We start from the raw sequence: 72,089 nt of genomic DNA on the forward strand, positions 1-72,089 counted from the left end.
CAACTACAAGAACGCATTGTCATTAATTTCGATGCTTTATTCTTCAAAGTTTTATTACTTGTGTCTCTAATTGATGTAACCGTTCAGTTTTGTAAAATGAGTTTTTGTAGTGTTCTCACGCATGGTGTATCTGTCCCACATTCCAGTAAAAAAACTGGCTGGTATAACAGCTGCATATAATAAAAATGTACATTGAACTACTTGTGGTGTTTTGCTAAAAGCTTGAAGTAAAATGTATTTTTGGTGAAGTCTCGTAAACTGGTGCCAATGCTTTTACGTTGAATATTCTAGAACACTTCACGTTTCCTGCCAGCATGCGGTAGACCGCAACTGCTACAAAGTGACCTTTTGAAACAAAATTTAATAGCGAATTGTATACACTTATTAAAAAAGGTAGAATTCAGTGTAGGTTCTTGGTACGTTTTTAAGTATATACGCAGTACTTTGTGTCTCGTGGTGTATTGTCTTTTTTTTAATGGTCCCTCTAAAGCCAGGCTTAAGTCAAGTTTTATCATTTATACAACAATATTTTATTATGAATGTATTTGTTTCATCAATATTTTATTATTGTACAACTCATTCCAGTATAATTTAAGTTATATTCTCAGAAATAACAATAAAACAGATGATTGCCGTACAATAATTGTTAATAGAGACCATTGAGGAATATCTATGATAAAGAATATATTTTTTGCCGCGCACGCTATTTCTTTGACGAATGTGTGGAAATCAATGTGTGACATGGGCTCTGATTACAATGGGAAGTTAACAGAGTTATTTGTGTACGAAAATGAGTATATTTTCATGAACATTTAAAGTATCTTCGTCGGTTACCTATAATTGAATATGTCTAGAAGAAAAAATGCATGCATATGCTGCTTTAATTAATAAGATTTAAAAAGGGTTTCTGAGATGGTTTGATCATGTAGAACGAATGGATGACGAAATATTAGTAAAACAGATATACATATATGGCGAGAATGAACGTTAACGTAGGACGACGACGACCAAGCAAGACGTGGCATGATCAGATAAACCAAAATCTTGAGTCTTGCCATGTCAAAAAGAAACAGAACCGAAGAGCATGTATGACAAGATATATAAATCTGGAAGAAGCTAGGAATGTATGTCAGGATCATCGATATAATATAACCTGATTCGACAACAGCGTCCCAGGCAGTTACAATAGATCAATGGTCAGAATAGACGTGTATGGGTCTGTCCTTTTTTTGCAAATTGCGTGATGGCAGAAGTATAAGTAGCTAATTTACTTTTAAAAACTTATTTTGATGTCAAAATAAGCACCCACTGTTTTAATTATTAGTCTTTTAAAAATCAAGTAATTTTAATTTCAAAAGGTATTTTTCCACGCTTAAGAAACACGCCATTCCCTTATTCGAACTTATATTGTATCATCATTTTCTTCTTTATTTCTTGCTTTCCGAACCTACTAATGCATAGGACACTACACTATTGGTATTTCAAATGTATATAAGAATCAGCAAATTGACTACATTATTAAATCGCAAGCTACAAAGAAGAACAAGGAAGAAGATATTACCAGAGAAACTGCATACCTATCTACCATATGTACAGAATGTTACTGCCAGGATAGCCAAAGTGCTGAAGACACATAATATTGGAACAACGTTTGGGACTGTGGGAAAAATAAAGAACCATTTATTAAACCCATAAGATAAGAATCCCCTGGAAACGGAAGCTGTTTATAAACTAAGTTGCCAAGGATGTGATGAAGTGTACATAGGACAAACAGGGCGCACAAAAAAGAAAAGGATTGACGAACACAAAAGAACGTGTACTTGGGCACCCTGACAAATCCGCAATGGCGGAACACTTTATAGACACCGGTAATTTTTTCGCCTTCGAACCGACATTTTGACATAAACCTAGTAACTACAGTGCACGAATAAAAAAAGAGGCAATTGAAATACACAGACACCCAAATAAAATAAACAAAGACGATGGGCTTAAATTAAACTAAACATGGTGCCCAGCACTACATACTACAAAAACGAATAGAAATGTGCCTACTGCCGACTGCGACACGGCATAAATTACTAGTACTTAAACACATACTTTTTTCTATAAAATACTCAGTTAACCCTGAAGATGGTTTCTGCAATGGTAGCCGAAACGTTGGAACAAATCCAACACACACGGTATCACCCAAAAAAGAAACATATTGATTAAGTGATCAGTCTTATGGTTCAGGTGAAGTCAAGAAAAATGAAATATTGCAGTATTAACAACCTTTGAAATAAATATTTTACGCTCATCCTGCCAGGAACCGAAACCAGTACCTCAAAAATGGTAGGCAATTGCGTTAACTACTACACAACTAGGCAGATTTAACTTAACTTAATTTCCTTTTTCAGAATTTTCACCTGAATGCCGCTATCTAGTTGAAAGCACTCGTCTAGGGTTTCACACACATAACTGTATATTATTTGAGTCTCTATCGTTTAACCACACATTCGCCCGAGGGATCACATTTCGACAGCATTTAACTTACTTTCATGATTATTTTTATAATTCCATACTTCGCTCCCATACATTAGAGTTGACACTAGAACTCCATAGTGAACTGCTAATTTTGTCTCCTCCGATAAACATTTGTTTGCCAACGTTGATTTCAGTGCACCGTTCACCCTGTTCCAAGCACTCACCCTCCTTTTAATATCTTTTTTAGTCTTTCCATCCCTAGCAAACATAATTCCCAAATACACAAATTCTTCTATCTGATTCAGAATATCTCCGTTCACATTGATCTCACATTTAGTTATATTTTCATCCCTTACAAAAACCATCACTTTTGATTTAATAACATTCATAAGCAAATCGCTTTTCTTGCATACATCGTAAACTTTTGTTACCGAGAATTGCAGTTCTTCTTTTCTGCTAGCAAGAAGCACGGCATCATCAGCATACAGAAGACAGTTATACCACTCATTTTTGCTCCCATTCTTAAATCTCTCAGTTCTTTCATACAGTTATCGATGTATATCTTAAACAACCATTAGGCGGCATTTGGTTTTCACTGAGTAAATATCCGATCTCTAGACAGTCTTTATACTATTGAATGCTAATGCCTGCTATTACTAGCATGATGAGGGCATAGATTTTTATATTTACTTCTTAAATTGGTTTGCTATCTCTTTTGAAATATCTGTAAATTAAATAATAATTATATTACTTTTGAAAAATAAAACTACAAAAAGCAATCAACAAATTAAATTTTCTTACGTCCCCCGTAGGGAAATAGAAAATTTAGCATTTAACACACATTATCAAAAAAGTCAAGTATTTGACTATCCAAATAAAACGTTTCTTAGAAAATGCTTAAGCTTTTTGTACCGAGACTTTAGTTCACAATAATTTATAGCTATAAAAGTAAGCAGAATTACTAGTTATTAAAATGGTCGGCCTTGTTTATAGAGAATGGCTGCGCGCGCATGACAACTAGCACGCAACAGAGCGGGAAAATCGAACAAGGTTTTTCCAACATGGCGCCATGACAGCTTGCCGCAACGAACAATCTACAATACATTGTAACAACATTATACCGATTTAATCGCCAACTCAGTGTGAAGAATTCAAATGAAAGTTATATTACGTATTACAATGAAATTCAATTTCAATACCAAAGCGAAACATAGTTTGTAAATGTGGGAGAATTATTTTACCAACATACATTATTAAAATTAAAGTGGCGGATAGCTGGAGGGCTATTTTTTTACAAATAAACACAAATCTTGCATTATAAGAAAGCTTTCCTGGCATCGTAGCTTGAGTGGGATGTTTGCTACTGCGAAACTTGCCTGGGAGAGCATTCCATGCCATCAGGCTTGCGACCGCAAATGTGCGTTCACCGAATTTAGTGTTGCGTACACGTATAATATATTTACTGCATTGGTACCCACACTCAATGCAGCACACATTGATCATCATGAAGGTAAGGAGATCGTTCTTACGCTTCAGGTGCCAGTTCAGGAACAATGAAATACTGCAGTGGAATATCACCTTTTAAATCAATATTTCATGTCAACCTTCCCAGGCATCAGGTCCAAAACGCTCGTTCAGGATTCTGGTTAAATTTCACACGCAGACTTGTGCTTTTCATTTGCCCTGACGCGTTACTTCATAATCTACATATGTCTAGATTTAGCTGATCTAAGCACAAAACGTGTCTGTTTGGAATATCACCCCTGCGGTGCTATTCTGAACCGCTCTCGCGGCCGTAGAAAACACCTTTATCTTCTGTATTTTGTATGTAAATACGCGGGATATATGAATCTCACATGTGGGTGAGATTCGAAAAAATATGAATGTTTAAACACAGACAGAATAGTAAATGTTACACAGTGTGTAAAGTGGCCACATAAACCAGTCAATGACAGGTCACAAGCCCTGTAAATGCATAAACTTCCATATTCCCTTCTCAATAATGTTTTTACAGAGGTTCTTTGTTTCAGGTCCCGACTAGCTAGAAAATTCTTCCTTCTTTTTTTAATGTGTTATTTTTTCTCATTAAACGATGCGTTGAAAATTCAAATAATAATAATAACACAAAAAAATTCAAAATAAATATAAATTAGATAAAATTCCGATAATAATAAAACTTGAAACATAAATAAATTAGAAAATATTTATACCATTCATAAATAAATCAAATTAACGTAAATAAAAATTAGAAAATCTACCGATAATGATAGAATTGAAGCATAAATATAAATGAGAAAGTATATCATTAATGATAGGGAAATATCACGTCATTTTTTTTGCATTTTAAAGTAATAAAGATCTATGAAATACTCTTCAGTAAAAACAACTTTTTTGGTTATTATTAGTAGCATAAAAAATACTTTTTAATTTGTAATTTAGAATTCCCACAAAAACGGTGATTTGATTGGCCACGCCCCTAATACGTCACGATTCATGTTTACTTATTCCTGCCATTGAAATTTGTATAGAACAATTTCACGAATCTGACGTCACAACAACGAACGCCAAAGACGTCGCGTTTTTCTACAAACGTATTTTTTACATTTATATATGAAAACATTTCTCCGCAATATCCACATCGATTTTGAAAATACAATTTATTATTCTTAATCCATTTCATGTATTTTTATCGGTAACTATTCGTAATATTTGATATTTCCCTATGAAAAAATGAGACATAAATGTAAATAGTAATAATAAATTTTAAAGTAAAAGAAAAATAAATTACAATTCTTAAAAAATAAAAATAATGTATAAATATAAAGAACACGAAGATATTTGACAATTAATAGCAACACAATTTTTACTTGGGACATGTTTGTAAAACAAATTAAAAATATAGTAGCCTATTTTTATTTTCTAACGCTTAAACCAGACTGGTTTATTTTGGTACAGTTTATTTTGTCAACGTTTGCGATTTCACGTCTATCCCAACAAATTTATAATCTTACATTTAAGTAGCGTTCACACGAGGACAATACAATATTGTTCTTTCTCAGCAGCGGACCTGTTGTCCTCGTGTAAACTGCAATTTGGAGGACATGTCAATGGACCGTGGCATTTTCTCGGAGATAGACAGGCTGGCACCTCCGCAGGACAATGGATTACCCACACCACTGCGCGCGGCCGCATTGTCCTCGTGTGAACGCGCACAGACAGGACTGTAGGACAACAGCCACTTGCTCAGCGTGTGCGTGTTGCTTCCGTGGATTTTAACAATGAGGAAGTTAAGTGCTATAAGAAATTGGATATAAAAGGCGTTTTCTTACATCCGGTAAAAATTAAAGCATTTAATCATATGGAGAAGTTTTTCAAAAACATGCGAAAATTATATTTGAAAATATATATATTTTAACAATAATGAACTACGTCACAAGTTCTTAAGAATCAACAAATGATCCGGTTTCCGGGAAGCCAACTCACCAATCAGCAGAACTCACCGACTTAGAATTTGTGACGTCACAAGCAAAGTAATTTCAAAACTTTAAAAAATCACATCGCTGATAATACATATATATTTATTTTTTTTATACATTTATTGCATAGTAAAAATAAACATATATATGTTTGTATATTTGGATAATTTATATAGCGCCGTTTTTTGTGAAAATCACCTCAAGGGCGCTGTACAATAAATAAATATCCCACCACGTCTTGCAGTTACAGAGCGCATAGACAATAAGAAATCTAGCCCCTATTTACATAGGAAATGAAAACGGGGCGTTCTCTGTTTAGGGTAGTCTCCATCTTATATGGCTCAGTCTGTTCTAAGATGGAGATTTTTCATATTTTAAAGTATGAGTAGTTCTATACTTATACATATAACAATTACAAAAAATAACTAAAACTACTTATTATAAATGCCTAGCTAATCAAATGTAAGAAATTAATAATCGTTATTTTACAAATATATGTGCCAAGAATTCATGTTACTTAAATATAAATTATTTATTTATTTATTTACGGTTCCATGAACTTTTTATATAATTACAATAAAACCAGTGAAAAGGAATAGAACAAAAAATAGCATAATATGAAAAAAGACCAAAAACATCAAGAAAAGTATACAATTGTAAACAGTATTTATATATAAAATAAGGAATATTACATCTGTAACAAATATAAACATTTACCTGTATAAAAGAAAGGTAAATTGAAGAAAAGGTCAGTTTAAAAAAAGAGGAAGAGAAGAAAAAAGAGAAAAAAAGAAAAAGAAAGTGCTTTAAAAGGAAAGTTAAAAAGCTTACTTCGTGGTTTATATAAATATCAATACTAAATAATAATAAAAAAAAAACAATTATACACACGTGAGTGAAAACAAAAGTGAAAAACTAATTATTATTGTTAATTCTTTTTTAAAACATAGGACTTGATCATCAGCGGCGTGGTATAAAATAAATCTAAATCATCACTGTATTGATTTGCAAGCCGCTGCATGCGAATAATTAGTGAATTTAATGAATAATTAGTACCATGATGATGACTGTAAAACAAAAAAAATAGTCATGTTGGTCCATGTGGAATACGAAAGTTTATTAAAGTTAACAGTTCGGGGCAATCTCTTTTATTATTTAATAATTTATCAATAAAAAAGAGGTCATTTATTGTCCTCCTGCTTGATAGTAATGTTAAATTTATATTATTCATCAGGGAATTATAATTTATTTCTGACACAGGTAGACCTAATTTAAATTGAATGTATCTTAAAAACTTTCTTTGTACTCATTCAAGATCATATGAGTTGCAGTAAAAAACGGAACTCCGAACTGCAGATGCATACTCTAGCTGTGATCTTACAATAGAACGAAATAAAATTACGGTATAATAAAAAACAAATATAAAGGAATGTAATACATGAGAATATAAAAAATATATGTATCAATTTTATAATATGATATTACTATTTGTCCACAACACTACCACGTGACTTATACAAGATTCGAACTTATTATTTTTTTTGACAAAAAAACGAAAATTTTCGCAATGTAATGACGTTCGTAAACATTCCGAGAAAAACGCTCATTGACTAAATCGATAAATTTATCGACAGTGATTCGTGATTGCCGTGATAGTATCGTGGTCGTTGAAACTCTCGACCCGCTAATCCCCTACCATGTTTTTAAACGTCAAAGTAATCACGTTGAGTAGGTAGATGTAGAGTAAATAGGTAGCAAGTACTACTCTACCTACCTTAAACAGCTGATTGCACCCAAGCCCACGTGACTTATATTTACATAATATTATTTTTAGAATGCCTACTACACGTTCTAGCCACAAACACAAACACTCGATAACATTATTTATTTGTCTCTGCCCGTATCGCCTGCATGACGTTTGACATGTATTGTACATGGTAGACCAAATTATTTATTTAATACATTGAATTATAATTTATGCCCGAGTAATTAATAAATCGTGCGATTGTATAGTATCTATGCATATAATAAAATTAGCCGATTTGTACAGCGTCGTTTTTGTAATAAAAAAACCCAAAGGTACTTATGGTACTCTGTAGTTTATTTTACTGATTTATTTGTAGCGGCATTTTCGTTAAATGTCACCTCAAGGGCGCTTTAATTTCTTTGCAACAATAATTTAAATCGGATTGTGGTCCTGTGATAGCGTCGCGGATTTACGAATCAGACTTCCGAGATTCGAGCCCATTTATATAACAATTTGATTCTCATTTTATATCATTAGTTATGAAAACGCCTAAAAAAGACGATTATTGATCATGCTTCAATATGTAAATATCAACCATAAAACACTAAAATTTTGTAAATGGGGTCTAGAATTTCAACAGTCCATGCGCTCAGTAGCTGCAAGACTTGTTATAATCTAACTCCTATTTTTAAAAATGAGTTTATTTTATTTTATTTATTTTCTTTTTCATGTATCATTCGAACCTAAACTTCACTGTCAAATTAAAATATAATGTAAATGGGGGCTAGATTACTTACCGTCCATGCGCTCTGTAGCTGCAAGACGTGCTGGGTTATTTATTTATTGTACAGCGTCCTTGAGGTGATTTTCACAAAAATGACGCTATATAAATTATCCAACTATAGGCGTTTTTATTGTTAAACCTTACGAGTTCATTAAAATAAGTGTCAAATAAAATACACGATGAAAATAAACGCCAAAAATTTAATCAGTAAATTTGTTTAGTTTTAGCACTTTTTGATTCGTTTTGTTTTGTTATACATATTATAACTTATATTATGTAGCAGTTCTTCAATGTACGCCATAGGAATTTTAACTTATTAACTATAAAGGAATTACAAAAATATAAATATAATATGAACTACCTTAGAATTACTAACTATAGTCAACAAATTACAAAATCAGACGAGTTTTTTAATGTTAGACAGTGGGAATTAAAAAACTAATTATTTGAATGGACATCAATACGATATCTCTAATTGTCCTTTTTTATATCTGAATAGTAATGTGTATTTTAGATACTTCCGTAAAAAAACTTTTTAAAGTCCTCCCGAGTTCAGCCGAACGTGATCCGACACACCCCGACCACCGGCTTCGGCTAAACAGAAGTTTCGGTCATTTTTTGTCCGAAACCGAAACTTCGGTCGGTCACTATTACTAACTTGAAGATGGACATTTCAAAAGTTGAAATAATCGGCGTACATGTATGAAAAGAAGCATTAATCTAGTTACGAGATATGTCTGTTGTAGATTTATTTCAATTAAAACACCTTGTAATTTTAAATAAATTGAAAATGTTATTCCACAAAGTAAATGCTAATATCGGCCTTGTGGTGTAATGGTCTGCGCGCTTGCCTGTCATTTAAGAGGCCTCAGGTTCGATTCCCGGCATGGTTGAAAAGAAATATTTATACATTAAGGTGCTTTTACGCATGAATATTTCATAATCCCTGAGCGTAAGACTGATCATCTTACCTTCATGTAAGAAAAATGATCAAGATACGCTGCGATTAGTGTACCAATGCAGTGCCCTATTCACCGTAAGGTGCGGAAAGGCATTGAAGAAGAAGAAATGCTAATACAATAAATAATATGTATGTTATAAAGTTGTGTTGCGTTCTATTCTTTCCGTTAACCACTGCATTTGTTCGTTTGTTTTGTCTCGAATACCGTATTGCTTTCCATATCAACACGCCATTTTCGGCTCCGGTAGGCAGAAAGGATGGAACGCCTAATTATCTTTTATAATTGAATATTATTTATTTTGTTCATTAACACTCAAGGGGCATTCATAAAAAAATATACACGCTAACGCACTTAAAAATAAAACACAAATAATCAAATAAGTCAATTTCTGTCTGTTCTGTAAAAAAGAGATGAAAATATTAAAAAAACATGATAAAAAAGTTAAATAAAGTAAATACATTGCTCTTCATGCTGGTTGTTTTCATCAGAATCGCCTCTTTTTCGTATTATTATTTTTTTCTTCGTAATCTTATTGTTCGTGAATGACATGAGGAGGTATATGGAAGGTGAAATTTAGTTTTAAGTTCTTCTTTTTCCTCTGACATTTTTTTCTTACAATATGTAAAAATTTAATTTTTATTTTTATTATGGATTGTTCAAATTTCTTTGTGTTATATATTTGCTTGCTTTCTTATTTCAGTTTTATGTACATATTATTACGTGTTACCATATTATTATTATTACCATACCTTTATTTAAATATCGATTGTAGTAAATGGAGATAGTTTGAAACAGGTCGAAGAATTTGTATATCTGGGTAGTATGTTTACTAGAGATGGAAATATGGACAAGGATATTGAAAGGAGGGTTAGTGCCGGTAACAGAGTTAATGGTGCCTTAAAGTCTGTCGTAGCAAATAAGTGTCTATCGCAAGAGGCTAAATTAGCAGTTCATAATGGAGTTCTGGTACCAACCCTAATGTATGGAAGCGAAGCATGGGGTTGGAAAAAAAGGGACGAAAGTAGACTGAATGCTGTTGAAATGCGATCCCTCAGGCGAATGTGCGGAAAAACAATGTATGATAGGTGCCCTAATGTCGAAATTAGAGCAGAATGCAAGGCTGAGTTAAGCATTATCGACAAAATTAAGAAAGGTCTTTTGCGATGGTTCGGTCATGTGGAGCGAATGAATGATGAAAGAACGGCTAAAAAGATTTATGATGCGAATGTGTCTGGTTGTAGAAGTCGAGGAAGGCCGAGAAAGACATGGCATGATCAAGTACAACAAATTCTTGAAAGTGGTCATGTGAAAAGTCGGAATAATCGACGTGCGTGCATGAGAAGATGTATGAATGTGAAGGAAGCAAAGGAAGTGTGCCAGGACAGAGTGGTGTGGCGTTCTATCCTCTCTGCCTACCCCTCCGGGGAAATGGCGTGATGGTTAGTTAGTTAGTTAGTTAGTTATTTAAATATTATTCTGTCCCAAAATGAGTTTGTTGTAACCCCTGGGAGTACAATTTTTTTTTGTATGATTTAATAAAAAAATACATTTTAAAAAATATTTTTTTATTTATTTAAAAAATCATATGGTCTTTCAGCTAAGACAACAAGACAACAAGACAACAAGACAACAAGACAACAAGGCAGCAAGACGCGAGGCAGTTGTTCCGAGAATGAAATGCATTTGTTGGATATTCTATAATTGAAGAAAATAATAATGAAAAATTGTAAAATAATAAAATTGAATATTACGAAATCAGATTGTAAATAATTCATGTAGACGACATGATATTAACAAAAATACGTAGGTTAGAACATAATTAACGGATAAACGTTTAAATTCAGCCAATCCGAGTAGGCACTTTCGATAAAATTCTAATAGTTCGCGTTTCGCATTCTGCAGATCGGACGCGTTAGCTCTATTGTAAAATTTCGCATTTCATCGCAGTACCGAGTAAAAATTATAAAGATACAGTGTTTGCTAGTAGATTGTATCTGGCCCGGATAAATACCGCCGCCGCGGAGTGGAGTACCTATATACATCTACAATCTACATAACGGAGTCGATATATTATGGAAATAGGAGTGTTTCCCGCGACCGCCGCTTGGCGGCGCCATCTTCTTCCGAGCGCGCGAAAGTGTTTTCGCGGAAAACGCGTGCACGTGTGTTGTCTCATTTGTCGGAGTGACACTTGTCCGACATTGTTTTCCTTCGGAGGCTGACTCGGAGGGTGCAATTCCGCTGTCAGGGGCTGCCATGCGGGCCGCGGTCCGTCGGGAGGCCGTCCCTCCGTCCCTCGGGTAGCTGCTGCCTGCTGCCTGCGGGCTTATAGCCGGGACCAACATTGCGCATTCGTCAAACTCGACGTAACCGGTGGAAATACATTTTTATTGCACACTAAGTATAGTTTTATTGCGTGTACTGGTCAAAAGCGTAATTATCGATTTTTCATTGAGTGTTTTATTTTATTTTTGACAGAATATCAATTCTTTAATTTTCAAGAATATAATATCGGAAAACTGATACGTGGATGTTACACAGAGTGTAAAGTGGCCATTTAAACCAGGCAATGACCGTTCATAAGCCCTCTAAATGTCTAGACTTCAACATTCCCTTGTCAAAAATGTTTTCCCTCTCTATGGCAATAAATTTTAATGGAGTTTATTTATTTTTAATCAAAAAATCGAATTGATTACGTGGTTCGTTGTTAAATAAACTAGCTTATTATTTCAACATTAATACGCTGTTTTGTGTTACAAAATACGGATAAAAAATATTATCGACATATTTTTTTAATGTGCTTCTAACGGGAAAGTATTGACGCAGTACAAAGTTGTATTCCGAAGAATTGAAGGCAAAATGGTGGGGGAAATGTTTGCCCATTTTACCAGGTGCTGCCGCCGCGTACAGTTCGGCGTATAGAATAACTACGGCAGTGGTCACAATGGCTCCCTCGACTAACACGGCGACTTTCTTCCTCGAGGGAGATTCGAAGCAGTTTGATCAAATATTAAAGTTATACCCTCAAGCTCTGAAGTTGAAAGCTGAAAACAAGACTAAGAAGCCGGAGGAACTCATCAAATTGGATAACTGGTGAGTGGAATCGTATTATTCGCGGAGAAAACGCGGCCGTGTCGTGTCAATGAACTTGCATTGTATGTGTATCTGTGCAGACTGAATACCGAATTGATAGCCTCCCTCGCGGACTGCATCTCTTCTAGGCCGCGAACCGCTCATTAAAATCACCGCGTCACGTGGGATCGATGTCAAGTTGACAAATCGGCTATTCTAATATCAAAAGTACGATCAATTTTCACTTCGTCCGGTCGCCGTAAAATGGTGGAATTTTTAGTACGCGTCATGGCTGGCCGCTTTTGTCGCGTTTACTCGAAGATTTGTTGTTTCTGATTTAAGCTACCCCTAGCACATTTAATGTACAGTTTGATTAAGTATCTTTTAAGCGGCGTCGACGTTTTGTAGTGTACTTTTGAAAAAAGTTAACGGTGTGTCGCGTGTAACCTAGCCTACATCCGTTCAAAATGGTGCCCGTCCGACAAAGCGAGCCGTTTCGTTATCGCGTATTGTATCGCAGTTTCAGGATATTTTTATCTCGAAAAGACAGTGTTTTAAATGGCAGGGGATGCTGGAAGATCGGGTGATGAGGATCCGCGGTGCTGGGGGCTGTGTGAGGTAAGCTGCGGGCGACTGGGACAGTCTCGGCGGCCCCCTTGTGCATGTATTGGCGCGTCACGTACACAGTATTATACCGCTCCCTCGTATTTACCATCAGGGAATTTTCCGATTCAGTAAGCGAGTAAATTCATAAAATAATACTAATGTTTAAATGTATTACGCGGAACACCTGTTTTCTTAACTATTGATTTGTTTCGTCGGCCTACTACCTCGGACGAAAAAACTTAGTTTTCAGAAAGTTTTTCAAAAGTTTTAAAACTTCGCCGCTTCACAATAACAGAACTCTCGTTTTTTTTTAATGTGTGATTCCAACGAAATAATTTATGCGAACTTACTTTCTTTGTTCTCGGAAGTGTGAAAATTAATAAGATTTCTTATAAGAATAATCGTGTAGCAAATATGTAAGACAAAACCGTCGTTTCTCTAAATATCTTAATGAATTAATTTATTTATGTATTTATATAATACGCCTCCGCTCAAAAATTCAAAACATACCTACCCACTTAGCTTTCCAATTATTTAGTTCGGTAGGGGTGAATTTTTCATTTATTATTAAAGCGTGACTTCATCAGTTTAAAAAATGCCATCCGTCCATATTTGTTTTCACAGCTGTTTTATGTGATAAAGGTAGCACCTCATCATTAGGAGCTTTAGTAACAAATCAACAGTGCTTTTACAACTTTTATTTATATTTAATGTTGAGCATACATTGCCATATTGATAAAATGTATAAAAAATATTACTAAAACATCAACCTAATACAGCACCAATGAAGAAGTGCAGTGCTTTTTTAAAAAATATTATTTTTTATTTGTTAATAGACTATTAAACTAAAGCAAAATAAAAAAAATGCATTTTTATTTTTATTAAGTTTTGTAATTTTTTATTTACTCCGCTCCTGACATCACTAGTTCTCTTAACTGAGTTGTTCTGATTAGTGGGTTGGCTTCCACGAAACCGGAAATCTTGTCAGTTGATTTAGAAGAACTTGTGATGTCATTTAAAGTAGTTCATTTTTATTATTTTTCTAAATGCTCTAATTTTTAACGGGTGTAAGAAAACATTTTTATATCCAATTTCATGATAAGTCCTTATTACTGTTACGACAAAAACGTTATAGGGACTAAGAGCTGTTAGTTTTAAATGAATGTTATTTTTATTCTAAATAATGATAATATTTCTGATACTCCAGCGGTATTTTTGGTTGATTAAAATCCTAAGAAATATCTTAATAGAACGCTTTAGAAGTTCCCCTGCTGAAAAAATCTGTTGATAGTTATGCGGTCTTGCAGTATCACCGACGATATGTATTAGTTTTAAGATACTATTAAAATTATAAAATTGGATGTATATTCAATTCTCAAAAAAAAGCATGTGTTGCTCCGAAACCAAACTGTTGTTAAAAACACATTTTAATTAAAAGTACAATTAATTGACATACTTTGAATAAATATTTCATATCAGCTATGTCGGGAATCGAACCCGAGACGCGCTGACCACTACACCACATTTAAAATCTTCTTCCTAGTCGGCCCCTCATGGCTGAGGATCGTGCCCACGTCTCGTACTCTCGAAACTGCAGTCCTTCACTTGTCTCAGCACCCCGCATTTCTGGGAACTTTCACAAAGGAAGAGCTCGTTGCAATTTTTACCTGGTCAGACCAGCGCCATTTTGAAGAAAAAAACACCTCATAACTGAAATGATGATTCGTGCCTTTGGTATAAGCCCCGACGTTTTCATTATGAAAATATTGATTTCTACATAACTCGATACAATGAAATGATTACAAATTATAAAACAAAACCCGCTGAAGTGTTTTGTGTATTTACTCAGCAGATTTCAACTTTATTGTGTCAGACTGTCGCTGTTGACTGTGTCTCATAAACACAATATTCATTTTATTTTGACTCAGTTTTTTCAGTCTATTATCAAAATTAACCAAAATTTCAGCATCGGTACTGATTTTTTGTCCAGAAAAAATTGAATGATCATTGACATGTGTCAGTGACAAATATGGAATTTAGTGGCATGTTTAAGTATATGCCCTCTTATGATGAACCCCTGGATTTTAATTTCGATGCAATTTTCTTTAACAAGTTTGATCATGAGGAAGAGTGATATCCGACAGCCCTCAATATAATTTTCAAGCTCACAGTGAAAGGGGCGATGAAAGCAGTTTACGAATTTGAAATTTGAAAAACAATTACTACATTTTCATTCAGAAAATTTTATTTTATTTTATAGACAGTTGAAGATGACTCTTCAACTGTATTTCAACAGAAGCAGACCCAAGTCTGATAGGGTTTACTTTGGTATTTTATCACATTTAGTAAAAAGGTAAAACTTAGGCTTTAAGCCTGTGCTTGGTAGCCCTTTTCTGTTACAAGGAGAGTGGGTGGTGGCTTCGGGGAGGGGGGAATCGGGAGGGGGGGTAGAGGTACACCACCTGTGGCATGTACTCCTTGTGAGATAACAGCTGTCACCATTACATCATCATTGCATCTCAACTTAGTAACACTCTGCTCTTTTCTCTCCTATTAACTTACTCAAATGTTAGGCTGAAAGAAATATTACAGTACGATTTTTCTAAGAATGGTCGCCTGATGTTCCTATTGAGCACCCATGAAGAGTATTATTTATTCAATTCAGAACAAATTATTTTAAAATATATATATTAGCATTACTTTATTTAAATATAATACAAATTGATTTATTGACAATGAGGAAGTTCAGTGCGACGTCAAATTGTAAATAAAAATGTTTTCTTTCACGCGGTAAAAATTAGGGCATTTGTATTTATTTATTTTGACATAAACGGCATAAATTGCCTTTAAAATATATTGAACATAAATAGAAAAAAAAAATACATTTATAAATACATAACAAAAAATGATAAAATTGCATAACTATAACAATAGTAACAAGTAGTTAAATACACATAAGCATCCACAAATATTAACGAAATAAATACATAAATATGAAAAAGCAAAAAAGGAAAACATTTTTAAATATAAAGAAAAGAATAATATTGCGAGAGAGAAAAAGAAATCAGACTAGTTTTATAACTATCAAGTCCAGAACCAAATATATCAGCCTTGTCCTCATACTGATTACCATATCTGTGGAGCCTAGGGATAGGCGAGTGCATGTGGTAGTTGGTCCTAGAACTTGCAGAACGAAAAGGAGATCTGTGGCGGGCATAATGACCAGTATGTGGAAAGATTCTCATAAATGTATTTAAAAAATGAAGTACTTTCAACACCGTCACTAGTTCTCCGAAATCAACCATCAGAGTTTTATATATTTTATTTAGAGAGCAATATATTTCTGGTTCTCGAACTCATGGTTCGAATCCCACTGTACCCAACTTAAAGGCCCTCAAAAATAAATATTTGGGTAAATCATAAAAACGCAAATAATTGTTTTTTAAAAAAAACACAAAACTTAAAATCATAGCCCTGATAATACTACTACCATCGCGCCATTTCACCGTAGGGGTGACAGAGAGGATGGACTGTCACACACGTCTATCCTGGCATATATTCCTAGCTTCTTCCACATTCATACATCTTGCCATACATGCCCTTCGGTTCTGCCTGCTTCCTTGCTCGTCCTCATCCCACGTTTCGGAAAACATCTAAGTATCCGAATTTTTTATTATCCGAATGGTGTCAGGTCCCAATTGATTTGGGTAATTGGAGTTCTACTGTAGTTCCATTTTAGTAATATAAAACCCCAAAAACGCTTTACAAAGCGATTCTTTGAAATATTACTTTAATTTTAATGTATAATGTAAGTGAAACAATTTACTTTGTTATCACATGCTACACTTTTTTTTTGTAGTTTATTCAGATTAAAAAAATATAAGTAAACAATATTACTACTAAATTTTATATTTATTAAATACATATGTTTACATTAAAGTTTCCCATTACGTAAAAGAAAAAAAATTCTTGTGTACATAATGGGAAGTGATGGCTTACAGTAATTTGTTTATTTTATTTATTAATATTTTTAGCGTAACATTTAAATTACAAAATAATAAATAAACGGTGTTTTCAATCAGTGCTACACAAAAAATAATTATAAATACAGTGGAACTTGGTTATTACGATGAAGATGGGACCACTTGAATTTGCTCGTTATAAGCTTTACTCGTTATACCAGAGAAAGGTTTTTTTATACAATCGCTATTGCACATTGTCACTAAGTAAACAAGTAAATACATATGTGTACATATGATTCATTCTGTTTTTTTTTTACAGGGATTAGGTTTTAACTGATCTAGAATTCATTTGATATCACCCACTTGTAATGTTTATTGTGTATTGAAATAAGCTTAGAATATAAAAAATCTAAAAAAAACAATGTGAAAACTCCAGAAACAAGCATGTCATTCATAAACTACAAAAGCAGCTGTAAATTGTAACAATGTGCCGAACCGGCACTTACTAAGTTCACAAAGCTTGGATTTTTTAAAAACCATTTGTGTTCATTTTTTAATATTGTCGGCAAAAATCCAATTAGGTACTTAGACACTTACATAGCTATCATAAACATGATCCGATCCCAACGCCCAGCGGTATTTAGATTTTATAACTTAGATTCTCATTTCGAGAGTGATGTTTTTAGCAATTGAAGATTTTTTGTAATTTTTGACAATATTTTTGTTCAGTATGTCAGAGAAGTAGCTTGTTATAATAGTAAATAATTGTATGGAGAAAACCATGAACTAAAATGTCAACTAATGTTTCCTCGTTGCATCCGAGATCTCACTATTTCCGGGATCGTTATAACCGAGTTCGACTGTATTACTTTTCGCTTCTTCCTTAAATGAGTTGTATCAATTAAAATGATTTGGAGAATGAGTCAGTTTTAGGTTTCTTCCGAAATATCACTTCACTTTCACAGTTTCTGCTGGGAGAGCATTCAATGCGCCGCGACTCAAAGAGCCTGCTACTGCAAATGCGCGGTTCATAAGGTTATAACAACTCTTTCCATCGCCGTAGATGTAGCCAATCCAAGCGTAAGACATATGTCGGCTGGTTCATCTGGAATGCGCGCATGCAGTTCCGGAGCAGGTTATGCAGTGACTTATACTTAAGCCAACAGTTTGTATTCCACCTTTTGTGGCGCACTTAGCCAGAGTACTTCCCGAAATAGTGATATGACTGAACTTAGAGATTCCAAAATCAAGTCTCGCTGCGGCGTTTAATACAGACTGTAGGCGAGTATATGGCGACCCCGTGGCTTAGAAGCTTGCCTCGCACTCAGAAGGTTCCGAGTTTAATTCCCGGTCAGGTCACAAAAAAAAAAAAAAGATTTTTCTCAAGGTTCGGTGTTAGCTGTAATTCGCCGCTGTTCAGTCACTAGTCAAAACTATAAATAAAAGTGGAAACAACTAAATGTAGTATTTTTACAATTAAAATGCAGTTCCACCAAAAAATTTCAATCTGTAAAATCTCAATCTATATGTAAATGTAAACTGCTGTATATTAAAACCATCATGTTTCAGGTGAACTGATTACCTTTAATGTATTTTTATAGAATTTTATTTGAGTTTAGGACTAGTAAACATACTAACTTCATGTGAATCATATAACATTAGAAAGTTATGTCCCACAAACAACACTGCTATACGTCTAATCGTTTGTCCCGAGCATTCATTAGTTTATTAGGGCAGCCATTGACTCGTTTGCGGGCACTTTTTTCTCAAAATATCTGCTCAAATGAATGCATATCATGACTTTCTTATTTTTTAGAATATTTCACTTTTGATAAGACCGGACCGTAGCTGATGATTAAGTAAACCTTATTTGATTATTTCTTTACTGTTTTTTTTTTAATATACCTTTTTTTATATTTTCAAAAATTTATTTATTCCAAACAAATATACATATTACAAAATAATAATAATGTATCCCTAACTCTACGATGCCAAGAATCTGTGTTGAGTTGGAATAAAACATAATGGAAAGTAGATGCATGTATATTAATCAAGAATACTAAAAATAAAAATTATTACATAAACATATATTTTAATAAACTAGGCAATATGCTTAGTATTATATAAATCAATGTAATGTCTCTCAGCAGTCTCCTGCAATGGTCTCTTCCCTTAGACAGAATCCAAACTCGTACACTTCTGAAAATGGCTTTTGTTTTGGAGAACTTTATATGTTCATCCGGGACAATATATCCTACCATATAATTACTCCAGTTTCACGTAGGCCAAAGCTCTCTTTTCACCACCAATGTCTGTTGGACTGACGGCTATACTGCCCTGCTAGGACTAAATGTCAAATCTGCTAAATTGCAAATTTTACAGGACATTTTTTTTTATGAGAGAATATCTCTTATTTGAGAAGCAGAAATGAATTGTTGGCTGAGTAAATATGCGAGGTTATCGAATATCTATTTTTTATTTTATTTTTTATTGGGGATATCAACAGTAATACATGTAACAAATTTTTAACAAATAAAATATACAGAGAATAAAACCAATGATAGATATCCACAGAAATACATTAAATACACGTACAATACATACTAGTGTGTTTGTGTGAGTGAGAGGGTGGGTGAGTGGGTGTTATATTGGAATGAGAGTGGACATGTGTGTAAATATTGCGCAAGTGTCAAGTTTCGAAAATATAAATATAAATAAAATATTAAGAATTAGACATAAAATAAAGACTTTATTATTGAAACTAAGTATAAGACAAAAAAGTATGTTTTAAGACGCGCATTTTAAATGTAATTTTTTTACAATCAAATGGATCAATAAAGGGAAAGTTCAAATTATATTCACGAGCAAAACGTATAAGTGGAGAGTTCTGGGCATAGTTCGTACGAACTGCTGGCACATGAAATAGAGAGCTCGACATGTGACGGGTGCAGTAGCCGGGGACATTTAATGATAACTCGGACATTACAAAAGAAAGAACGCAAAAATGGTTTTTTTTTTCAGATACGACTTTTAGGCTTAGCATTGCAGTATAGTCGTCATTTCCTAAATGAGAGATACGATTTTGACGGCTTAAAGTTGGCATAACCGCGAATGTGTTAATCAAATTTGATGTCATAAAAAAAATGTTTATAAATTGAGTGTCTTGTCATACGGATAAAAGGTTTCACAAAAAAAACAAATTACATCAGATTTAATAATGAATAACTCGTTACAACAGGGATGGAGAATACCTTAAGAAGGGAATATGGAAGTCTAGGCATTTACAGGGCTTATGACCTGGCCACTTTACACACTGTGTAACATTCACCATTCTGCCAATGTTTGAACATCCATATTTCTTCAATTCTTCCATTTGTTGATTTTAGTGAAGTTAAAGAGCTGAAACCTTTATTGTTGCGAAGAAATTCATCTGACTGAACTATTTCACATACTAGGCAACGCCTGAAAATAATTTTCCAATTTTTAAACTTCTTGCAATTTGTCAATCTTAATGACTCCTAAGGGGGTGAAATCCAGTCTTTTGTCTACAAACATTTGGACAAACTCAAAAATTGTAATGAATAATTCGATTTAAAAGGTTACATCCTCGAAGTAATAATGCACTACCGCTTATACAGCCACCGATGCGCATAAAATATCTAGGATTATCAATCACGAAGTTAGCTACAGTTTGCAGCATAACAATGGGCCATACTCTTTTTATTGCAGGGTTATTCCAATTCATGTTTCTATAATTCTTCTTTTATAATGAGGAAATTTCCGTGTTATTTATGAGCAAAGCCAAGCGCAGGCAATGAAAGTGTCCATTACACGTCTGTCGTCAAACCAAACAATGATGACCGCCAGATAAGTGGAGTTATTGGTAACCAAAAATTTGCAACGGTTTTGTTCTATGCAATGGCGCGGAATGGCATTTCTATAAGCGGGGAGTGAATTATTACTCCGAGGTTTTTGCAAAAAGTTATGCAAAATAAAAATACCTCAATAAATTTTTATCTATGTCAACACCAGCACCAGCGCGTTAGATAAGCACACTTATATTATATTACCAGTTTGGCATTGTGCTGTATTCCACACTCCGTACTATATATATTATCTCTTATTTTTCCAATCTTCCATACTGCCGTACATTATGCATTTACAATAATATATTTATACCCACCTGTGACCAGTTCTAGTTTCTCACTGAGAATTTATTTCAATAGCAAACAGAATGAGGAATGAATCACATTTTGTGACCCATTTCTTACATATTAAATTAGAAATATTACTGTTTCAACAGAAGATAGAGAACCTTTTAAGAATTACGTATAGAAGTATAGATATGTTTTAAGTATAGGCTAAGTACTTAGCGAGTTTATTCTTCCAACCAACCAAAATAATACTTGTGAAAAACATTCACAATAACAAATTATACACAGAGTAGGGAGGGGAGGGAAACCATTAAAATAATAATGTATTTGTATTTTTGTTTCAGGTATCAAAATGAGCTTCCAAAGAAAATAAAATCAAGAGGCAAAGATGCTCACTTAGTACATGAAGAATTGGTACAACTTATGAAATGGAAACAAACAGTAAGAAATTATCTATTTAATTTGGTAAAGTCTTTCAATTACACTTATAGGATGAGTTACATTTGCTAGCCAGAAAACTATCAGTCGTTAAGGCCTAAAACACAAACTAGCGGGCAGCCGGCACTGGGAATTTTATGTACTTCACTGTCCCACATCCCACCGTATATTTTACAATTTAAACTGACGTGTCTGGCTCAAAGTATTTCTCTGAACTGATCAATAAATTAATATATTGTTTTAATGATTTTTTTTATGGAGACAGGGGACTATTCGGAATATTCCATAAGTTTGATTGAATTACAGTGCAAATTTAATTACTTTTAAGTGATTTAATACATTTAGATTATTATTTGACTTACGTAATCTGGGATTATGAAAGGATTTTTCAATAAAATATCTGTAACAGGCGCACGGAGCATGACAGAAAAGCTGCTCACCTCTGAGCCGTCTAGGGTCCAGTGCTTATTAAATAAAAAACCTACGTTTTAAAGAAATTTCGTCGTACAATGCTCTAATTTTTGCCACGTGTAAGAAAACAATTTTTATATCCAATTTCCCATATCACTGAACTTCCCCATTCTTGTGTCGAACTAGACTCGACATTATACGACGCAATTACTAAAATTATTTTTTTAATTTATATAATTTTTTCTATCAAATTTGTCAATCTTTAAAAATAGTTAACAAGTGCAAGGGATTATGTAAGCGATAAAAAAAAGGATGAACATTTAATTTCACACAAAATAACATGCTTATTATTTTTATGCTTAATATGTATTTACTATTTATTTATTTATTCATACAAATTACAAAAAAATAATAACGTATCCCTAATTCTATGAGGCCAAGAGCCCTGTGTTGAGTTGGGATACAACATAATGGAAAGTAGAAGTATGTATATTATTAAATAATACTAAAAATAAAAATTATTACATAAACTTATATATATTTTAATTAACATCTGGACAACACGCTTAATAGTACCAATGTCTCGCAGCAGTCTCCTGCAATGGTCTCTTCCCTTAGACAAAACCCAAACTTGTTCACTTCTTAAAATGGCCTCTCGTTTTATAGAACTTAATATGTATGTTCTTCCCAGGCCCACAAAAGAGAAATTATCCGAGCAAAAGTTTAACACGTTTTTGGTATTAAATAATTCAAATGACAGGAAAACCCCCTATGAGCATTCTGCATTTTGATTATTAATTTTGCCTTTTATTTGGTATTGGGGTTCATCAACTCCTGAATTTAGTAATTCCTAGAAAGTTTTGAACAATAGGATCGTTTTGTAGAAATTTCTAAGAATTTTCACCAAAACTGGTAAGGCTCATCTTTTTTTATTTTTAAATGATCTATAATTCATCTTTAATTCAAAATTCTCTTTATTTACCATCGTTACGTTGATTGAGATTTTTTAAAGGCAATGTTTAAAATCAGTTAATTATTTAAACGATTTTATTTTAAAATATTTAAACATTTTTCAAGTTATATTTACAAGTTAATATGATAGTATCCAATATTACTCTATCTATAACATATTTAAATATGACACAAAATTAAAACACAACACTGGCTAGAACACCCCAGCTATGAGGTGAAAAAAGCCACAAGAAAATATTTATTTATTTTAACACTATACATCCATATGCATCAAAAGGGCGGGCAAAAACGAGAATTATTTAAATGCCTTTAATTTTTTTTAAATTTATTTATATATACACCCAATGGGCATTTTTAATTACATATTTATACATAGAAAATTATTATAAAAAAAGTAGAAAGACTCAATAGTATATAGTAAGCTTAGTGGGAGTGGAAGCGGGAGAGAGGTGTGTATAATTGAATTCGATTCAGAAAGAAGACAACTTGTTATCAAAGAAATCAAGACTGGATGTTTGTTGGCAGACCTTAGAATTCTGGGCATAGGGAATGAAAACCATAGTTAGTTATATGGTTATCGGTATGAAAGGGTAAATTTTGTCTTAGGTTTCTAATTAGGATATTTAATTGTATTGAGCTCAGTAGTTCAGGCGCAGCAAAGAGTGAGTTAAGAATTTTAAATAGGACTAGAAGGTCGGATTTATTTCAACGGTCTTGAAGAGAAGGTAGTTTCTAACTCATACATATATTGGTCTCTGGATAAGCCCAACCTCCAGCCTATCATTCTCAAAAATCGATGTTGAACTGATTTAATATTCTTGATGTGAACATCATAATATGGAGACCAGATAACAGAGGAATACTCTAGGTGCGGGCGAACCAGGGGACAGAAGAGAGTTTTAAGAGTATTGATATTTTTGAAGTCAGTTGTGCTTCTGAGGATTTTCTTTTTTTTTTATGCACAAGTGTTCTTGTTCTTTGTTAATAGTCCTTGTTAATGTTAAATATGTTTTCAAAAGCACTCCCTCCACATACCCAAAAATCGTTTTAAAGACCGAGGGTATTCCTATCTTCTAAAAAACTTATTTTTTTGTCAAAAATTCAGTAGCTTTATTCATTTTCAATTTCATAAACTAAATATATATTATATGTTATTATTAGAGAGCACGCATAAGAATATGTCACTATTTAAAGATTCAAAATAATAAAAAAAGTCAAATGCGATTTTGATTTAATTTGACTACTGCTTTCATTGTCCCTTTCGCTGCAAGTTTAGAAAACCTTTAGAGTTTAGAGACGGCTTATGTCGGATATTGTCATTCTTCCTCATGAACAAATTGCAATTAAATGCTCAGTAGCAAAAACTGCTTATTCACCTTTATAATCTATGTAGTTACAAAAAATAGTATAATGCGTTTCTTTAACCCTGGTATTCGCTATGGTGTCAAATGAGTGCATAGAATACAAGACATGATATGTCTCTTTTTTTTTTTAAATGATGAAGTCGTAATTTTCGATAACAGGTTATTTTTTATTAGTTATATAAAATAGAGGATTAAATAGTAGATGTGTTTTTTATTTTTAGATACCTGTATTAATAAAACATGTCATCTTTTGCTTGATGTAACATGACATTACATCACCTCTAAAGGGTTATTAAATATTTGTATAAAACTACTTACCAACTTTTATATGTCTACCGGTTTCGAGACGTACCCGTCTCTTCATCAGGTCACCAACTAAACCAACATGCAAAACCCATTATACATCTTCACCATAGTTGTTGCACAAAAAAATAAAACCACCCCGACATGCATTTTAATAAGCAACCTTGTTGTGGGAGAAATAGTTAAAAAAAGAGGGAGGGGCGTGAGTTTAATAGGTATAGGGTGGCCATTATAATGGAACATTATATTACGGGCTATATTGAAAGATTGTTTGATTATTATAATATTAAAAATATATAATATTAATAATATGTTAAATATGTTTTCTTTTTTAGCGGGGAAAGTTCTACCCCCAGTTATCGTACCTCGTGAAGGTCAACACCCCTCGGGCCGTGATGACGGAGACCAAGAAGGCCTTCCGCAAGATGCCCAACATCGAGCAGGCCATTACCGCCCTGTCTAACCTCAAGGGGGTCGGCACTACCACAGCCTCGGCCCTGCTGGCCGCTGCTGACCCTGACAACGCCCCTTTCATGGCCGACGAGTGCCTCAAGGCTATTCCCGAGATGGACGGCATCGACTACACCGCCAAGGAGTACCTCAACTTTGTGGCGCACATACGCAACACATGCGACAGGCTAAATAAAGTAATTATGTTCTCCATCTCTGTTGTGATTGTAATATATCTGTATACAGTCGAACTTGGCTATAACGATCGCGGAAATAACGAGATCACGGATATAATGAGGAAACATTCATTGACATTTCAATTTATGGTTTTCTCTCCATACGTTTATTCGCAAAAAACTACTTCTAGTACATACTGAATGAAAATATTGTCAGCAGCAAAAACTTTTCAATTGTTTTGAAACATTTCAAAATAAGAACCTAAGTAATGAAATCCAAACAGACTAACTTAAGACCGAATGACGGAATGAAGGAATCGAATGACGTTTATGTCACTTTGTGAATATCCAAGAACCTAATTGGTGTTTTGACCGACAACATACATTGAAAAAATATTACACATGTGGTTAAAATTGCGTGTAAACAATCTAAGCTTTGTAAACTCAGTAAGTACCGGCTCCCGGCTCGGCACCGCATTACAATTTACGATTTCTTTTGTTGTTTATGAATGGCCTCCTGATTTCTAGAGGTTTTTAAAATGTTTTTCAGTTTTTTTTTAATGTTCTATGGTCAATGTATAATAACCATTACGAGCAGGTGATGTTAGATCAGTAAAACACTAACCCTTGAATATTAAACATTTCAAAAAGTGGTAATTATTTGTGAAATAGAACGTGGCACGAAAAATTTATGTTGATTATCCAGTTTTAACCTTGTGGAAAAATAATCATGTTTATTTATCTGCATTTGAAATTTAGAAAGTGGTATGCTTGTGAGCATTTATTATAATTTTCCATATATACCAGGGCGATTGAATTTAAAAAAATCTATGGTATAACGAGTAATGCTTAAAATGAGCAAATTCAGCCGGTCCCATCGTCCTCTTAATTACCAAGTTGGACTCTGTTTTGATAACCTCAGGGGATGGAATCCAGTCTTTTCTGCAAACATTTGGACATACTTGAAATAATTTAAGTATCCTAGCAGCGTTAAGCTGATGTGTGTACATCTAATGCACATGGTTTTAAATATCATCATAAGCTCGACTTAGAACTTGGCTGAATCCATAAATCTCCTCGATTCTCGTCTGTTGCTGCCTTTGTCTCCAGTTTGTTATGTGTAGTGTATCTCGGAGTAATAATGCGCCATTTATAGAGGGGCCCTATTGTTATTTTCCATAGAAGGAAACCGTTACATACTTTTGGTTAGCGGCAACTTCACTCTGCTGGCGGCCATTTTATTTTGTTTGACGACAGACGTGTAATGGATGTATCATCGATGTGCTTGGCTTTGTTTGTAAATAACTTCAATATTTACTCGTTACAATAAATAAACATTGACAATGGTGAATTATAGTTATTACAATGCAAATTAACATCGATTTGGCAATTATTCTCGACCTGAGTACGGTCCATTGTTTTGCTGCAAACTGTAGCTAACTTAATAGTCATATAATGGTTTTGGGCTCCTCTATAGCATGCGGATTATTACTATGAGGTCTATATAGATATATATATATATGTGACATACATCTATCGCATTTAAATAAATAAAAACAATAAATAAATAAATAAAAATAAATGTGTAAATCATCCGAGAGCATATTATATTTTTATTGCAGTTATTTGCACAAAATACCTATACAATTCTTTTCATATTCATGTCCCAACTTGCTAGAAATAAAATTCGTGTGAAGTCGTTATATAAAGGCGCCTACTGTGTGAATGGAATAACAAGGTTTCAACTAACGTTTATCCAAGTTGCCCAGTGCAAAAAGTTCCATTTGCAATAGTCTTATTTCATACTCCAACACCATTTACTGGATTTTTGACATTTTTAATACAGTTTATGAAAAAAGGTTTAAAAATTTAATTAAACAATAAAGTATCACTAGTCTGACGATGTCGGTCATGACGAAACCCGGTCACTCTAGAATTCCAACAGTCCGTGTGCTATGTAGCTGCATGACGTGTTAGAACATTTCGGTAGTAAGATGGCAGAAGGGACCATCTGTAATTTTCAAAAATGTTCAGGAGAGCTGAAATACGACTCAATTTCAAGGCTTCAATCCCCAAACTAAAATATTTTAGTGTTGCTTTTCAATAATGAATTACCATTCTAAATTATGCTGTTTTTTTTTAAAATATTATTCTATGTGTATTTACTAAAATATTGATTAAAAATTTTGAAAACTAAAAAACAGAAAAAAATACAGATGGTCCCTTCTGCCATCTGACTACCGATTTATTGTCAGTGCCTTTGTGGTGATTTTCACAAAAATGGCACTTTATATGTAGTAATAATAATATTACAAAAGGTCAAAATGAAGATTTTTAAAAATCTAGTAGCAACTAGCGACATTTGACAATCGATGTTGAGTATGTCCGTAAGCACCTTTTGAGGATATATTTTTTTTAATTTTCCATCCCACGGTTAATATGAGCAGTTTGGTGCGCAGGAGCAGAACGGCGGCAGCAGCCCCAAGTGGAGCCCTCACCTGGTGGAGATGGCGGTGTGGGCCCACTACGTGATGGCGGAACTGCAACCCGCCCTACTAGGGGAGGATGCGGAGCCCCCTAGTAACGGGGGCGCTCTGGAGACCAGCGACGAGAGCAACCTCGAGCCCCCGCTCCTCACCAACGGGGAGCACGACGAGGCCACCACCTCCTGCACAGAGGACTCCCTGGACAAGGCAGCCAGCCCCCTCCCGCCCACTAAAAGGTATACATACAATCTAATTAGCGTTATTAGCTTCCACACCACGGTGGAAGTTGACTCTTCTTTTCTAAGTGCCTTGTCAGGTATCCCTAACGCTGGCAATCACTCCAACGAAAGTCTGAAAAATCTACTCCACAGTTCTGCAGCCGGTCCAGTCTTCAATCTTGCCTTTTAAAATCAAATGAAGTATGTGATACTTGTCTCCACGCATTATATACCCCAGATATAAAAACTTCACAAACTTTTATAGTTGTTAAGAGTTTTCTGTTCATTCTATCTCGACTTAAGACTTCTGGGTTTGTTATCAAGTCTCCCCGAGACATCTTAAGCACTCTGCTTTATATCCATATCTAAAAAGCTTCCAGGCTGTTCCCAGTGTTCACCTTCGGAGTCCAAATCTCACAGCCATGCAACAACACAGACCGCACATTTTGCCTTATCAAGTTCAGATTATCATTGTAGAAGACTGATTTCATTTTGTCAAAAACAGCTCTCGCTGCCTCAATTCTGCATTTAATTTCTACATCTGGGTTAAGGGTCTCTCTAAGAATGCTGCTGGGGCACTTAAACTTGTCCACTTTTTTAATGTCACTACCCTATAATTGGAGTGAAAATGCCGAGTAGTCGAGTCGGCCAAATGCTATTAATTTTGTTTTTCTGTGTTAAGCCCGTTTTATATTGGTCAGTATATGGTGCAAGATCTTGTGCAGAATTTGGTCACATAAATATTGTGTCTAAAAATACAAGAATTGGATGAAATCTGTGGTCAAATTCCAAAAACGTAAAACACGTCCTATTTTTCAAACAATATTTGAGCCAATATCTGCGCGCGCATCCCACTATAATATTGTTAACTGTCATCTGTCAACTTCAATTTTCAAGGCGTATTAAATTATTTCTTGTTGCTTGTGTAATTTCATTTATTTAATTTGAATGGAAACTAAGAAAGATTATTGTAAAATCAACAATTTATTAATTGAAAAAACAAAATAAGCATATAGATATTTACGAGTACCTACATTATGTTTTTTATGTTTTCTTGAATTGTATTATTTTCTAGGCATGAATATAAATCAATGCTAGTGAGACAACAATTAGCGAAAATTGTAAATTCCTTTTGATTTTTTTAAACCGTAATCTAAAAACGCTGTGTCAAATAATATTATTCATCATCTTTCCATATCTGATCCCCAGTTGGATCATATGGTGTCCATAAAGAGCCTCCGGGCATTTCTGTCAGCTCCCAAATTAGGTTCGCGTCCCGTAGTTCTCACTTGAACTGCCGAACTGAATTGATGTTATTAATTCAGATATAAATCTATTCATTAAAATACAAATAAAAGTACACGACATTTATGTTTGAATGCGTTTTATTTCAAAGGCAGTTGAAGAAGAAATCATACCAATAAATATTGTGCCGTACATACACAAATTGGATGAAATATGTGGTCAAATAAATAAATAAATTAGAACACTTCCTATTTTTCATACAATATTTGAGCCAATATCTGCGCGCGCATCCCACTGTTATATTGTTAACTGTCATCTGTCAAATAGGTGCGAAGGTTTTTACGGTCACTGTTATCAATATGTTTCTTTTTGGGTGATACCGTGTTTACCCTGAAGATGGCTCCTACAATGGTAGCTGAAACGTCGGAACAAATCCAAATCACATGGTATCACCCAAAAAAGAAACGCATTGTCACCTGTCAACTTCAATTTTCAAGGCCCATTAAATTATTTGTTGTTGCTTATGTTATGTTTTTTATCCAATGCACAAATTGAGAAAAAACTAACAAAGAACAAATCAACGATTTATTTATGAAAAAACTTAATAAATAAGTACATAAAGTTTTTTTTGTATGTTTAAAAATTTTATTATTTTTTAGAGATATTAACCAAAACATATGAGATAATAATTAATTAGTGACTCTTTTTGAAAAGATTCATTTTAAACACGCACTTCTTTTCAAATTTTAAAACCGTGATTTAAAAACGCTGTGCTAAATAATGTTATTCATCATCATTCTACTGCTCCCTTGTTGGATCATAATATGGTGTCCACAAAAAGCCTCTATGCATCTCTCTGTCAGCTGCCAGTTCCTGCGCATCCTCCCGAATAAGGTTCGCGTCCCGTAGATCTGACTTGAATTGCCCAACTGAATTAATTTTATTAATTCAGATGAAAATCTATTTATTTATATAAGTAAAAGTTCACGGCATTTTTCTTTGAATGCGTTTTATTCAAAAGGGAATTGAAGAGATCACAAACAAATAAGAATGCTTTGTTTTGATTTTTTTAAAACAAACAAATGTAAAAAAAACAAATTACTGGCAAAAGCATTAAATTGAATATACAAAGCCATTATATATATTTTTTTTAAAAATAGACATTTATTACAAAAGCAAAGAGAAACACTGAGGAGATAATTATATCGTAGAATTCAATATCTACAAATTGTATGTTTTTCCAGTATCTATGTAAAATAAATCTGTTGTCAAATTCAAAAAAAGATAGAACGCGTATTTTTCAACCAATATCTGCGCATCCAACAATACAAATGTTACGTCTGTAGTCTAATGAAAAGTAAGAATATAATACGACTTTGCTATTTTAAAACGCGGATCTTTTCAAATTTTGCAATATGAAAAAAACATAAATAAAAATTAGATAATTAAGTATTTTTAAAGATATTTCTGATAAAAATTCAGTTATAAGTGGTATATAACTAAAATATAATTTATTTTTGACCGGCAGATTACGCCTCTTGGAATTTCGATTAAAAACTACACTGGTACTCAAATATAAAGACAAAGCATTTAAATAAAATATACTAAAACAATGATTTTGAAGATAATGAATTGAAGAGGAAACCTATTAAAAAAAAAAAAACAGTTAAAATAGTTGAGATCAAATCTTTTTTTTGGCATTGAGTTTTTTTGTCATTTTTTAGGAAGAACATTTTAGGTACACTGCAGGCTGTAAATATTGCAAAAGCTGCTAAGAGCAAATGTTCACAATCCATGTTGATTGGCCTTGGGTTGGTTGTTTGCAAAAATAATAATATATTGTTAGTTGTCGTCACTAAATAGCTCGATTTGCGAACTGTCAAATGTCAAACAGCAAATGGCGTCGAATACTACGTACTGCGCATGCTTACGCGCAAGAAACTGCCCAATGTAAAACAGCTAATAAAATGGCCCAAGATTTGGTACAATAATTATTGTTCAAAAAACTGCGCAAGATCTTGTACCATTTTATGCCCAATGTAAAACGGGCTTAAGACCCGGTTGTTCGCCAAATGCATCCACACTACCTAACAGCTCCTGAAGATCGGTAATGGTATCTGCCAGCAAAACAGTGTCGTCTGAATAACTGATGTTGTTGATTACAACCCAGACTTCTTTCGTTGTTGTTGAGCGCTTTCTTAAAAACATAGAATACTAGTTGAAAAGCAAGGGGGACAGGATACAGCCTTGCAACACTCCACTGAATGGGTATTCATCCGATTTTTTTTTTCCACGTCTGATTTCAGCTGTTTGGTACCAATATAGGTTTTGGATGAATATTTCCACAAAATCAGAATGTTTCACCCTATCAAATGCCTTTTCATAATCTATAAAACCTGCGAAAATCTCTTTTCTCTGATCATGACACTTCTGGAGCAAAACATTTACAGCTGACAAAGCCTCTATTGCACCCGAGGCATTAATCTAAAGCCAAACTGTGTGTCATCTAGGTCTAGGTCCTTTTGGCACTTATTCCAAACTCCAAGTTAACATATGCAGAGTTATTTGTGTCTCACTCGCTTGGTAAAGAAAACACTCAAATAAGAATATAATGCCTAATTTTTCAATCTATGCATATAAAATGTTATAAGTAAACTTGCAAACTGTCATCCCATGGTGGGTATGCACAATTCTTGTAATAAATACACATTATTTTTCATTTGTGTTTATCAAAAATTTAATAAAATTTAAGCAATTACTTTATCTCTAGATATAATATGGCGCACTTACTATAATACTAAGTTTATTACTGTATAGTCTCATTGAATTTATATGTATAATGATATTTCCTATAAAGTTTAGTTGCGATGGACCGTAGTAAGAGTGTGCACTTGTTCCAGAGCGAGCGAGGTAGACGGGAGCTGTTCAGAAGAGAACTCCCTGGAGGAGGAGCCTCCCAGCAAGAGGCCGCGCCCCCAGTGACCTCCAGCCCCCAGCCACTAGCACGACCCACCGCGCCGCCGAGACCTCGCCCCCTAACTCCACCCATCTATAACTATCCACCCACCAAAACTTTTTCATTGTCGACCGACTCCCGTCTATCTAGACCGAATAGACAAATATATTCTAATTATTCCCATCTTCGATCATTCGTTAATTTTCTCATGTTCCGTGCTTGACAATCGAAAAGTTTTGGTTAACTCTATTTATTAATGAAATCAATTAGTAGAGGTTTGTGATAATATTTTGTAAATCAATTTAATTTATTTTTGTTCTGACTTAACATGAAGGTTTTTCCCGAATGTGTAAAATGAAGAATTATTAGTAATTGTGACGTGTCAAATGGGGATATAGTATACGCCGAGTGGCGGGTGGTGACATTAGTTAGGACTGTACTTAGTCGAGTGAAATGGTGACAAGTGTGAGGTGTGAGAACTAGTGTTTAGGAACAAACATTGTACCTAGTTAATTTATTTTTCAATTCCATTATGTAATGTTAATTATTACTGAATTAAAGCCTAAAATTAAGCGGAAGTGACGATTTTGTAAGTTTGTAGGTTAGGAATAAGTTAAGTTTTAATCAAATAATATTATCGTTTACAATAAAAAAATATATGTATATGAAATAAGAGGCGGCGGTGAAGATTGGTGAATTATTAGTTTTGTTTTTATACATACGGATAATACATAAAACTAATACAAGTTGTTCTCGGCTGCGGAGAGACATTCCATTACAGTTGCTACCAAGACGGATGCTAATCACAAATTATTGCCTTTTATTGTAGTACGTAACATAACATAAAGATACAATTATTTCTACGGAGAGCGGTGTGAATGCCTCTTGTGTACCGACTGATACTGATCCAGTTAGATTAATGTTGAGTGAATGCTATTTTTTTATATTTTACCACCACGAGAGTCCTTTTTGCTGTGAACTTGAAATATAAATATGAATATTTGTCACAAAATGTTACAACCACTCATACTACTAGCCGTCTTACTTAAGGTAGGATTACACAAATATGGCCTTACTTATTCTGAAACAGAGTGGAATCGGAGCATCTTACCCAAACATGTGCTGTGGCACAACCAATTTTAGTCTTATCGGAAATATAAACATAATACTTTTACACCCGACTTTTATTTATCCAACCAAACTATCCAAGCAATTAACATTCGTATTATGTCGTTACACTACTTGTCCGTTTTATAACCCTTCCTTATGTACAAAGAAAAAGCCCAATGCCTCGACTATAATGGTTTCAACCAATTTTGATAAGACTAATATAGTGCTTGGCTACCAACTTAAAACTTTTTTTTAACTGTAAATTATATTAACATATTACAACAGAGATGAAGAACATTTAAGAGAAGGTAATATAGAAGTCCGGGCATCTACAGGGCTTATGACCTGTCAATGGCTGGTTTAAGTGGCCACTTTACACACTGTGTAACATTCACCATTCTGCCTGCAGTAAATTATATTATTTGAAACCCGCTATCAGTTAGATTATTTTTTAATTCATGTTTAATAATTTATTTTTAATTAATCTGCAATATTATTGAAAAATACATAGTAAAAAAAAACCCATTTCTCGGGTACAGTTTGGTTTCTAAAAACTCATCATTACGAGGTAAAATTGAACAAATTTAGCCATGGTGGACTGCGAGTATCTGAAGGTTCCTGGTTTTTCCGACTCTCACTTTAAACCTGCAGACCTCTGGCCTACTCGACAATCCTCCACAACCTCGACAATGAGAACATGACTTCTACGAATATTCCTCAAGCACTGGAGTCAAGAGTAGAAAAGAGTGAAGGTGTAGAAATAAAACAAAGGATTAGAAAAGGTAGGTTATTTATTAGTAAAAATGGTACCTTTTGTAAAATATTTTTCTGTAATTTTTTTAACAAAAAATATTAAATTTATAAATTATTTTCTTATGAATGTCTAATTTTGATTACGACCATCTTTCCAAGAAGAAATCCTCATCTGTCCTTATAAAGATGGTAGGTAATTCCAATGAGGAAGTTCAGTGCTATGGGAAATTGGATATAAAAAACATTTTCTTATACGTAAAAAATAGAGCATTTAATTGTATGGCAAGGTTTCCCAAATATATTTGAGAAAATTAATAAAAATTAACTACTTCACAAGTTCTTGTGAATCAACCAATCAATTACAGCATTGACATGTGTTGTGATAGATTTCCGGGAAGCCATTTTGGGATATTTTGATAGCTACAGGCACAGGGGTTTATCTCGATGCCATATTGGATTTCTCCTCAAAGCTATACAAGTGAGTGAGGCAGAATTATACCCACTAACTAGTTTGAAGAGTTAAGGAGATATGCTTGAAATTCAGGACACGTTATTGTAAAACAAAAAGCTTAGATGTATAAAGTGAGAATGGACAATCCAATAAATGATTTCGGAACGTATTTGTTAGTAAAATAATATTAACAACTTAAAAAACTTATTTTTTGGTCTGTCAAGTTGACATTAATTTCATATTATTTTTATACTTATTTACGGATTTTTACCAAAGGATAGAATCAAACCCTTTTAATAGCCCTTAATGTTTATGAAGTTTTATCGTCAATTCATCACATTTCTGATCTAAGATACTTGAGTAATTACGTGTTTAATAGTTATAAGAACCAATCCACTTAATAACCAATGTGTTTGTGTAACTAATACTTTGAAAATGACGAAGTTTTCAGCAAAGATCACACTTAATACCTAAGTTTAGCGTGCCACAGTTTGACAAACCATGTCATCTCCCCTCCGGGCGGGGCAACTTTTATAATTTTGGGGATAAATTTGATTAGTATATTTGTACACATATTTTCTTCAAAATAATGTTATGCGGATGGGTTAATAGCTTTTTAAGTCATAGCAAAAACAAACATGACACGGTTGGGGATATTTTTTGCTGTGATTTTGGCAATGGCCCCAATTGGTACTCCTCAAAAAAAACTCTGTGTTCCTTCGTATTTGAAAAAGGAGTACGTATTTCGTGAATGTGTATAGCGAATTGGTGAACTTTTCATTTACTTTTGTCATTTTTCCAGTTTAATGTGTAAAAATAAGGATCTCTAACATTACCTCTATTATGATTTGACATCCCGTTAATCTGTAAATCCCGCTTGGATGACTTTATTTGTAACCATTTATAAAATGAGAGAAACTACTTCCTGTCACAATGAAAGATGAGATTTATATAAGGCTATACAGCAATATGACAGGCTAAATAAGATTAGAGCGATAGATTTGAATGAATGTACTCATCATATACAAGTATAGCCTTGTGGACTATTTGTTAGAAGTGATTTGCCATTCCGAGGAACTCCTCGTCCTAACTAGTCCCGATGGATTAATCAGTGATGAAAGGCTAGTGGAAGTAAAATGCCTACCATCGATTGGATTCATTACAATACAACAGGCTACTATTGAATGGGAAAACAGTTTTAAAATATGTAAATTATTAACTTCTTAAAACGAAAATATATTGGTTTTAAATGCAACGTCAATTGGCAATATGTAAAAAAAAGTCTTGTGACTTAATAGTATGAACAGATAGTGGATTCGAAGTTGTAAGAATACTTCCAGAGCGCATATTCTGGGAGGCAAGGCTGCTACCTAAACATAGACGATTTTACTATGAATCTTTAATCCCTAAATTATGCAACAGCCAAATCCACCGGAATATGAAAATACGTGAGCCTTCATAATATTAAAACTGATTTAATAATACTCATAGGTACCACTCATAATTTATAGATAGATGACGTCTTCATACTATACTAATTTATATTTCAGAACAGTTTTCGGTAATATTATAACCGACAAGCACATCCTATCTGTACAAGGTGTTTTTTGTTTGTTTTTATATTGAGCATTGTTGGATGCCAAATTGTTTAACGCTTCTAAAAACACTCGTTTCAGAAGATGGATGTTGTATTCATACTTCAATATGAATTTTTGTGTATCTACTTGAATCATTTTCAGGCCTCTTAGAACAGTCAAAATTTATAATATACAGGCGCCATCTTTTCTGTCGGTATGTAAACATTGAATAACGTTGACATTTATCTTTATTTGAATCGGCATTCACTTCGTAACACTTCATTATAAATTATTATGAAAATAAAACTTTGTTATTAGTGTTACACAATTTTATTATTTTACCAGATAATAAATTATAATGAAGTGTTACGAAGTGAATGCCGATTCAATTAAAAATATTATGTTGGCCAGTACGGCAAAACAGGCAATTATGTATAAAAACTTAATGTGTAGATACAGAACTATTTGTTTAAATTTATTTTTTAACCAACAGTGCCTCAAACATAACTAAGTTCCTAAATACGTTAACGTAAAAATTAAACTCAATGGTGTGTCATCAACGAGAGCACTAAAAAGTGCTCGAACAACTTGGATTAAACAAGAAATCCATAAGTTTTTCTTCGTACGTGACAACATCAAACATCTTCTTAAATGTCTCCACACTGAATTAGTTCACGCTCTTCATCCTCTCGAATGGGATTTACTAGATGATAAGGTGCGTTGCTTAGTCTCAAGAGGTGCATTCCAAAAAAAGAAAACCGTCAACGAAAAACTGCAAAATCTTAAATCAAAACAAAATATGAATAAACCAAATGTGAATCAAAATATTCCTGTTTATAAATTCAGTGACCGCGTTGTTAATTTAACCCAACATGTTTTTAAAAAGGACGAAATGGATCTCTTTAACAAAGGGGCCAAGTACAATATTAAGTGCAGATATAATAATTATAATTTAATGTACCTTGCTGCGGATGCTGAAAGCGCTCTTACAAAACAAGATCCAGCGTTAAAACATACATGTGCTGGTATAATTAAAAATGAGATTCAACATTTTAAACACATTTTAATGTGCTACATTCCGATCCCACTATCAAATGCCAAGATGCAGTGAAACAAGTGATCAAACATTCTGAAATTGTATGCGGAAAATTTCCATATAGAACATACTTACACCAGATGAACCCCCAAGCCCCAAAGTTATATGGATCCCCAAAATTACATAAAGTCAATATTCCTATCCGTCCAGTAGTATCGTATTTCAGTGCACCCAGTTACAAATTATGCATAAGACTCAATGATGTAATAATAGCGTAAAGACTTTTTAAACCATCGTATACAATAAAAAACAGTGTTGAACTGACGGAGAGACTAAGCAATATAATCCTACCTAACAACGCGAAATTCGTGTCTTTCGGTGTCGTGAATTTATTTACTAATGTCCCTACTAAAGACTAAGAATATTTTTAAGAATTTAATGGACAAAACAGAAATCAGTGAGAATATGAAAAAAGAAATGACCGCAATTCTTAATACGCGCCTTCAGCAAAATTACTTCCAATATAATAACTCGTTCTACGAAAGTAAGGATGGTCTTCCAATGGGATCTCCACTCTCCCCTATTTTAGCTGATATCTTTTTAGATAAATTAGAAACAGATTTACTTTCATCCAAACATCCGCTAGTCAATAATGTACTCCATTGGTTCCGTTTTGTGGACGACATCTGCTGTTTTTATCAAGGGTCATCCCGACAACTAAATTCCTTCCTTAACCACATTAACCTCCTACGTCACAATATAAAATTCACCCTAGAATCCAATGATGACAATTCCCTAAACTTCCTAGACTTAACCTTAAAAATCGAGAACAATAAAACTGCATTTAATATTTACAGAAAACCCACTCACACAGACTCTGTCATTCCGGCTTCATCTTCACACTCTATGCAACATAAATTGGCCAGTTTCCACTCAATGCTTAACCGATTGATCAATATTCCACTGAGCCCCTCCATTACCAAACTGAACTAAAGATTATTAAACTTATTGCCCATAATAATCAATATGACCCCAATATAATTGATAAAATGCTAAAACGCAAACAAAATAACAAATTGAGTCAAACGTTTTTATATGTTGTTGTTGGTGATATATCTAACAACCCACAAACCTGGCGTAGAATTAAATACATTAGACCGCTGTCTAGAAAAATAAGTAATCACTTTCCCACAGCTATAAAACCCGCTTTTACACTAATAATAATATTGCTAAATCACTATTTAATTCCAAGTCTAAAACAGAGTGGCATTTACCAAATCTCATGCGAATGCAAAAAAGTCTATATTGGACAAACAGTGCGAAATCTTAAAACTAGGCTAAACGAACACCGCCGTGGCCTGACCAATAATAATTTCTCGAAATTCGCGAATCATATAATAGATAGTAACCAGTCATTTCATAATCACACCCTAAAACTCCTGCACCAAGTAAATAACAAAGGCAGTAATATGAATAATTTATAAATAATAGAAATTCACAAAAATTTAAATTCTGAGAACAACCTAATTAATAATCACACATTTAACCACCCCTCGCCTTTATTGACTATGTACCCTTTGCGACCCGCCTCACCACACTCACCCCCTTAGACCCGCGTCTGTTAACACTCTCTTAGCCGAGCGATGTCTTCCCACACACTAAATCTTCTTCTAATACAGCAAGAGGTCTCCCATGCAGACTATAGTGCCCACTGGTTTGATGAGACTAACAAAGCGACCCAGAATGTAATGTTTCCATTTCAGCTGGGGGATGACCCCGTCGAGATACAGATTGTTAACTGTTTTAGAGGAATTTGGGAGAGCTTTTCGACGAACACGGATAAGTAAAACTCTAACAATCATAGGCATATAGAAGACGGAAGAAGTCGTTGTCTATTCGTTAAGATACTCGCTGGATGGTGGGCTATGCTCTCCCATCGGATCGAAAACTCGGGTTTGTGCTTCAACACAAGAGTTCTCAACAAAAGGTTTTCCACAACGCAGGTAACTTCGATTTTTGTCCCCGTGAATGTACACGGGAACATAAAAGAGTTAGTTATCACGTCGCTTCATGGAAAAACCCTTCCTTTATCAGATTTTTATGGTTCTCTAAATGAGAAGAATGTTTTACATTGGCAGCTAGCCGAAGAATACATTTCAGACGCCGAGAAAGCTTTCAAGAAGCTGACTATGTGGAGAAATGAGAAACTCGAAAGCCGTGAGTTCGTTATCATTCTTTGTAAAGATCATAATTCAGGGATTGACGGAATGGACTACCGTAAAATATGGACAAAATATTATAATAAATATATAGAAGAATAGATCCTGTTTACTGCATACGAAAATAAAATAGGGACGAGTTTGAGTTTGGGTATCGTCTATTGTCTTGTTAACCTTAATACTAAGTTAAGGAATGCTATCTTTGTTTACTTTTTTATATTTTACTTTTTGTGCTGTTATATGTTCACTTAATTGCCATACTTACTAATTCTTTGCTCAATGTATTATTATTGCGTTTCTTAAAATTATTTTTTATTATTAACTTTTTAAAATCATTCTTATGTTGTTGAAATTCCAGATGTTAGCTATCATATTATTTTTATCATAATATGTAAATGTTATCAACTATCAAATATCTAAATTTAGTAAATGGGGTCTAGAATTTCAACCGTCCATGCGCTCAGTAGCTGCAAGACTTGTTGTTATCTAAATTTTAATTTTATAAATCTGCTTTTTCTTTCGTTTTTAAAATATCGCTTAAACTCTAAACTTCATTGTCAAATAAAAAATTAAAAAATAAAAATGTAAATAGGGGCTAGATTTCTAATTGTCCATGCGCTCTGTAGCTGCAAGACGTTCTGTTATCTAGCTCATATATATCATAATTGGAGACGAGGAACTAGAATCCCAACCGTCCATGCGCTCTGTAGCTGCAAGACGTGTTGGGATATTTATTTATTGTACAGCGCCCTTGAGGTGATTTTCACAAAAATGGCGCTATATGAATTATCTAAACATTATTAATATTATTATTATTAATTATTGCAACTTCCACTTATGTGTTAAATTTTAAGAAATAAATTCTACTTAATGTCCTGTCCCTCGTTGATCATGTTTTCATATCTGTACTTTAGATAACTATCCATTCACATGCTAACCACCTTAGATAAGGGGAAAAGAAACCCCCTGCTATAAGTTTCACTGATTAGTTTGTTTATTTTTTGTTTAAATTCTATGACATTGTGAACAATATTTTGTGTTTACTATATTAGTTTTATATCACCCGTCGATGGGAGGAGTGCTCTCCCGAAACTATAGTAGTGTTCTTGTAAAATAACAAAATTGTGTAACACTAATAACAAAGTTTTATTTTCGTAATAATTGACATTTATCAGCCGATTGACTTGGGTAAACATGTTTTTGAAACATCAATTCAGTACTATTTTAACCATGAATCGCTTCACACTGAAACAACACGCCGAAATAGTGACGCTGTGCATTGAAAATAATCATTCAGTTGTGTTAACTCAACATGCATATCGTCAAAAATATTGTGGCCAACAAGTACCGTATGACAACACTATTCGTCGTTTGGAGTCTAATTTTCTTGAGCACGGGACAGTGGGAGATCGCCCACATGCCGTCCATCAACGCTCGAGACGTTCCAATGAACTGGTTGAAGCGGTAAGAGAGTGTCACCGAGAACCCACATGCGTCGTGTCGTCACCGTGCTCAGCATTTTGGCGTCAGTGGAACCACTTTGCGGCGCATTTTGAAGGATGATTTACATTTTTTTTAATAGAAAGAAAAGACTAGAAAAAATAAAAATCTCATGAGCCCATGATGATGAGGATGTGCAATCTAATATCTGATCATCACACCTGTTTGGTTTTTTAACTTTTTAACCTTTTTTTGTTTCTCTTAAGTTAATATTGACAAGTATGACACACCTCGTCCCTAAATGTGTGGGTGTAAGTTTCTTTTACTTTTTAAATTCTCTAGTTGTATCTTTTTTAGTGAAGTATAGTGAAGAAATCAGTATTTTAATTTAAAATACGGTCAGCTTGAAAAAATATAACTTCATAACAAAAATAACAGCACTTTCTCCTTTTTCAAATCAAATTGTTTGGCCAAAATCTCCAATGAGAACAGGAGAACAGGTAATAGACAAACAACTGGAATACATTTCATTATTACTAGGGAGCAACGGAAGGATGTTTGAGTCGTATAGAACCAAAGGCGGCAAAGTAGGTTAGTGGGCAAAAATGGGATAAGTATGTAGCAACTCCACACACTTACACTAACACAAACACACTAGCATGTATTGTACGAGTATTTCATGTATGTCTGTGGCTATCTGTCATTGATTTTATTCTCTGTATATTTTATTTTTTATATTTTTTTTACATGTATTACTGTTGATATCTAATAAAATAAAAAAAACAGAAAATTTAAAAATAAACATATTTTTTTATCTCAATTTGAGACCAAAACCTTTTTTTCAAAAATTAAGAAATGCCCAGGATCATATCAAGAAAATATCATTTGATTGTCAAAAGAATCTACCCCTTCTTAATTACCCGATCAATCAACTTATTATAGTCGACAATTATATTACTATAATCTTACAATGGTAGAGGTACTTTCTAAAGATTCCTTGACACTACGCAACGTTTTTGCATATTATTGTTCTGAAAATGAATACCACAAGGATTCAAATCTCATAGCATCTGCTATGTACCACAGGCTAGATGTAACGGATAAAACTGGAATCTCCCACATTCGCTCGGTCGCCGGCGGCTGCGGCGGCCGGAACAAGAATAGTATAGTTTCGGGGGCTTGTTGTAAATGGTTGTTGGAAAATCCTATGATTAATTCCATTAAATTAGTATCACCCAGGGAAGCAATGATGTGGACTTAACCGCGATGCTAATCAGGAAAATGATTGCAATTGCCTAATTGTGAAGAGAACTTTTAGTGGTCTTCCCGAAACCTACTGAAACCTACTCCGCAATTGAACATCCAATCTAAAACAAAAACGTTTAAGAGACATTTCAATAATGAAATATATGAAAAAAATTCATGGATTTGTGGATGCGCTCATTTATCAAAATTATTTTGCTGGCCATGTTTACTATTTTCACAAGAGCTGAATGTCTGGAACAAATTAGGATATAATGATTTAAACAATTTAAGCCAAGCTCGTAAAAGGCACGAATGCTCTCAACCTCACCTATGCGCTATTATAAGATTCAAAAGATTTGGTTAAGAAAATCATATTGAAGATTTTAATATTTCTCAATTTAAAGCAAATATTGAATTGCATAATTAAGAAGTTACTGCAAACAGATATATCATTTCTAAATTAATTAACGTGATTTGATTTTTATCTCAACAAGAACTTTCTTCCCGAGGACATACTGTAAGTGATGATTCCCTAAATAGAGGAAATTATGTTGAACTATTGTATTTCCTAAGCGAATTGGACATACTGTTAAAAAATCATTTAGACAATACAAATGTTTTTAAAGTAATGTCAAATCACATTTATTTCAATAATTGTTGAAGAATCTACAGATATCAGCAGTACAACTCATAATTTTAATTAAAAATATGTTACCAAAAATAATTAAGGTTCCATAGACAAAAAATGGAAACTGCTGTTTTAAAACAGTTACCTTCAACTACACAAAAACGTTTATTTTAATGCAGCTGAAAGAAAAAAAGCAATGCGGTTCAGCGCGGAAGAAAAGGTTCTTTCATTGACATTAATAAAAGAAAGTCCAAAATGATACAGAATACTGCAGTCAATATTTACTATGCCCACCAAAATACCCTTAACCACCTTGCAGAAAGAATTGTGTTTAATACGGGTATGTTCACATGCCGTTTTTAATATTCTGTACCAGTTTTGACAAAACAGCACACTTATGGAATTACTCCGGTGTCTGCCTCTGTCTGTTTGTCATACGCACTTTTCTCCTATAGCAAAAAGCAGTGAATTTTTCTTTTTATCCATTTTTAAAATTCAACAAAACTTCATTTCACTGACGAAAAATCCGCATACCAATTTGTCTTTGGTCTAATTTCAGAAATAAATGACAAAATTTTCGAAATTCTAAAAAAACAAGCAAGAAATTGGGGCACAAATGATGAGGTGGCACTTACATCCCACCACGCAAAGTCTCAAGATGTCATAAAAAAGTTTAATGACTTGAGATAGAAAAAAAAATAAAAAAAATTGGTGATCACGCCTTCGTGTTCATGGTAAGAGGTGTTTGCTCATCATGGTGACAAGCGATTGCCTATTACTCAGTAATTATTGTTCCACGGATATCACTTTCTCTGCCGAAAACAGGAAACACCCTACTGTTCCAATCAACCTCGTAATACGAAAAGACACGCTGAGTAATATTAATACCCCGGAAAATACTGCTGCAACAGCTGACCCACAGTCCGAACCTTCGGGAGCATCTATTTCTAAAACATCATCAACGTCCGCGAATACTAGTAGGAAACGGAACTATACGCAAATGACTGATTTCCTGCAGAACAATAAACCACTACCATTTTCTTTGGCAGCGCAAATAGATCACTAATCGGTCAAAACGGTAGCAAAAGAGTACCATTCTTTCCGCTTGTTTGAATGCCAAGAATTAAGCAAAAAAAATATGCTCAACCCTAGATATTTGCCTCCTACTAGGAAAACACTAAGCCAGATGCCTCAGCTTTATTCTAAAATACGTTGATAAGTTGAGCAAAAAATAAATACAGCACATTCTATGTGTCTGACGATGGAACCTGGACGTCAATTAATGATGAAAGTTTTATTGCTGTAACGGCACATTATATCAATGAAAAGGCACAACTATGCACCAATTTATTATCCTGCATTAATGCGAAGAGCAGCATACGAGCAAAAACCTCGCTGAATTTTTAAGAGCCGAAATGGATAAGTGGCCCATCGGAGATAAAAGTAACAGCGATTGTTAGCGATAATGCTGCCAACATTGCATCAGCTATTCAGATTGAAGGTTGGCGCCATATCAGTTGTTTCGCCCATTCTTTAAACCTGGTGGTTTTGACCGAGATTTCAGATATTCAGGGTACTACCACCAAAGTCAAACAAATAGTAGAATATTTCAAGTGGAGCTCTCAGGCCCCCACTAAACTAAAATAAGTTGAAAAACAAATTAATTACCGGAAGTAAAATTTAAAAAAGATGTCGTGACTAGGTGGAATTCCACATATGATATGTTGCACCGGATGTTGACCTGCAAAGAGGTGATAGCAACATTGGCACTAACTAATCACAATATAAATCTCACAACAGAAGTATGGCAAAGTGTAGAAGAGGCTATACCTATTTTAAAAATATTTTTCGAGGTTTCCACAACAAACAAGTAAGCCTTTCGAAGGTAATTGTATATTGTCGGCTCATTACACAGCACCTTAGCAAATTTGTATCAAATAATTATTCCACGCAAACACAGAATTTAATTTAATTTTAACATTTTGCATCCTGAAGCAACTATATTGGACCCAAGATTAAAAAAAAAGAGGGTTTGCAAATATCGCTAAGTATGAGAGAACGCTGTCGGCTCATAACACAGATTCCTCATCAAACCCCGACTTCCACGACGACGCCTGCGCCCTCATCGTCATCGATATGATAGGATTTCGACCCGGAGATTGCCGTACTAGTACTGTGTAATTGCCGGCAGCATTGTGGAAGCAGATTAATAAATACAGGAGCCAATAATAAATCGAAATGAAGACCCCTTAGTCTGGTGGCATGAGCGGAAACAGGTGTACCCTATTTTATAAAGTTATATTTTAATCCTGAGGTGGTCGTGTGGATTACCATTGTAATCCATCTACTTAGAATCACAGAACAATTTAATGGAGTAGTTAGTATTATCAAAACAATTCAAGAACCCTTCAATACTTCTCAAGATTTAATTTAAATTACTCAAAATCAGAAAACATCACTCAGACACCATCACATACACCTCCCGCATGGGTAGGTGGTTCCCATACTCCCGAGGTTCACGAATTCAACACTGCAGATTCTGGTGTTCGAGTACCATTTGATGATAATTGCAGTGAATCTGACATATTTTTGATTTGATGGGAGAAAATAGCAGTACAAACTAATATACACAACGACGATGTTATGAAAACTGATAATATCAGACCTCATTCAAGAATTCTCAACTGGAATAGCGTTACAACCGACAAGTTGTATATATTTTTTGCATTAACCATGTTGATGGTACGAAGCAAAAACTTTCTTCGAGTGAATATTGGTCAACGCATGCTGGCATACTTACTCCAATATTTTCTCAAGTGATGCCACGAGACGCATATTTTTAACAAGTAGCATGTTACATCTTTGTAACAACGCAGAAGCAAATAAAGAAGACAAAATTTATAAAAAAAGACCAGTCATAGAACATGTTAAGAATAAATTCAAATTTACATAGGAGACTTTTCAAAGTTTGTGTGGCGATGAAAGTCTAATGTTACTTAAAGCTAGGCTAAGTTTTAAACAATACATTTCATCAAACAGAAACCGTTTTGGTGTTAAATTTTAAGCGTTTTGCGAAACTGGCTACATTTTAGATTTTATTACTTACATTGGTGAAAATACAGAAACATACGATAAATTTAATGTTGGAAAGTCGGGATCAGCGGTTACCACTTGCGTAACTGACTTTTTTAATAGCGGGCACACCGTTTGGGTGGACTATTGGTACACGAGTCCACTACTGTTCCAAGAACGAAAGCGTGTGGTACAGTGCGGAAGAATCGAAAGTAGCTTCCTACTTTTGAGAAGCTAAAAAAGGTGAAGTATCATCCATGCACTCTGACACCATGGTGGCCCTCAAATGGCAGGACAAGAGGGAAGTCCACATGCTCTCCATGATGCACGACGATTCAACGGGCACATCGGAGAAATTGGATTGGAAGACAAGACAATTATAAAGCCCAAAGTCGTTTTAGACTACAACACTAACATGCAAGCTGAAGATAGAACAGACATGTTTCTGAGTTCTGTTGAATGTTTAATTACTTCAAATTTCTTTATGAAGCCAAACTCATTCACTTTTCAGTTATTTTTTTACTTTACTTTTCATTGACACCATATTTTTAATTCCCAAAATAATATTACATATTATGTGCTCTGAATGATGTCTGGAGTCCATATTGGAGAGAAACGATCACTTTTTTCCATGTTTAGTGGTTTTATTGTCTATTCCTGGGTCTGTGGTTAACTCTATGGTCGCTTTTTCCCTTTCCGTCCCGTTGTTTACCCTCCCAGTCACCATAGAAGGGTTTTTGTCTCATAAAGCGTCCATTTTTCCAGGTGATAGCATCATTCGAACGCTCGCACGAGTATTTCAAATATATTCCTGGGAAAAAAACGGATTTTAGTGGTTAAAAACGTACAGTGAATAAAACCTCGGTTTAAATTATTGGTTTTTGGACACAACAGTGACAATTCATAGTAATTTGACCGGGATAAAACGAGTGTTCGACATTTCGCGTATGCGCGATCTTTAGCAAATAAATTTTCGTATCGCCATAACCTCGTCTTCATTCACGTAAGTTATTCGTAAGCAAACTTTTATAAAACTTTACAAAATATTTAGGATACTGGACCTTTTTTGTATTTATATGTGTTTGTTTTGAATGGCGCGTCATATTATAACAACTTGGCAGCCATCTTGTTTTTAATGTTTGTAACAAAACGTTTTTTTTTGGTTACGCGTGTACGTAACGCCGTCAAATTATTTTTTATCGGTACGTACCCCTCAAAATGAGTTCCGAAAATATTGATCTTGATGTGCTATCATCAGAACTACGAAAGGTACAGCACGGTAGTGAATCTCGAAAACGTGACCGCGAGTTTTCGGAAGATCCGTCTTCTGAGTCGGAGGCACCGCCACCACGGTGCCAAAAGTGATTGAGGGTCCTCATGGATCCAAGAAACGACTATCTGGTGTCGCAAATTGGGTTGTCAAACGCAGTTTTTCGCGATCAACCCGATAGCGCCAGGGCCGAGGTCGCAACTCGCACTGAATCAGAGTTACCTGAGGCCACGGACGTTTTCCTAAGAGAACCTCCCAAACTGGAAGAGCAAGAGGATACCCAAGAAAATCTGCTTCTGGACTTCCAAGAGCCCAGTACCACATTAAAAGACCAGGTTCACCCTAGATCCAAAACCAACAGAGTGCAGGCGCTACAAAGACTCCAGCACTTTGATAGCAAAAACTGGGCCGGGGTGAGATATGGGGAAATGCAGAAAAAGTTTCTTGCGGAACCATCGTTTATCGAGCTGGGAGTGAATGATGAGCTTTGACGGTGACGTCAGCTCTCCTCTGCAAGCTTCTCTCAAGCGAACTTTCGCCACTCTTATCTCATGCTCTCCTCATTCAAAAGGAGTTCCAATCTGGGCTCCAATCGCTAATAAATTGGGCTGCAGACAGTGACACGGTGCTAAACAAAAAGTCCGTATTGAGCGAGTCAAAGCTCTCTCAACTTACGACTCTCCATACCAAAGGGTCTCTGAAGATATTATTCAGATGGTATGTGGGAGGCGAACGGAAGCGATCCAATTCCGCAGAAAAGCGGTGTTGGGGGAAATAAATGAGGAACATGTCAGAGAGGGTCTTAATAAGATTCCGCCAAGCTCCGACACTCGTTCAATAAGGAGAACCTGACGTTGTTCCTCTCTAGAGTGGGCACCACGGACAAATTGTCGGTGAAGCCCACAGGTCCTCAACCCGGTACCTCAAGGCCTTATGTACCTGCCCCAAAAAGAACGGATCAGTTTTTTCAAGGACAGCGAAGACCTCTCGCAGAAAAAAATCAAGGTCCTAGAGAGGTTCCCAACTCTTTCTCCTCAAAGGCTAAACGGGGGGGCAAACACAACCACCCACGTAATCCAAAAGGGGATAAAAGAAAATATATGAGGAAGTGACGCCAGGAGGAATCCTTTCCAGGGAGGGAGTCTAAAGCCCTTCAAACCAGCATGGTTACTGTATTAGTATTTCGACTCATTTCGAGGTCAGTCGAAGTTAACAGATGTGTTTGTGTTTTGTTTGTATGAGGAAGGAATCGGTAAAAAGTCATAATGCACAAGCCTCTTCATATTAAGCAGTTCACCTTAAAGTGTAATGGAAAAATGACCCATTTGCATTACATTAAATACAAAATATATTTGAAAAAATATTCAATAGAATATTATTACAAAAAAATTAATAGGTGACATCTTATGTTGAGAACCTCTGACTTGCAAAGGATATAAAAAACGGTCATAAATAAGTCTATTGTTTAAAAATGTTGACTGGTACATTGTGAAAAAGTATTGTTAAAAAAACCTAACGATTTTTTACCAAATTTTTTAATAATGACCCAAAGGTAAGGGCGGTTAATGGTATAAATTTTTATAAATCAGTTAGAGAAAGTAGATTCTTTAGGCATTTTTTGAACATTTGACGTTAGGATTTGCATTCGTCTGCCTCTGAGGTACAGAAATATAACATGGGTTTAACTAATGTTTGTTGTACGAACCGTTGAATTGCAGACATTCTATGACATCGTTTGACACGATCGGATTAGTCTGTAGGAATGACAAACAGTTAGTTTTATTTCTGACATTTAAAAGTTGGACTCCGTAAAATTATAATTTTTACACGCTAACTCCGGACCCTAGAAATCTGTTGCCGGTTGCAATCATGATGCGCATAATTGCCACAACAACAAAACAACGCTTTAATTTATTGGCTTTGGCAAAAATGTGGTCGCTAAACCTTATGATGTCGTAATGCAGTTAAAAACATTTTTATGAATTTTTTCATACATTTTTGAGAAACTGCATCGTACAATTAAATGCTTTCATTCTTCCTGAATTCTACTGAACTTCCTCGCTGTTATCTCGGTAACAAAACATCAGCACTCACAGCGTTCAGTCTTATATTTCACAGTTGGTAAGCGTAATATTATGAGCCTAAACCGCCTTATCAGCTCCACTGGACTCCCTAGGCCTCGGCTTGCATGGGGGGCTGGTCCTCGGCCTTCCTCTGGTGCAGCTGGGGGTACAGGGGAGCCACCCCGGACGGGTGAGCCAGGCGGCCCGAGAACTCCATTCTCCGCATGGGCGTCCGCGTGCTGTCACCTCCCACAAACAAGTCCAAAACTGACCTGAAACAAGTTGAGCCACATAAATTTACTGAAACGGAGAGGGAAAACATTTTTGAGTGGCCACTTTACACACTGTGTAACATTCACTGAAATTTTTATTTGAATTTTGTAGGAATTACGCCAAAATAATAGGTATATATGAGGTTTTTGTATAATTAAACAAACATATAAAAAATCTTTAATTGCCTCTTCTGTAAAGTTGCTACATGTCAATATGTTTCTTTTTTGGGTGATACCGTGTGTGTTGGATTTGTTCCGACGTTTCAGCTACCATTGCAGGAGCCATCTTTGACTAGCTACAATCGCTTAATAACTTTTCCTTTCCACTGTCGATATAATTGCCTTAATTTTTTTTTCATCATTCCTTTTCTGCATCTAATGGTGCATAGGGCCCTGCAATGGTACAGCAATCGCAGCGTATCTCGATATTTTTTTGTTACATGAAGGTAATAAGCAGTTGTCCTGGCTGCGGAGTAGCGCAGGTCGGAGATGCTTTCGCCGTAGTGATCGCCAACATCTGGGGGGCCTGATAAGGCACCGCAAGAAGAAAGATAAGATGATCAGTCTTACGCTTTAGGTGCCAGTCCAGGGACTATGAAATATTCTAGTGTAAAAACACATTTCTAAATAAATATTTCATGTCAACCGTGTCAGGAATGAAACCCGAGACCTCTTGCATGGTAGGTGAATGCGCGACCATCACACCACAGGCCGACTAATAATTGCCTTACAATATCTAAAATCCTGAATTCCTCAAGCAACTCGACGCAGGGATACCGGAAGGGCTTTTTGAAAAATTGTTTTGATAATAGGTTTTTGAGCAGACTCGAGAGGTTTTATTAATGAAGGTGATTTTTTAAATAATTTTGTTTTGTGACGAATGATGATCTAATCTTTTTCTTGACCGCTCAGAAATACCTTAGGGGGTAAACTTCCATCACTATCTAAAATGAAAGAGATACTTCGTGACTGATGTGCAAGGGGACGATGACGGCGAACGTTGCATTACCTGGGAGTGTTGTAGATGGAAGTGTGTGATACTATGGTCTGGGCCAGGGGCGGGGCGGAAGTGGCGCCCCCCGCGGCAGGAGGAGACATGGGGCTGTCCGTAGTGGCCCGGATGACGGAGGCCCGCACCCCAGACTCACTGCCGCTGCCTCCGCTGGCCCCTGAAAAGAATTAATATTACATAATGATTAATTTAAGAAGAAATGCCAATTTAGAATTTTAAAAACATGTCAACATCAGAAATAATGACAAGAAAATATTTTTCATATTAACCGTGTTCAAATCAAGATACACATGCAATGATTGATGTAAGAGATATATTATACATACCACCTCATTAGATAAGAATGAACATACATAGCGTCTGTGTATTCCAAACCATAATTCTAGAAAAAGCAGTTTCATTATTTCAAATGTGTTTTAAACCAATTTTTTTTTTCTTTTTTAGTAACATATTTGCAGCGCTATAATTTTTAAGTTTTGTATTTCTGGAATTGATCCGCGTGTGACGTCTCAAGTTCTCTTCTATATCTTCCACAACTCTTATCATTGATTGATTCATATGAACTAGTGACGTCATTCAAAGCAGTTCGTTTTTATGAAAATAGTTTTTCGTACATTTTCAAGAAACTTTGCCATATAATTTAATGCCCTAATTTTTACCGCGCGTAAGAAAACATGTTTGTATCTAATTTCTCAAAGGGCTGAAGTTCCTTATTGCATAGGTCCTATCATATTCTGGCAAAATGATTAGAACTGCAAATGTCTATTGCATTGGTTTAAAACTCATATGAAATAATGAAACCGCTTTTTCCAAAATTATGGTTCAAAGCTTTTGTTCCGAACACAGTCCATATGCAGTACCAAGTCGGGGGCCGGAAGAGGTTATCTTATTTATTTATGAATTAATTTGCACTGTGGAATAACATTATAAATATAAAATAAATAAAACACTCGGTATTTTACACCACAAGACAAGTTTTGGATATTCAGACTAAATTACCCACAATTCGGTATTAACATAAGACAAAAAAAAATATTTTTTAGAAATGCTGTTACCCGAATCGGCCGAGGATCGGCAATCCCGGAGGCAGTTGAGGACCTGACGGTGTCCCGGAGAGCTCTGATGACCGCGTACAAGGGACTCCAGTTCCCCCCACACCTGGCGCCACTGCTCCTCCCGCCGCACACCTTTACTCCTGCATCACAATAAAACATGAACACCTCATTAACACATTTTAGTATTTTGAACATGTAAAAGCAAAAACAGCAGAGTTGTCGAAGAGGCTGACGACTGATGAGCTACAGCATAGTTATATATAAGTTTATTTGCAATGAATCACATGTCTCACACCAGTCTCATATTGTATATGTTCAGACCAACCCTGTGAATCATTCCCAAACCTATCCACCCCCTAAATTCCTCTCATATCCCCTTTTTTACAGTGCAGCTCCAAACAACAATAATCATGCGTGTGAGTGCCTAGTAAAATTAGTAAAACATTTTGTCTTTAGTACAGCGTTCCCAAGCCAACTGAATTCGATTGAAATTCTACTGATTTTTAAACATTTTGCTATTATAATAAAATTTCTATCTAAAAGTGGTTTTATCTATGCAATTTGAATAATTGCCTATTTTTATGAAAGGTTGAAAACTGTGCCGCCACCCCGTCTTTTGTGGGAATAATAAATCTTGAGGTTGGGAAATCTGGCTACAGACTTATTTTTCAGAATCTACCGATTTTTGCTTGATGGAGGTTGGCAATGCTGCTTTAGTATCAAAGTAACCTTACACCAGTGAAGTGTTCCTAAATATATTACTCCTGTTACAAAGTATTCTTCAAACTTTATAATTTTTTTATCTAATTTGGTTTGTTATAAAATGTATCATTTAAAAATAATTACAGTAGATATATATATTTCCTCATTACCTGTGTCCCTGGTTGGACAGAATGAGGGGCTCGTGGCGAGCTTCTAGCGCCACAAGATTAAAGATGACCTGCTTACACTGCACCACTTCCTCCTCTGTTAGGCTCTCCTTCACCATCAACTGAGGCAGGGGATCTACGTACTGAAAACATCACATCACAATATTATCAGAATTATATTTTATTGAAAAGAAGGAATGCAGTTGCATGACAATATGCCAGACAATAAAAATCGTCGGTTTATTGGGTGAGTATTTATATTAGTCTACTGGTCGAGTAGTTGTGTAAATTAGAGGATTACCTCAGCAATGTGGGCATTGAAGAGCAACGTAGCGGAGAGAGTGAGCGGCCAACACAGCGTGTGTCGAGTGAGACGCGATCGTGCTCGAGCGAGTGCCCCTGGCATCCGATTGGGGACGAGCTTGTTCTGCTGCATCAACTCGCCAAAGTGTTTTATTCTAACAAAAATACCACAAGATTTTATTAAAAAGAAACCATAGCAAAATCCTCAAAGAGAAGTGATCAAGGTACAATGTAGAATTCAAGTGTACAATTTATTATCATTATGGTAAAGTCTGAAATGAAGATGTGATGAGTAGGATGTGTTAAGAAAAAGAAATAATAATTAAAATCTGAAAGTTGCAGTATTTCTGACATTATTCACCAGAGAAATAGGAGAAGTAGTATTTTATATTTCTCTCGGTAAAAAAAAACAATGATATCCATCAGAATTAATTCGACACCAAAGGGGTTAATTCAAAATCATTTGCAGGCGATTGAAATTGATGTACCGACGACAACTAGTTTAGTACCTGTAATCTGTAACTCGGCCCCCAGGACCCTCCGATACGCTAGGGGGGTCCTCCAGGGCGGAGCGCCCAGTTCCGAGCCCGTGGATGAAAATCTCCCCGCCATGTGCAGCCAGCACGTGAGACATCACCTTACCGCCACCTTTTCTGCAATTATGTCCTGATTGGTATGTATTTTTTTTAGATTAGGGTCATCAGCTTCTGACGTCACTGCGACCCGTGTAGATCTATTGTGACGGGTCCCCGTAAATTGGTTCTCGTCCCCCAAGCCTAAGTTTTTAAAGAGCCTGGCTTCTAAGTGGAGGGTGAGAGTTCTCATATTGCTAAATCTCCCTCTTCGAGCCCAGATCCTCAAAATATCCAGCTAGTAGATAGGAAGCGAGCTCTCTAACATCCTCGGGTTTAACTGGTGGTCTCCCGAGGATGTAGCTTCTTCTGTGATACAAAGCATCACATTCACATAGAATGTGTAGTGATTGATAGATATTACATACACAGAAGATAAGGCAGAGAACATTTTTGATAAAATAACTGCATTTCGTGCAATTATATTTAAATAAAATTTTAATATACCTCTGTTTAAAGATACATTTTTTTTAAAGAAACATTTGCATTCTTTTTGAAATATTAAAATTTTGGGGTCATTTTCAACAAGTTATAAATAACTCACTAATGGAAAACGGGAATTGAATTTTCTTAAAAGTGGGTTTCGAATCTCGGACCTCTGTTCTGTGAGTACGCAACACTAACACAAGACCACAACCCTATAGTCCTTAAAATATAGCTTTATTAGAATGACATTTGTCAGAAAAAGTGACGACATAACTTTGTAGTAACGTCAAAGGAGTTATTTATATTGACACACGAAAAATCATTTGTATCTGGCATGTTAATTAATTTTTTTAATACAATGCTTGACACATAAATCAACATTAATATATAAAATCAGCTTTAAAACTAAAAAAAAACTAAAATAAACCTAATTATTAACGACGTTCTTACAAGGTTACATCATTTTGCAAAAACGTTAGAGATGGACAAATTGATCAATGTAAATTGATCGAATAAAAAAATAATTCATTTGATGTTGTTCATGAAAAAAGTATAAATGTCTTATTTTTTGGTGAATAATTGTGTTCAACACACTATAATAGGCTTGTTTTTGCGTTTTTTATATCAATTTTCGGAAACAGAGTTTCATGATTGCATGAAATAACTGATAAAATCGATTTGATCAGTGATCAGTAATTTCCCATCACTAATGAAATTAGTTTGACAGCTGTCATTCTAATTAAGCTATATTTTAAGGACTATAAGTACATAATAATAACTACAGCAACCAAATTATCACAAAGCACAGTACATTTAAAAATTTAATAACCTCTGCTTTATGTGTGCTTAACTATAGGTATATAAAATCATTCTAGTATGCCTAAAGCTATGGTTTCCTAGGACAGCGGTGCCCGTATTTTAACGGCCGTAGTGAACGGTGATGCAGTAGACACCCGTCGTAACGGTGACTAGAGTGTGGTTTCCTAGGAAAACGGTGTTATCAACACCATTTAACACCGTTTCCCTAGGAAACCACTCTCTAGTCGACGTTACGACGGCTGTCCACTGCATCACCGTTCACTACGGCCGTTAAAATACGGTCACCGCTGTTCTAGGAAACCCTAGCTTAAGAGGCTCCAGTACATATTGCAATGGTGCACTTTCACATCGGACAAAATAAACCAGTTATCGGCAATAATAAATAATCATGTAAATACCTGGGCATCTCCAGCATGACAGATCTCCCGTTGAGGAGGAAGTTGACGAGGCAGGCCGAGGGTCGTGAGGCCACGTCTAAGGGGGTCACTCGGTACAGGGGGCCACATGCGCCCCACTCCCCCCAGCTGCCGCGTGGGGTGCACCAGCGCAGTGTCACCTGACCGACAATACGTTATATAAAGAATCATTGCAATACAATATATGCGGTCCCGGCAATGTAAGGAGGCCCTTTGTCAAAAGTCAGTTTGCACACTCACAAAGTTACGTAAATATATACAAATGCTCTTGCAAAAATTGTTGCAGGCGGCACAATAGTGACATACTGCCGCGCCGCAACGATAATTTATAGAAAAAATTACAATTGAGTGACAATATCGACATTATATTGAATATCGAATTATGTCTAATATAAGTTCACAATTCGATTAATTAAATTTAATCGCACTCTCATTTTTATCTTTTGATGTCGAATTTATGTTATACGCCAATTAAAAATACCTAAACTTTTTTTTTTTTAATTATACACAATATTTTGAGTGATGGTCACTTAAGGTTCACAAATTAATAACTTAAGCTCTATTTCAGATCCTAAAAATCATTTTTCATGTTAGTTTCCATTAGTATTTTTACTTAAAAACATTTATGAAATTATAGGGTTAGTATTTTTCGCAAAGCCAAATTCGATAAAATCAAAATGGCGGTTAGGTTATGAAATTTGGGAGCAAAAACAGCTATTTTTCAAGTGTTGAGAGGCAAAAACAAAAATCTTATAAAGTTAGAAGCAAATAATGCAGCAATGTAAGAATGAATAATTCAAATATCTTAAAGAAGCAACTATATTTCAACAATTAATATGCAACCCATATACGGTTGATAGAGATTCATTGCAGTTGATGTACAAACGCAGTGCTGTACTTACCGTTTTATAAAAAAAAAACTCTTTAGACGTATATAACAGGGTGTGAACAATGGAAATTGATAAATATCTAAATAACCCTAATTTTAAAATAATAAATGAACAAACCAACCTTATATCTTCACAACTATTAAACATATTTAAATAGACTGTTATTCTTTACTTTGTCCCTTTATGTACACGCTTACATGACGCGTAATTAATAGATGGATCATGTTACATATTTTAATAAGGAATTCTTAAAAATAGAAATATTGTATAATAATACATTTACGTTTATATAAATTTCTTCATAATATTTCAACTGTGTATTAAAATAAAAAAGAACAGCAACCTGTTGTAATATTATTGATATATTTTCTACAACAATTATCTAAAACTATAAAGCTTCATTAATTATCTCACAATACATACATGTATGTCAATAAATACTTACTATGTTATATTTTTCTCCGAAATTCAAATATAAATACCTAAATTCCCCATTACATATTCAACACTTAGCATTGCCCTTAACTATTGGTTTTTTCCTCAATTATGATTAATGTACATGCTATAGTTCATAAGATTATTTTCTACTTAAGTACCTTGAATTATATAACTATAAAAGGACATTCAATCCATCTAATCTTCACATTCGTTTGAAAATGCCCTAACAAGGCAAAACAATTGTCACGAAACTTTTGTTTTTATATTTGTAAAAATAAAGTATTCAGTAGACCACTCAATATTTATAGTAAAAATATAAACAGTAGTATCTACTCCTCGTATTATACCGTTTCGTAATCTGTATCCGGGTCCGGGCGCGACTTGTCCGTGTAGTTGGGCGCCGATGGGACACCTCGGGTGATGTCCGCGTGAGCCCCCGCCCCGTGCAGAATCTCAACGTCATAGTTTGCACTGGAACTGGCATTTTGTTCTTCCTACATAATACATTTGTACATTATTATGCGTACTTTATAAATTAATCGCAAAACACTGCAAAAACAGACTCATTAACGAATAAAGAATTTTACAGACGAGCAAAAGGAATGATAAAAACCCTATTTGTGGGAACTGGGTTCATGTATTTAATAAAATGGGTTTTCAATGGATGTAATATTTATTTTTTAAAAACGATGGTGATTATAACCGTTATTTAATGTTTATAAAATATATCTCAGACATAACCCCTACAATAAGAAATATTCCATAAATCACAACTTATGACACCAAAACAATTATACGCTAAAACAATACTCACTTATAGATTCAAAAACTACTCTTACTCAAATGAAGGACATAACCCCCACAATACATCACATACAAATAATATAATCACTAGATCCTCAACACAAAGACAACTAAAACAAATACAAACTAATACCACTTTCGGACAAAGGAATTTTGAGTATTATTCAATTAAAATCTATAACCTACTTCTACATCTATTAAAACAATTAGTAACGAGAAAATGTTCAAAAAGACTAAAAAAATGGATAGTGGAGCTAGGTAGAAGTAAAATGGATTGTCTCATTCGCCCAAACCAATATTGAATCAACTGCTCCACAAGTGTATAGCTTATGTTAGGTTTTTGTTCTTTCATTGTGCGTTTTGTAATATAAATAATATAGATGTACATAAATGAATTATAAATATAAATACGTAGTGTTTAAAACTGTCTGAATATTTTGTTAATTATCTCTGTTTATTGAGTTAGTCTTCTTTGTTTATTCTCAAATGTAAAAATATTTTTTAAAAAGTATATTGTTAGGTCACATTGTTTTTATTATTAATTATAGTTTGTGAGAGAAAAAATATGAATAAATAAAAATAAATATCTGGTTGTTCTATTGAGTCATCATTAATTTGAATCATCAACCAGTGTAAATGTTCATGTAAGGCTATACTTTCAAATGAAAAAAAAGGTGTAATGTAATTACCTTCATAGGAATACCCGTAACCGTAGTACTGGCGAGGTTATAATGCGGCATAAGCAAGCGGAGTAACCTCGGTACAAGTCGCCCGGCTCCCACACTATGGATTTCCACTGATAAATAGTTCCCCACCTAAAACATTACAGCTTGTTAGTAAAAATGGCATATGTTTAAAATATTTCCATTTTGGGGGCATTTTTAAAGAGTTGCAAATAAGCCACTATTAGATTATGGGAATTAGGCTAGAGTGGGGTTCTAATCTCTGGGTGACCTGGCTGTTATTGTAATGGTATCTACGCAGGTCTACCAATGAATAAAATGACTCGCCTACAGTCTGTATTGAATGCCGCAGCGAGACTTATTTTTGGAATCTCCAAGTTTAGTCATATCACTCCACTACTTCGGGAATTACACTGGCTACGTTTTCCACAGAGGGTGGAATACAAACTGTCACTGCACAACTCTGCTCCAGAATATCTAAGGGAACTCTGCTTTCCAGATGAACTAGCTGACAGACGTCTTAGGCTTAGATCAGCTACATCTACGTCGAAAGGAAAAGTTATTATACCTCTACGCAAACAGCGCACTAAATTTGGCGAACGCGCATTTGCAGTCACAGGCCATACTCTTCCATGCTCTTCCAGCAGAGGTGCAAAACTGTGAGAGTGAAGTGATGTTTCGGAAGAAACTTAAAACCCACATGTCTCCTAAATCATTAGAATAAATCTTTAGCATGTGGTGACAAAGTACATTGTTTTTCTTAAATTAAAAAAGTTAAAATCAAATTTATATCTTTGTATAATCTCTTTGTAAACGGCTCTTGAGGTATTATATTACAAAAATGGCACTATATAAGTTATCCATAATAATAATAATAGCTGTGGGACCTCAACCCGATTCAAATAGTTATTTTTATTCGTTATGGGCAGACAGCCTTCGCTGGTTCGCCTATATCTTGTGTACTGCAATTTGTCTGTGTTCTTTTTCCTTCAAAAAAGCATCTAAATAATTTTTGAACTAGTCGACCGACATGGACCACTAGGCTTAGCAATTTATTCCAGTCTGAAACCGCCCAGCTGGAAAGCAAGTTTTTTCAAGATTGAGGTTGAGTTGGGGACGATAGAGCTTCCAGTTATGACCCAGTAAATTTGTGTTGGGATTTGATTTAAACATCTCTTCCAGGGGGTGGTCATAGAAATCATTTAGCATCTTATAAGTTTCATCATTATTATATTACTTTTTTTGTCAAGTAAAAAGGGCTGAAACTTTACTGACAACACTAATGGACTGCAACTTAAAAACACACAGCCTGGTTTCCATTTTGAAGATTGAGAGAGGAACTATAGTCCGTTGCTCTAATGATATTTTTTATTAGTATTAAATATAATGTAAGCTACTCTCACAAAACTAATTTCCTAGCACCCGATGACCAACTATTAGCATAGCGGTTTATCAGGATTTAAAGTTACTGTATTTTAAATTTCAGTAAAAATCGTATGTGCCCATCTTTATTCTTTTGAATAAAAAAATAGTTCTAAAACTGTATTAAACATAGAAAATATTTTATTTACCTCTCTTAAGGGTTGGCTGTTAACTTGAGATTCCACATTGACAGGAAAAACGTTGATGATGACCAGGTGGCAATGGTTTATTCTTATCATTCTATAATAAACAACATGGAGGTATTTCTCATTAAAAAAATAATATTCCCCTGATAAATAATCAAATATCTTTTCAATACAGCCCGCTTTTTGATTTAAAAATGAACCGATCGTGTAACGTTCAACCTCTTAGCTCGGCTCCTCCCTTATCTTCACCTCTATAAACATATCGCTGAATATTATTAACTTAATTTTAGTGCATGTTCGGACATCGTGGTGTTTGCATCCCCTTTAACTCTGCATGTAATTTATACATTTTTTTACATTTTTATTTTTGCACCACAACAGGCCAGGAGGCCCAATTACAGTGGTGAATTACATCACAGAAAACCCAGGCTTGAGAAAAATCACATTTTATTTTTTGTGTTCTCACCGGGAATCGAACCCGGAACCTTCCGTGCGTGAGTCAAGCGTCTTGACCGCTACACCACGGAGGCCGCCAATACTTTTTTCGTAAATACTTTGTATAATAGGGTGATAGTAAAGGAGAAAGTGTATTTCAGTATTTGCATGTTGGTGTAGTGATTGTCCTGACGAAGAGACGGGTACATCTCAAAACTGGTAGACATTTAAAGTCGGTAAGTGGTAAAACACAAATATTTACTAACATTAATTAATGAATATAACCTTTGGGGGATTTTTGTATGAACTTTTGGAGGAACAACATATAAGAAAGTGTCGATACTTAAAAAATAATAACAAAAAAATGTACGCACTGAGCATGTTGGGACTTATTCTGTTGAAGTAGAACTGTCTGCACAATATCCACCAAACTTCGCATCGACGCATCATCTCGGGCACTGGTTATGCAGATAATACGGCATCTGAAATCATCAATAATAATTAAGACCGTGATTAAATATCCAGTTCTCGCTTGTGTCATAATTTGTGGTCTGTGTTAAAAAATAAGCACTGAAATTTTCTAAATTATTAAAAATAAATGTGAAACATACATACTAGTGCATAGTCAAATTATTTAGTACATTGAGGGCCACCGATTTATAATGATCTGTAAGTAGGCTTGATACCATTTCCAACTAACATTTGGTATACCGGCTGATTATAGCGTTTTACAAACATTCGTAGCGTCACCAATCAGATAAATGCATTATGATCTGTTATCTTCAGTGAAAGTTAAAATTTCAATGTTTGTTTGAAAAACCAAAAGATTAACAGGTCACGTAATCGGATCTTAAATACATGCATGTCCAGACCAAGGAAGAATATAAAATGAAGAAACAGTGTGAAAAATGGATAAGACATTCAAAACATTATGTAAAAAGTGCTTTTAAAAATGCCCTAATAAGGAAAAACAATAATTGTCGGTGAAGGTGTTTCATCGTCAGCACTGCAGAACCTACATCTAGAAGTTTCAGAGAGATTCATTCTAGGGCTTTAGTGATAACCTTTGTGGGGGGTATGTCTTTCCTGATAATTAATAATATACATAAAACATACCATAAGTTATTAAACCATACATTAACTACTGTAGCAGCATATTAAACTAACCATATGACAAAACAAAGCCTTAAGAATTTATTTATTTTTTAAACCGATACACAAGTGTAAATTTGATGTTAAATTAATTGAAATTACTAACTTATAGGGTGTTCATTAAACCCTGTCACATCCGAAACCACGATGATCAGTATGAGCAAGAAGACATATTAGCATATTTAAAAGAATATTTAGAACGCAGATTATTTTTTTTAATATGGCGTGGCCATGTGGTTGACAGTGTATCAGACTCCCCCCTCCCCTCTCCTTGCTTCTCCCTTGCAGAAGTAAGCAACCATTTATTTTTTTTAATATTTTATTTTTGTAAATTTTATTCGTTCTAAAAATTCATTTTAATGTGCCAATATGTCTTCTTGGTCATACTGATCATCGTGGTTTCGGATGTGACAGGGTTTAAAGAACACCCTGTATAAGCAAAGAATATTTTACAATATGATGATATTTGTACATAAAATAATTCATTCTAAAAAAAAATACAGAATTTTGGAAAAAAAATTGATCAAAGCCAACATGAACATGATCACAATACCAGAGAAATATGTGTTAAACAACTTATAAATTAAGAGTACACATAAGAATATGTTTATGTGTGCCCTACTTCAAGATTAAAAAATATATATATATATATATTTTAAAGTTTTGTACAGGGTTACGTTTTTTATATAAAATTAAAGATATCACTAACATATTGGTTTGAATTTATTATAAAGTAAATATAACAATCACTTAAACACTAAATTAAGATGGATTTGTAGGCAATACTCATTAATGTTTTTTTTTTTTTTAATGGCGTTGCATAATAAATTGTACGCTTTTGCCAATGTCATGTTGAATTATTTTATAAAACAAACTGGTTCGCAGTACGCAACCAGGCCCAACTGTCGGGTCTGCAAGCAACATAAACATAGGTAAGTCTAACGGTTCCGAGAAAGTTCTCTCCTTTCTCGTTTCAAAACTAAAAAGGAGAATCCTTCCACCAAACGATCAACCCTCCACCCATACTCATGCTATCGTCACCGATCCAACAACAAGCCCCAGTCGGGCACTACAAATCGATTCCGTTATTTTTTTTAAATTTACGCAAAAGGTTGTATATAGATGGATTCCTGCTAGCTAAGATGAGTTGGATATTTGTAGGAAGGGAAATGAGTGGAGCTAAAGTCTTGAAAAGGGTTGGCATTTGGTCATTTATTGGGCAAACAAAGAATAAGTGGTTAAGATCTTCCTCCTCAAAATGACAATCGCAAATGGGGGAGTCAAAGACACCAATTCTCGCAAGGTGAGTTCTCGAACAGTAATGCCCTATCCTCATTCGACAAATGGCGGATGTATCTGAATTAAGCCGCGTTGAAATAATGATTATGAAATTTAATTGTATGTCTATAGTCACGTCTACAAACACATCTGCAACCAAAGGCGAACTGAAGATGTGTGTTGGTTTGGAATAGGGAAGATTGTTGTGTGTTCAACTGTGTTGTTGTTGTGTGGCCGCCAGGTAGTACCATACCTCCCATACCCCATTTTTTTCTAAAATTCATCCAGAGCATGTTTTGTTTTATAAGTCTGCGACTCATTGAATAGCTAGTCACCTGTTCAAAGTAGAGGCTTCCTTTTGGGCACGGGCTTGTTGCTGCGTGGAGGGCTCGGCGAGGGCTTCCACCGCGGCCCGCAGGCCCGGGACTACGGAGGGTCCGCCCCCCGCTGCGGAGGAGCTCACCGACCCTGGGACCCCCACCAGACACATGGCATTCAGTATCTGTAACACAAGATATGAAACAATAATTAATGGCGGATTGGCACACCAATAATCAGTTATTTCCCAGGTGTAACAACCCCCTTCGGTAAAAAGTGATACAATATAAAAGCTCAAAAAATACCAGATACATGTATACATAAATTAAAATACAAAACAAAGTTTCTGCAAAAAAATCTATCCATCCTGCCCCTGTCCGCACTCAATGGTACACTAAATAAAGCGTATATCAATCATCTGTTACATGAAGGTAAGGTGATCAGCCTTAAGCTTCAGGTGCCAGTCTAGAAACATGAATTATTGCAGTATACAACCACCTTTTCAATCAGTATTTCATGTCGACCTTCCCGGGAATCAAACCTGGGACACTACACTACGAGACCGACATACCACCGCTCGATTTCCATACTCAGGATTTTTATCTGAGAACAGCTATCGAGTCAAAGGCACTCGTTAAGGATTGCGTTTCTATTTTTTATTAATTTTTTTTTAGTAAAAACAAATATTTACATTCTTTTAATTTACTCAAATACATAAATTTCGGGGCCTATTTTTAACGAGCAATAAATAACTCATCATCAGAAAATAGGAATTGGTCGGGGTAGAGTGGGTTTCGATCCTTTGATCTGTGAGTCCGCGACACCAAACAAAGTGATCACAAAGTGATTAAATTAGCCTGGACACAAAAAAACACTACGCAGAAAGATTTTTTTGGAAAAAATTAATTAGAACTGCACAATTGCTTAACTTTTTTCAATTAAGATTACATATTTATTGTAATAATGACAAAAGAAGGTAATTTTACGATTTACTTTCACTAATAAACCATTCTAAACATAATAAACTTTTTCTGTTCTAAACGTCGTTACAATGTTCCATCAGTGAACCCTTTTTCTTTTTAAACACTAGGGATGTTACCCAGAAAAATCAAATGTTGATAATTTTGTTAAATTATGGACTTATCTTATCTTGTTCCTTAAATTTACGGTAGAAAATAATAATGGGACAGGGATTCGACTTATGATTTTTAAAATAAAATTACAGTACATATAAGTACTTTTTCATAGTAACTGAATTTCATTCACATATATTATGTTTGATGTCCGAATCGATTCATTCACTTTAATCGATGTTTTTAAGCAGGTCACCTCACTATGAAGCTAAAACCGACAAATGTCAAATGTGACCTATTAAATTGGCCCTACTATAATTCACACATGAAGGTGATCACCTTACCTTAATGTAAAAAAATATCAAGATACGCTGATTTTGTAGTACCAATGCAGTGCCCTATACACCACTGGGTGCAAATATGAAATGATGATCTAATTACAGCAAAATTTTTCAGCAAATGAGCCATGACATTAAGGTGACCATCATCATTTATGATTTAAAATATGAACATGAAAAACAAAATCAAAATTCACTTCAGATATTATCCAGAAACAAAGAATCAAACTTTAACACCCAGTCACTCATTGAGCTTTAATTAAAACAAAAGCATACTTATTAAAAACCGTATAACTTACATGTGTTAAATTTTGCTGTGTTGGGTTCCAAGTATTCAGAATATGCGCTGCATTATCACTCACGACGAATCTGACCTAAGAGACAAAACCATGGCAATACAAAATGACTTAACATCAAAATTAAGTATGTTAATAGAATTGAAAGATGTGGAATAGGTACCAATTTTCCTTGGGGGAAAAGATCCCAAACTATACGGCAATATTCGACGGCAGCTTCTACACTACATGTCCAAAGAGACTTAGAAATTGGAGGTAGTGGAACATAACCAGCTCCCCTTAATTTAGATAAATCAAACTCTATATGACTCTCGGAAGAAATCCCAAAATACGGAGTGTGATCGAGTACAAATACTGTTTTGTGGCTTGACTGCATCATTATAACCAAGTTTAATTCAATATCACATCGATGTTTCGATTAACTGAAGAGATAATTGATAAACTAAAATTGTTGTAACTGTTCACAAGGCAATTTCACAAGAGAAATACGAAAATCACAACATCCGAGAAAGAATAATCCAAAAAACGTACGGAACGCACGTCAAAATCAAAATGTATACCACAGATGAAGCAAATCGACCACCGGCCGGCACCGGCCATAAACTGGGAGCATAGAGAATACATATACCTTTTATCAAAATATGATATCGGCCGAAATTATAAAGGTACTTCTTTCCACTTCCGCTCCTGAGTAGAACATGTGGACATCACTAGATGCCTTTAGAAGACCTTATCCCCAGCCACCACTCTCGTCTTCTTCCACGTCGATTCCGCGTGTCTTGTTCCGCCAAATAAAGCCGAAAAGATCGTCATCGACAGCCTTGGGTGGCCACAGGTGTGAAGAGGCAATTTGAATTAAAGCACTTCCGAGGCATCCATAGCATTTGTTTGCACCAGGTTACGCCGCACCCTGGAAAAGCTCGTTATATAATGCTGCTGTGTCCATTCTTAGAATTCAATTTTAGTTATAAAATCAAACCACCCTCGTCAAGCACTTACTCTCAAAACTTATAAGCTAGTGTTACATAACAGGTTGCCTGGTAAAAGCATATTTTTTTTTAAATTCAAAATGAAATTTTAAAGTTTGAAATTCTTTTCTTTAATAAATAAACATGTTAAAACAAAAAAACACGTAATTTCGTAGAAATAGTTTATAAATCTAATTTAATTACCTACTGTCTTCTTCTTATTAAGGTTCCTCTCCCCTGTGGAGGTTGGAAATCATCGCTGCGATTCTTACTTTGTTGGCAACTGCCCTGAAAAAGGACTGAGTGCTGCAATGGAACCAGTCGCCCAAGTTCTTAAGCCAAGAGATACGCCTTCTACCTGCACTGCGTCTTCCTTCAATCCTTTCTTGTGGAATGACTTATAAAATTTTATATTTTTCGCCTCTCATCACATGCCTAAAGTACTCAAGTTTTCTTTTCTTTATGGTCTTCAGTACCTCTTTATCTTTTTCCATCCATCGGAGAACATCATCGTTTCGGACTCTATCCACCCAGGAGATTTTTAATATCCTCCTGTAGCATCACATTTCAAAGACTTTAATCTTTTTTTAAGTGTTTTGGGTTAGTTTCTTAATCAATAAAATAAAATATTTCATAAACTTTGAAGGTTTTGATTTTTACAATATACATAAGAGGTAAAACAGAGTATTAAAAAATAAAGGATAATTACATAGAAATGAATTACATATTAACGGTAAAAATAGTGAACAAAAAAATTCCACAAAGGTATGGCCTGTTCGTGGGTATACAAGAAATATTTATGAATTTTTCGCTGCTACAATAAATAGACAGGTATAATATGTTTGTGTAATATAAGAAAGAGAAAAGAAAATATTCTGTAAAAGATTAGAAGGTACTTTTTTTATTTTATAGTAATTAAAAAAGGAAATAAACAATATATTAAAAAACACAAAAATATTCCTTATTAAAGGGCAACCAAATAAATCCTAGAAAAAAAGAGTTCATATCTTTAGTTTAAATCCAGGATAGTGCATGTTTTTTTTTACTTAAAAAAAAAGTTTTGTTGCCGATGTAACGCCGTGTATGATTTCGACTATTTCGGGATTTGCGGCCCTTACTGGGATCTCTTAATATGTGCACAGAATAGGGACTTCGGTATGTGTATGCGAGGTACTGACCCTAGCATATGTCACTTTTGGGGGTGGTCATCGCCATCAGAAGCAGATAGAATAGGGAATTATAAACATAAAAAATAAAATATTATTACTGTCTAAAATATCATATCATTTCTGTCTGTATGTGAAATGCCGAAATGCGACTGGGTAGCGAGGGTGGGGGGCGTCCTTATACGTGACGCAATAGAGACAGATAGAGTGGGCGAATGCACTCGCTAGATAGATTTTCTATGGCTAACAGTGGTGGTGGACGTTTTTGTGTGTCTTAGATAATACTTAATGTGTTTTTACATGAAAAAGTAAAAAATAATTCACTAATTTGGTTTGAAAAACTGTGGTGTACGTATCCTGTCACTGTCGACATAAAAGGGTCTGAAATAGAAGGATTTATCGATTTATTTTATTTATACTTCCCTTGTCCCTACCTTGTAGACGACGAGGGGTGGTTTTAAAGCTACAGTGAAAGGGACATTGAAGGTTGTAAATATTTGTTCGCGCTTTTCCTTACTGAATTTGGTTAGTAAACGATAAAATATAATCAATTAGTAATGAAAAAAAAATGCTTGCTTGTATGAGTGAATCTGAAGAAAGATATTTAGTCTTTAAAACGGATTCGACTATGTGGTGGATGCTTTCAATTTATTCATTTATTAGTTTATACATACAATGTTACAAAATTACAAATTACACAAAAAAACACTCTGGCAAATTCTGCTAGTACTAGGAGTAGGCTCAGTATATGAAGGGTCGGCAAGCCAGAAATATTAATACGCCTAATGTTGCAATCGGCTCCTATATGGGCAAATGCCTGTTCTAAGAAACCGATTTGTTGCGGCAAATATGGTTTACGAATGCGTTTCCTATAAATAAAAAACCATATTGAAGAAATAAAAAAAAATAGTTAAAGCCCAAAAGAGAAAAGAAAAAAAAAAAAGTTTACATTAAATGTAAAAATACAATTAAATACATAAATATAAAGCATACATACTTCGTAAATACATATACACATACATACATATATACACACACATACATACATATACATATATATACACACCTTCATATACAATATATATGCACATGCGAAAATACAATAAATTTATATATGATTCAATGGGATAGCATAATATTTAGATTACTATCTTCAATAAATTCTCCGATTCCTTACTTCAATGTGGTGTAATACATATTATTTTATTTATTATCAAGTGTTAACAGTAGCTTGTGTTTGTTTTCATTCACTGCCCCGATACCTAAAAACCACGGTGCTATTCTGGAACCGCCCATAGAAAACAATTTTATCTAGTGTATTTAGGTACAAAATACGCGAGATAAAAGTGTATTTTACGGCCGCGAGAGCGTTTGAAATATCACCCCAGGTAACATTTTATTTCCGTACACGTGAAGCCAAAATTAATTTTTGGTTTTTATAACTTATTTTGTATATTTTTTCTCAAAATGAGCGATAAAGAGAAACCTCCGGATCCACCGGATGGATCTCAATCAGACTCATCGTGCGGCACAATGGACACTGTTCCAGATCCCACAGAATTCATAACTATTAAGTCAAAAAAAAAAACTAAACGTAAACGTAAATTCGGAGAAGAAATCGATTTCTGAGTCAGATCGCCCCTCACACACAAAACACCTAGTCCCCGACCTTCTACTCCTGCAACCACAGGTACTTCACAGGTCGCAAACACTACATTGCCTACCACCTCACCTACCAAAATTCAATCCCGCATGTACAATATAATGGATCGTGCTCCAACGATCGTACATGTAACAAAAGTACAAGTAGACGGCGTCACCCAAACCAACTTGTACGACATTGACTTCAGTCAATTTCTTCATAGTAACTATATTCGGACTGCCTGGAACGGAATCAAGTCCGTCGGCCGTAACCGTATTTCTGTGGAGTTTAAGACGGCAAACGAAGAAAATTCATTTGTAACATCTGAAATAGCTTAAAAGGATAATTACAATGTATTCATTCCGACTTTTCAAGTTACTAAACCGGGTGTTTCTAAAGGCATCCCTTCGCACTGGTCCGAATAGGACATTGTGGAGAATGCCGAGGTACCTCATGGATTCGGAAAAGTAATCAAGGCTCGACGACTGAACTATAGATCGAGTAATTGTGACGTAGTCGAATGGAAACCTTCCCGAACAGTGGTTTTGACCTTCAACCCAAAATCTCCACCTTCCTATATTTCCATTTTCAATGTCCCTCTCCGTAGAACGCTACATGTTCCCGAATATTCAGTGTTTTAAATGCTGCAAGTAAAAAATACTGTCTGCAGATCCCTTGCGCGCTGTTACAAGTGTGGCTCCTCACACAATGGGGAATCCTGCACGGTGGCGGCAGAAGATTTAAAATGCCTTGATTGTTCTGGTAACCACTCTGCCACCAGCAAGCTGTGCTTTGGGCTAAAAAGGCAACAAAACTTAAAACATACGATGGCTGACAGAAGCATTTTATATATAAAACCCTCCAAAATGTTCGGAAACGCGACGATTTCTTATGCAGAAATCGTCTCTAAAACGACGAAACCGAAAATCAACGTTGTTGTTCAACCCTCCCCGCCAATATCCTACAAAAAAACAGCAGAGAGGATGCCGAGGTCAAAGAAACTACCTTCCAAACCCAATGTTCCTTATCATAATTGTTCACTTCTGTATTTTCCGGATGGACAACTTCCATCGGGTTCTAATGGGAGTGCTTTTCCTAGCACAGTTCCAGCATTAACATTTAACAATACAATTTAGCCGTACCATATTGAGTATCTTAGCCTCGCTCCTTCAACATAACCCACAAATACCGTCTAACGTCGCCCATCAACTTATACATAAAACTTCCCTACTTAACCACCACCGTGGCTCAGGTGAGTATTCTTCAGTGGAACAGTCGTAGCACCTTGAATAAAAAAAGAAGACCTCTTGCTTCCGATGCAAGAAGAATCTATCTTAATTGAGGCCATTTCGGAGACGTAGATGGTCCCGGGATCTACTATTAGATTTCGGGGATTCCACTGTGTGTAAGATGATCGTGAGGATAGGAATGGTGGATCTGCCCTCTTCATCAAAAATTCCCTTCCCTTTATCCCTATCAATGTCAAGCCTGATTGTTTTCCCTTCCAAGTGACAGCTGCAAAGGTTGATGACTTGACTATCCTTTCCATATATATCTCCCCCACCAACATACCCTCAAAGTCGATACTTATATCTGTGTTCCAAAAATTGATCCCTCCGTTCCTTATCCTTGGAGACTTTGATGCTTACCATGCTCTATGGGGTGCTCCGACATGCGACAGGTTGGAAACATATATTGTTGATCTCTTGGGTGATCTGAATATATGTGTCCTTAATGATGACTCCACGACTCACCTTCAGCTCCCAAATCAGCGACCCAGTGCAGTGGATCTTATGATCTCCAGCGGTGTAATGGCATCATAACTGCAATGGTCGATTAAAGAAGACACTATATTGGTAGTAATCATTAACCCATAGTAGTCGACCGCATATTCAGCCATAGATGTTGCCAAAGTGGTCAATCGGAGACCGATATACATTACAGAAAGAGTTAAATGGAGATACTTCTCTGACGGTCCACTCCGACAAAAGAGAATTTTGGGAAGTGCTATGAAGCATTATCATAATTTACCGTCAAAGTAGCAGACAAACATATCCATGTAAAGGAAAAATGCAATATAAGTAAACCCCTTCATACCCCATGGTGGAATAGCGAATGTGCGGAGGCAGTTTTGAAAAGAAAAAGGCAAGCTAAAGTGTACTCCTTAAACACAAGCCTGAAAATCCTGTTGAGTTTTAGATAGATTGAAGTTAAAATAAAACGCCTCTTGAGAGACAACAAAAGAAAGGGATGGAAGAACTTCGGTTGCTTTTTGTCACGAGACGTGCCTATATCGACCGTTTGGAGCATGATAAGTCGATTTAGAGGTTCTTTCACTCCACCAGTGAGACGTCCCGAGTCCATAGGTTAGGTTGAGGAGTTCGTCAACACGCTAGCTCTACAGACCGCAAATAACTGGAATGAGTCTCCTTATTGGTAACAGTTTACAGATATAAGATGGTTGGATCATTGCTTCAGTTTAGATGAACTGAAGACTATTCTGACCTGGCCTACCGACTCAGCTCCAGGGATTGACGGTATACTGTTTAGTTTTATCCAACAAAACAGTGATCCTACCCTCTCCTACATCCTATTATTGATTAATATGATCTTTGAATCAGGAAACATCCCCCTTCATGGAAAACCCAATCTATTATTCCTATCCTAAAACCCAACACAGACCCAAATTTTGGCACTTCCTACCGCCCCATAGCCCCCTCTTCCACACCGTTAAAAGTGGCGGAATAAACGCTTGGACTGGTTTATGGAGACCTCGAAAACTCTTCCCGAGTCTCAATTTGGATTCAGGAAAAGAAAGAGCACTATTGAAAGCGTGTCGGTTCTGATATCCGATATCAGAGCCGCTCTGACTAAGAAATAATTCTTAATAGGCGTCTGTCTGGATATAAGTGGTGCATATGACAATGTAATTATTCATATTCTAGAAGATAAAATGCTGCGAATTGGAATCCCGCAAAAGCTTACTTCTTTTATAGCAAATTTGATTCCCTCCAGAAAGGTAGAAATCAGTGTTCGCAGTCATGCTGCGGTGAAGAGAGAGTTGAACAAGGGACTACCTCAAGGTTCTGTCCTGAACTCAATTCTCTTCAATATCTATACGCATAATGTCGGTGAAATTGTTCCCTCACAGATAAGTTTGCTTCACTACGCGGACGACTTCTTCACGTGTGCATATGGCAAGGAACCAAATAATCTAGAAAATGTTCAAAATTTAGGTATGAGAAACATCAGGAATTGGTTGGTGAAACATAGCTTGGATCTATCTACTAGTAAAATGAATGACTTACTGAAATTGAACATGTTAAATACTTAGGACCAACAATAGACAGACAATTAACATGGACAATTCATATCAACAATTTAATTAGCAAAGTGGCGACATTGTCGAGTCTTTTTTTAAAAATCAAAAATTTTGTTCCAAAAACGGAAAAAATTCTAATGTATGAAGCCTATATAAAAACTAAAATATGTTATACGCAACTACTATGGGGAGAAGGATATCAAAATGACATAAACAGACTACAAAGACAACAAAATAAAATATCAAAGTTAGTATATGACCTTCCCTATTTAACTGCAACGAGAAAACTTTTTAAACAAACTAAGCAATTAAATATAACTGAACTCTTTCAACTAGAATCATTAAAATTTATTTTTTTTACTACTTATTCCTCCCCAATATAGGCAATCCACTTACAAATGAATAAATTAAACGCTCCTTTTTTTCTGTTTGCTCAGAAAGCTACTTCTATACATACGTTGATTGGTAAATGGTGATTCCTGATCATTTTCAATGTTGATGAATTAAAAGTATGTAATTTTTTTTCATTCGTTCATAGTTTTTATTTTATTACGTGGAATGTTAGCAGATCACTTAAAATAATTAAACGTTTTTGTCACCTGTAACTATTATCTGCTCAAATTTTGTTACCCAAATGGGTATAAATCACCGATTACATAGTAGTTATTATTTTAACATAAAGATTAAAATTGCAATAAACGTAGAAATACGTAATTTATTGTGATTTCACTGGAAATTTAATCCGGAACCCTCCATGTGTCAGGCAAGCGTCAGCAATTAGTCCAAGGGGTCACTGCTTGGTTTG

At 34.9% G+C, this 72,089-nt stretch overlaps 2 protein-coding genes across 5 annotated transcripts; one reads left to right on the plus strand and one right to left on the minus strand.

The window, feature by feature from the left end:
- The first annotated feature begins 12,348 nt into the window (after positions 1-12,348).
- Positions 12,349-33,419, plus strand: Amun (protein amun). 4 transcript variants are annotated; one of them, XM_088225195.1, is made up of 5 exons: positions 12,349-12,525; positions 21,571-21,667; positions 25,050-25,361; positions 27,788-28,062; positions 32,190-33,419. In XM_088225195.1, exons 1-5 carry the CDS (start codon positions 12,377-12,379, stop codon positions 32,269-32,271), a joined length of 915 nt encoding a protein of 304 aa, XP_088081321.1. In that variant the 5' UTR covers positions 12,349-12,376; the 3' UTR covers positions 32,272-33,419. The 4 variants fall into 4 exon arrangements, with proteins under 4 accessions (XP_088081321.1, XP_088081327.1, XP_088081341.1 ...); XM_088225201.1 differs by having other exon boundaries at positions 27,800-28,062; XM_088225215.1 differs by lacking the exon at positions 12,349-12,525 and adding an exon at positions 12,729-13,122 and having other exon boundaries at positions 27,800-28,062.
- A 15,146-nt stretch (positions 33,420-48,565) lies between these two features.
- On the minus strand, positions 48,566-64,735 carry asun (integrator complex subunit 13 asun). The gene is made up of 14 exons (XM_088225225.1): positions 64,350-64,735; positions 64,190-64,264; positions 62,497-62,663; positions 60,106-60,213; positions 59,300-59,390; positions 57,735-57,860; positions 56,589-56,735; positions 54,896-55,053; positions 53,130-53,273; positions 52,619-52,775; positions 52,321-52,460; positions 51,449-51,588; positions 50,391-50,550; positions 48,566-49,381 (listed from the first exon to the last, which is right to left on the minus strand). Exons 1-14 carry the CDS (start codon positions 64,563-64,565, stop codon positions 49,219-49,221), a joined length of 1,992 nt encoding a protein of 663 aa, XP_088081351.1. The 5' UTR covers positions 64,566-64,735; the 3' UTR covers positions 48,566-49,218.
- Between the last annotated feature and the right edge of the window lie 7,354 nt (positions 64,736-72,089).

Source organism: Micrasema longulum, unplaced genomic scaffold (assembly GCF_059751315.1).
Source record: "Micrasema longulum isolate JH-2025_06_02 unplaced genomic scaffold, ASM5975131v1 h1tg000035l, whole genome shotgun sequence".
Lineage (NCBI taxonomy): Eukaryota > Metazoa > Arthropoda > Insecta > Trichoptera > Brachycentridae > Micrasema > Micrasema longulum.

What these genes read in the sequence shown, in the direction of transcription:
- Amun (XM_088225195.1), top strand. Translation starts at nt 12,377, where the DNA reads ATGGCTCCCTCGACTAACACGGCGACTTTCTTCCTCGAGGGAGATTCG. An exon ending in CATGCGACAGGCTAAATAAA is followed by an intron (nt 25,362 to 27,787) that starts GTAATTATGTTC and finishes TAATATGAGCAG; the next exon opens with TTTGGTGCGCAGGAGCAGAA. An exon ending in CCCCTCCCGCCCACTAAAAG is followed by an intron (nt 28,063 to 32,189) that starts GTATACATACAA and finishes CACTTGTTCCAG; the next exon opens with AGCGAGCGAGGTAGACGGGA.
- asun (XM_088225225.1), bottom strand. Translation starts at nt 64,565, where the DNA reads ATGATGCAGTCAAGCCACAAAACAGTATTTGTACTCGATCACACTCCG. An exon ending in CGGATACAGATTACGAAACG is followed by an intron (nt 55,054 to 56,588) that starts GTATAATACGAG and finishes ATTGTCGGTCAG; the next exon opens with GTGACACTGCGCTGGTGCAC. An exon ending in CTGTCCAACCAGGGACACAG is followed by an intron (nt 51,589 to 52,320) that starts GTAATGAGGAAA and finishes ATTGTGATGCAG; the next exon opens with GAGTAAAGGTGTGCGGCGGG.